We start from the raw sequence: 72089 nt of genomic DNA on the forward strand, positions 1-72089 counted from the left end.
TAATAAAAAAAAATTGACTTTGCCAAAGAATGACATGATATACATAAATGAATTAATTACCTTGCCATTGGGCTCCTACGGTCCTTTAAAAATTAACCTTGCTCTTGAACATTTTTCAATTTAAAATTAAAAAAAGTATTTTAAAATAATAAAGATAGGTCAATTGGGGCTCTTCTAAGTATACGTTTCAAAATAATAGTACCTAATACTAATAATAAGTACTTATTGCTTAACTCAAGCACACCCTCAAGTCTACTTAGGCTGGCTCGCACCATCTTACTTTAACTTTCGCAAACGTCAAATATCTGTCAAACTCCATACAAAAAACACCGGTTAACGTCAAAGTTAGGTGGTGCTACTCAGCCTTAATCAGCAGAAAGGTCAATTTAAACCATACCCCGTTTTTCCACACAAAATTCTCCATCTTTTTCCTAGTTATTCAGGTAGTTATTCATTCACCCATACCATCGATAAGTCTCCCTTTATGACCGCTGTTTACCCCGGCTGCTAAGTGAATCCAGGGTAAACAGGAAGACGGAGTGAAATTAGAGGAATCAATAACAGTGGGACCACATTATGGAGGATTTATTGGAGTAAGCTTATTAGTTGGACTGACTGTGAGGAATGTAGAGAGATGAAGGAATAGACAGGGCACTTAGCGATTGATATAACTTACAGGACTCTACTTTGATTCGAGTAAGCTCGTTTTATTTTTGAACTAATAAATAGAAACTCAGTTTGGCATTAGAAATTCACACACAATAAATAATCAAAATATGTGCTCATTATCCACTGCGGTATAGTATTCAACGTTCTAATAATCATTAGTACTACGCAAGCAATGTAAAATGTTTACATTATGACGTCGCTGCTGTCATCATTGCTGTCACGAGCAATATGTTCTGTTTTTGGGCATATTGCTGCGACACCGGCCGTGCCCCCTTGTCACATCTCGGTTTAGTTTCTGTGATCTGTGGTTTTATTAGACCCATCGTTTTACAAAAATAAAATACCTATCCCTATCTATCATTATCGTAACTCTACACACAGTGTAATATACAAAAGTCTCAGGGAATGCGACAAAGTATCGGTGTATAAAAACCAAATGTCGGCGGACAGTCGCCTCCACCCACGTTTAATATACTTCAGGGTACTGGCACGCATAGAAGTGCTATTTTATTAACTAGCTTGTTCTCCCGGTTCCATTGAGAAACAAGTATATTTCTAATAAAGCTTTATAACAAAATATAAAACAGAAAAATGAGTTGTAAATATAAAAAATCTCAATTAAATTTTTGTATGAATTAACATTTTATTGCATTGTCTAAGTTCTAATTTCCCTTTTTTGGAAACCAGATGTCGTTGTTTCCAATTAGATCACGGTTATAACGACGTGTTCGTTCTGAATCTAACAAGTATATTTTTAAATTTTACATTCGTTCATTTCATCCGAAAGACGTCCACTGCTGGACAAAGGCCTCCCAAAGGTTTTCCACAAAGACCGGTCGTGCGCTACCCGCATCCAGGTACCTCCCGAGATCTTCGAAATTTTACGTGATCTTTAGTAAAATCTCTGGAATTAGATTTCTATTTTATTTAATACCCTAACTCCGCATATCTTTGAACAGTGTCAATATAACTTTTCCAGAGTGGTCCTTAGAGAAAACCGTAGTAAAACCGCTAGACACTTTTCTCCTCGCCAGTGCAGCGGTACAATAAATAAATAGCGCGGATTCCGAAGTGACCAACAGGCCCAATAAAGGCGGGTAGGCAGACAAATGCGAGCTTGGTCCTTTGGGGTTGATCATTTTCGCTTTTGGACAAATACGACTTTGCATTAAGAGTCGGGGACAGACTTGCGATTTGNTTGTCAATAGTCACTTAACACTTTCACAATGGCGGAATGGCGAGATGATTTGCGGGCGGGTTCTCTCGCTTTCGGCTCGGGCTCTAGTAACTCGGTAACCGATTAAAGCTGATTAGCTGACTGTTTTTACTCTTTCAGTTCTGTGTGATGCGTTCTCGGTTTTTTTATTGTTATCGGTTGTTTTGCTGATTCGATTCGATACCAAGTATTTTTGTTTCGATACCGATTATGTATCGCAAAATTGATTCGATACAATAAATACTTGGTATCGAATCAAAAGTATCGAGTACCTACTCGTATTTATTAGTATCGGAATATCCCTACAATTCTTCTTACACAGTTTTAAACTTTAAACTTGTCCTTTTTATAAATGTCCAACTGTAGTGATTACATATTTGTATAAATATTCATGTAGGAATTGAAACCCAGGTTGTATTTCTTCAGCTTTATTTGTATTTACTCCAGGATAAACCACAAAAAATAGGAACGTCTTAGAACCGTCTTAATACTAATCGTCTTCTGTTTAAATCCCGTCGTTCTTACTTCCTCACTCATTCATTCCGTCTCACTCACTCCCTTGCGTTCCGTTTCACACTCCCACACTCNGCGATTTGTCGGCCGATAGTTTATTCGGCCCGTTAATAAGTATAAACAAGTACGCACATTAAATTGATTTGGTATCTGCCGATTCCTCAAACAATTCTTGATACTTATCTGCGAAGGTCATTGGAATTGAAATTTATTTTAGTTTGAAAAGGAGCGATTAGTTTCATCAGGAAACGGAACCTACGATCATTTGCTAATCGACTGTTAAAATATTAAACTACAAAGACATCGGTAATCAGTGTTTGAATGGGGGTGATATTTGATAAAAAAATATTAATGGAAGGTTTAGTGATAGATTAGAGGTCTCCTAACAAAGGAGACCTTGATGTGTTACCGTAAATAAATAATATTGACAAAATAATATGCTCAACTTTTCGAATTTTCATTCTTTTAAACTCTTTTGGTTAGCAATGTTAATTGATATAAATATAATTGCCTGACCGTGTCCTACGATTAGGTCCATACGAAACCCGTTTATTACAATTATTTTGCAATTTTTTTATTGATAAAGTTTCAAGTATTCAAACGTTAAAAAGTAAGAAGATCTATACTTTGACAATTCAGCAAATAAAAAAAAACAAACCTTGTTCAAAGCCTCCTACCTCATTTAATTCAGCCCAGAATGAAGCCCTCATAATGAATTCAGCCCAGACCTGTAACGAAGAACCAACAATAGATCCAACAAAATGTCACAAAGGTCAACACAAATCCATAATCATACGCCATTCCTCATTCTGCATTCTCCAGCCATAAACCCCCATAAACTAGGTGCCCTACGACATAAATCCTGGTAAGGTCACCTGTATCAGTAAAAATATACGCTCCAATACCAGATAAGAAGTGCAACTGTCGCGGGCATTCCTTGAATGCTCGCTTTGTGGGGCTGGGAAAGTGTGGAGAGAGACTTTGGAAGAAAAAGTCAAAAGCATTATGTCTTATATCTTTTGATTGAAAAATTACAGCCTTTTAAAAACCTATATCTTTTACGAGTATGTCATTGTTGTAGAAAATTAATAAAGGCACAGAAGGTGTGCCAGTTTAAGTAATACAATGTAGCCTGTATATGTGTTTTTTAAGGACCTAAAATAGTGGCAAGCTAATAACGGAAAGTCGTCGAGAGACGTCCACCCGTAAGGTGGGCCAACGAACTCATAAAGGTAGCAGGAAGGCACTAGATGCAGTTCGCTACCAACCGATACTGCAGAACATAGGAAGGCCTATGTTCAGCAGTAGACGTCCTTGTGGCTGAAATGTTGATGAACAATGAAATAACCTCCCACTAGGTGGACCAACGATCCGGTGAAGGTCGCGGGAGGTGACTGGATGCGGGCGGCGCAGGACCGGTGTTTGTGGAAATCCTTGGGGAAGGCCTTTGTTCAACAGTGGGCGTCATTCGGCTGAAACGAACGAACGATGAAAAAATTATTATGAAATACGAAAGTGCTCTCCACACTCCCGCACAGAGCTGCAGTATATCAATTGCTGCCGGCATCCGCGGTGCAGTCGATGTTATTGCATGCCCGCGTCGCCATCGCGTGTCGATCACGCTCCGATAGCGTTTCGACTTTTCGGTTTAGGGCACCCAGTGTACAGACTTAGATGACTAACGCTCGTATTCACAAACGATGTTTGCTTAAGTGAAGCAGCAAATCGAACGCACAGCACATAGAGCTCTGTGATTGGTTCGTGTTCGTTCGTGTCACCCTGTGCGTCGCTTGACTTGCACTTACATTTTATACCCGAATATTTTTTTATGCTTAACAAGGCATAAAAAAAGCAAGCAGTCTAGGATTCGTACATAATATCTGCCCTGTAAGTGCCTATTCACTCCCCCTTGAAAGGCCCAGATTATAATGTACGGGAAAGACAGCAGCAGGCAGCGAATTCCAGTATTCGTTTTAATGTGTATTTTTTTTATTAAAAGCTTTCATTTTAAAATCTAATAATCTTCACGAAAATTTCAAGTAATCCAAATCGGTGTCCGTCAGTGTACACTCACTTGCATAGTTAGAGACGACGGAAGGTTGTACCGTGACCTTATTACTCGTACTTGACGTGCATCGATTTGGCAATTTCAGCCCCAGTGAAAGCTAATCAATGTTTTATTAGTTTCAAATCTGAGTCTAAAATGCAATGGCACAATTCAAGTCAATTCAGTAGGATCACTATTAAAAAAGTTGATAGGAGCAGCTGCCACAACGCACTGAAGGAGATAGCCGATAGTGGGAATTGTCCACTGATCGGCCACATCCACATGCTCAGCAGGACGAGGTCTGTTTTAGAAATAAGATACTAACATAGCCTAAGTTTTACTAACATTTATGGATCCCTGTTATCTGAAATAAATACTTTTTTATTTTATTTTATTTATTTAGATTGTTTATTTGTATTGTAGAGGCTCTTGTTTGACACTTTACTGTCAAAAGTGTGAGAACAATCTCTATCAGCCCCCCTAGGCAAAACGCACTTTTTGATCGAATCGAAAATCGAATCCGTCAAAACTCCATACAAAAAAGGGGCTTTTCAACCACTTTTCGACTGGTTTGCGATTATAATTTGCACTTTGTCTAGACCCACTGATCAAATCGTTAATAACGTAGATTTCTATTTCTTTTTACATATTTCTGCGGTCGCTCGCGCATGTCTCATTTATTGCGCAATACTGGCCACCAAAAAAACTGTATTCTATTTATAGTCCAGTCATATGGTACAAAATAATATGGTTACCTGGAAAGTTTTCCGGGAGTCACTAATGAAAATTTGTATTTACGTATAGATTTCGATGTGCTCTTTACGAATTTTAACTTTGCGACCTCCTATCGTCGCCGCGGGCGCCACCATATTGGAAAAATGCTACCTAGTAGCAGTTTTTTTCAAATAAATCCTTTCGGATTATTTTTTTGATAAAACATCCTTAGGAAAATTAAAACTAGAGAAAATTTCCTATTTTTGATGTCTACATAACCTTTTTGTGAAATCAATAGTTTAGGCGTGGGAGCGCCGTAGACTCTACAAGAAATTTATGCGGGTGTCTATGGGCGATGGTAATCACTTACCATCAGGTGATCCGTCTGCTCGTTTGCCTCCTGTCACATAAAAAAAAAATGTATTTCTTTCCACAAAGGTTTTCTACTAAACCTATCTCCATTGTGCCCATATTTCAGAATGCTATTTCAGTTTTATGTTTCAAGCAAAATTACTAACTACCGTCACGCCACGCTGCAGGAAGACAGACAGACAAAATGGACGACTATTTATCGAAATCAGCTGGAATTGTTTTCGGGAATTCGGTATGACAGGCTGATTTGTAACTGAAGCGTGCGAAATGCAGTGATTGGAAGGCTGATCGTTAAAGTGAATTGCATGGAAAACCGTTCAGCCAAGGGTTAATGGACGGTTGTTGGAATCGTGAGGTTAAATCTGATATGCCCCTTTGAAGAATCGTTCTATTTTGATGTCAGTTCCAAAAGCTCTATTTTGTTACTGAAAAATATCATCCTGTGGAAAAAAAATCTGGTCAATTGTTTGATCAAACAAAACCTCTCAAAAATTGTATTGGATTAAAATTATATTGGACGAGATTCAAATCTCTGGTCAAGCTGAACTATGGATCTACATTAATAATAATTGAAACGAAATGTATTTCAATTTTTAAATGCTGTAGGAATGATATCTGTTCAGTAATTAGGTTATAGGTATCAACTCAGTAAGCAACAAAAATATACATTATGGAAGCAATCAACATATTGAGTAACTACACACATCTATGTAGGAATTGAAATCCAGGTTGTATTTCTTCAGCTTTATTTGTATTTACTCCAGGATAAAAACCACAAAAAATAGGAAAATCTTAACCGTCTTAATGCAAAATCGTCTTGTCTACGAATCCCGTCTTTCTTACTCCCTCACTCATTCGTTCCCTCTCACTCACTCCCTTGCGTTCCGTTTCACACTCCTACACTCGGCCATCCTGCGGACAGTCTGCCCTCGGACTGTTTCATTTCAAAATTTTACATTAAAGCATCTTATAACTAATCTTGTTTAATACAATTCTTATAATCATTTAATCCTTTGAAATACTTTACTAGCTTGAAAATTACACAAGACTACTTTGCAACACAGTTCTTATAACAATGTAATAATAACACATCTTAACACTGGTACAACCCTTAAATACTTGTTACAAAATTACAAATAAACACTTATGTTGTTTGCCAAATTAAATAAATAATATCAAACTAATAATAATAATAATAAGCCTTTTATTTCCGAAACATTTTTACATTTTACATTTGACACTTTCTTCACTTAAAAAAACATTCACAAAATGTCTAAGATTTCGGTGTGCCTATTGGCAAAGGCCTCCTCCAACTCCTTCCATTGCCTTCTGTCCTCCGCCACTCTCATCCATAGAGGTCCTGCGGTCAACCTCAATTCATCCTCCCATCTTAAAGCCTTGCGACCTCGGTTTCTGGCGCTATCTCTCGGGTACCACACTGTCAACCGTTTACACCACNGTACATTTGGTATTTCATCCTCGAAGATTCGTCCGAGCTTTCCTCTCTTGCATCCTCCCTCCCTGGCGGAACTATCCTGCGTTTTTTGTTCGCCACCATTTCGGCTGAAAAACCTCTGAAACTTTCTCCGTCGTCATATGACGACATCCCGGTGGAATAATCGCCAGTTTTTGGGATATTTACAACTTTTTACACAATTATTTATTAAAATAAAATACGAGAAAATTTAACTACGCCCAACTCTCAAAAAGCCCGCCACGGCAATCCGATTATAGTCTCATCTGTGCAGTGTTGCCATTGCTACGGCAATTGCCGTGTTCTACGGAAATTGGACGAAATTTAAGGGAAGTCTACGGCCTACGGCAGCAAATCTATTACCGTAGCAAAATCTACGGCAATTTGCAAAGGCCGTATTTAGCATGAAACCAAAGCTAAGTGCCAAAGCCAAAAATTTTAAAAATATAAATGTCAATATCTGGCTGGGATTCCCCTTAGGTTGGTTCTGTAGCGTCAGCGTACACTGCATTTGTTTATTAGACAAAACACAGTAGGTCGCGCGTCACGACTGACGCACATCTTATTAGTACACACACCGGCAGATTTAGAGGAACGGAAAAAAAGCATCAATATCATCATTATTTTAGGAAAAAAATGCCTAATTATGACATTATTTTTTAATTTAATTCTAAATATGAAAAAAATAATTGCCAATAGTATATTTTTTTAATTATTTTGTTTAAATTACCCCATCAACAGTTTCGTTGAGTGTTTTGAATTGAATGAAGCTTTTGCTAATTTGGATTTCTTTTACGTGAAAGATGTTTTTTTCTGAGAATTTTGTTGTGTAAGCATTCAGTTACTTATAAGGGTTTATTATGCCCAGCTTAGCACCGTCAGAAATCATTAAGGCAGATGAAATGAGAAGTAACGGCCATGCATACAAATCGGCTGCCGTAAGACGTCGTTGATCAGTATCGACCACCCATGGCAGTAACCAACGGTACAGATTGATCATTTCTGTCGTTAGGAGGAGGGTTCAAGTCAGAAAAAGGCGTACTTCGCGACGGGATGACCGTTTTTTACAACTTCGAGTTTTCAGAAAGTCGCGGTTACCTGCTGTTCAAGCCAGAAATAACCTTAAAGACACTCGAGGAGTAAGAGTGACTGAGCCCACAGTTCACAGGAGATTTACTGAAGTTGGTATAGGGTCGTGCATACCCGAGAAAGCTCCAACTTGTGACACAGCACCGAAAAAACATATTGAACTTTTCACGTGAATATCGTGATTGGGTCTTGAACGACTGGAGGCATGATCTCTTCACTTATGAGTGCAGAGTTCTCTTAAACCAGATCGATGGAAGATAGCGAATATGGAGACACAAAGAGAACGTAACATTTAGTCTTAATTTTGAAAATATCGTGGTTTATGGAGGTAGCTTAATTCTGGTGTGGGGAAGGATTTTTTTGGGAGCTCGCACGGAGTTAGTGGTGGGTGATGGAGGAAATACGACTTCTGAATGGTACACTAGGAACATTTTAGAAGAACATGATGTGCCATTTACTCCATTTATTGTGGACTCCTTTAGTTTAATTCACGATAATGTTCGTTTTCACAGTGCTCGCTCAGTACAGGCACATCTAAACCATTTGGATATACCCATGATGCAGTGGCTGGCAAGATCCCTAGACAAGAATCCTATAGAGCATGTCTTGGACTTTCTTAAAAGATGTGTTAAACTCAGAATACCACCGGTGGTGTTGAGAAACGCGTTACTAGAGGAATGGCAGACATTGCCCCAAAATACCCTTCATATCATTAACTGCAGCATGCTCAGATGAATGGAAACCATCATCAGAGCAAGAGGGGGAAATACCCATCATTAATTCATTCATTTGGATAGTGATAAGCTACCCTAATTTTTAATCTGGCCACAATTTCTAATTTTTGTTCAAAACTGAAAAATTGAAATTTCGTTTCGATGATTTTTTATTAAATAAAAACGACTAAATATTTAAAAAATATATGTTATTTTATTTTATTTTAATTATCTCTTTATTTTGTATAATAAATATTTCATAGATCAGTAGTAATTTTCCTTATTTTCATACTTTTTTTTTGCGTTCCGCTAAATCTGCCGGTGTGTGTATATAAGCAGTTAATAATTAATAAACTACGCTCTTGATTATCGCACACGCATCCAGCTGGTTCATTTGTCGTCTCCCTGCTCAGGAGCCAAAGTTCCATGACGAGGTACAAATTTAGCTTAGCAGTTGCGGGTGGCGCTAGTGTATACTGAATTTGAATAGTTCCTTCTTTTGTCCGCTGCCATTATTATTTAGTTCAGGATGAGGAAACTTCCATACAACGCTCATCCAAGTGAAACTTGCTTCCAGACAGATTTAAATTTTATTAAAATGACGATAAAAAATAGTTTTGGCTGACTTTTTATTAATTAAAATGATTGTAAAAATTAAAAACAAAAATGTATTAACTATTCAATTTATGTGCTACGGCAGCCGAAGACATCCATTCCTTAGAAACACGGCAATTTCCCCTACCGAACACGGCAGTCAAAAATTAGTCGCTGGCAACACTGTTGATTCATTCATCAAATATGGCGTCATGGGGTGAATTTTATCTCTGTGATTTTATCTTGCAGAGATTTGAGATTTCCGCCAGTATAAATAAATTATGGTTTTTCAGTCATATTTCGTGATAAAATGTTAAGTTACGTAATTGTGAGATAACTTGAGTGATAAAAGAGGTTAGGTGTTTCTGTTCGCCTATAATTAGTTCGCGCACAAATCATAGGTTATTAGCAATTACTTAAATTTAGTTATTAATTACAATGGAATCACCTGTAAAGCCTCAAAATGTTAATCGCCCATTCATGGCCCCTTTACTGGTGAGTTTTCTAAAGTATTCTCTCTTAACATTGCACAAATCCGTTACATTTTCAATTACCTAGCTGTACCTACCTACATAATTAAACGAGTATTTGTTGATAGTGATTCAATTCAATTCGCTCTATTTCACAAGCAATAAAGTATACGCTGCAAGTCGCGCCGAAAGAGTATTGAAAGTTAAAAAAGTAACCTAACCTATCTTGTTAAAAATCAATCCGAATCTTGTAGCGTGTGAATTACATTGATCTTTGTTTGTTTCAGGCCGGTGCTCTTGCCGGTATTTCTGTGGACGTCACACTTTATCCGCTGGACACCTTAAAGACTCGTCTGCAGAGCGAGCAAGGTTTCCACAAGGCCGGCGGCTTCAGAGGGGTGTACCGAGGTAAGAGCAGGTAAATTACTTAGCTTAAAACATTTATCGACTTTCTTTTATTTATTTAGGAGGACCAGGGTTTTACATTGTGTAATAATAACAAGTACATACATTGTGTAATATACCACACCACACCCTACAAGAATTTGTCTAAATCTACTATACAAAAAATAAGTCTGGTTTTCCTTCCTGACGCTATAACTCCAGAACGCACGAACCGATTTCCATGGTTTTGCATTTGTAGGAAAGTTCTCGGGCTCCGTGAGGTTTATAGCAAAGAAAATTCAGGAAAAATTTAAAGGGGATGAAACGGGATCCACGCGTACGAAGTCGCGGGCGGCCGCTAGTTACCTAATATATTGCATAATTATCTAGTCCTAAATTATATAAGTTTTCTAGTGATATCTGACGACTTATGGTCCTATGTCCCCGAGATGGGGCAGAGGACGTCCACAACAGTCCTCCATCGCGTTCGGTCTTAAGCTTCGTGCTTGATCTCGCTCCAGGTCTTGCAAATTTTCTTCGTCTCATCTGCTACAGTGATATCTGATACATTTAATGAAATCTTTTCATCTACCCTAGGCTTGCTGACAGTGGCATCGACCTCCATCCCCACAGCGTCCTTGTTCTTTGTGTCATATGAGACAACTAAGAAGTTATTGCAGCCTCACATTGATAAGCAGTATGCACCATTAGTCCACATGGTGGCAGCCAGTATCGGGGAAGTGGTATGTTGATTTTTAATTAATTTTTCAAATTACCTACATAAGGGTGAATAAAACTAGTTTATAGTGTCTTTAGTTACCCTCGAATTGAAATAAATGGCGATAGCACCCTTTTGGTACAGTCGGCGTCAAATAGTTCGTAACACCCAAAGTAGCCAAAAGTTCGCAACATGTCTTTGTTAAGATTGGATTTTATGGTTGTGTTGTCAACTTGAGCCAAAGTGGCTGACAGCATGTACTTTTTTTTAACCCTTCATTTGGCAAGACACAAATTGTTTAATTTTTTCAATAAAATCTATTTAGACCTAATTGTTACTATCAAATAAAGTTAAGAAAAATAGTAAAAATAATATTTGGTTGGTATTTTCGCGAAAAACGATTGTTGCTTATTTACCACATTGCCAAATAGGGGTACTTAAATAAAACATTGAGATATACAGGGTGTTTGGCGCATCGTGTGCCAAAATGATTTGGCGGATAGAATGGGTCATTTCCTATATTTTCAGCCTCCATAACACGTTCCATGTCAGGCGGCTACTTTTATATTAAGTTTTTTAGTAATTTCACCAAAATACCCAAATCGCATCATTTAATTTCGATTTAAAAAAAAACTACTAAGCGTAGCCTCAAAGTAAATATTTTGTTTTGACGTGCATTGATATAGGGTTGCATCAAATCTAAATTTACTGGCAAATATCATCTAGTTTTTTTTTAATTCAGCTTTGAACTTTTCCGAAAAGTTAAAAATGGACTGAACATTTAAGTTTACATGGCTATAAAAATTTTTTTAAAAGAGATAGCGATCTTCGGATATTATCAAAACTTCTCTAGTCTATCCCCATTCAAACGGTATACTAATCTTGTTTAAATAATAACAACAACTTCACAAATTCCCTAAATTAGTGCATTGACTCTATTCGGACTGATTTGCGAAATTTGTGTTTATAGCCCCTTTTTGTGTGAATAACACGTTAAATACCTACAGGTAAAAAATATTTATCTTATGCAATGTAAAAAACCTTTTCTCTATCGTTTTTCAATGTGGATTTCTTGAAATTAAAGACGAAAATAATTATTTTGATCGTTTATTAATTATTACAAATTTTGTTCAAAATGTCCGCCTCGGCAACGTATACACTCACGACATCTTCGACTGTTGTCGTATGCAGCCTCATTTCTCTTTTTATTACTATAAAGGCGTTTTCTATTCGTTGTTGTAGTTCTTCTAATGTTTGAACTTCCGTTACGTACACCAGTTCATTACCTCGTCCCCAGACGTAAAAATCTAACGGAGTTAGGTCTGGGGAACGTGCAGGCCACTGTATAGGGCCAGTCTAAATTAGAAGAAGATGTCGTTACTTAGTGTATACGTTGCCGAGGCGGACATTTTGAACAAAATTTGTAATAATTAATAAACGATCAAAATAATTATTTTCGTCTTTAATTTCAAGAAATCCACATTGAAAAACGATAGAGAAAAGGTTTTTTACATTGCATAAGATAAATATTTTTTACCTGTAGGTATTTAACGTGTTATTCACACAAAAAGGGGCTATAAACACAAATTTCGCAAATCAGTCCGAATAGAGTCAATGCACTAATTTAGGGAATTTGTGAAGTTGTTGTTATTATTTAAACAAGATTAGTATACCGTTTGAATGGGGATAGACTAGAGAAGTTTTGATAAAATCCGAAGATCGCTATCTCTTTTAAAAAAAAATTTATAGCCATGTAAACTTAAATGTTCAGTCCATTTTTAACTTTTCGGAAAAGTTCAAAGCTGAATTTTAAAAAAACTAGATGATATTTGCCAGTAAATTTAGATTTGATGCAACCCTATATCAATGCACGTCAAAACAAAATATTTACTTTGAGGCTACGCTTAGTATTTTTTTTTTAAATCGAAATTAAATGATGCGATTTGGGTATTTTGGTGAAATTACTAAAAAACTTAATATAAAAGTAGCCGCCTGACATGGAACGTGTTATGGGGGCTGAAAATATAGGAAATGACCCATTCTATCCGCCAAATCATTTTGGCACACGATGCGCCAAACACCCTGTATATAGAATTATTTTTTTTATATGAAAGAAAATCTTAAAAAAATCAATCGTATTTCACATTTTATGCATTAAACTTTTTTTTGGCCATTTTCGCAAAGTCAACAATGACCTTTTTCTTCAACATTTGATAGATGACGTATGTCATCATACTTCACGATCAATATGCCGAGCCAAGGTTGGCTTTTTATTTTCTCTTTAGCTTCTGAAACTGGTATGTTATTGTTATCTGCTATAGTTGTTGACTTCAACGCAAGAAAAATGTGTTTATCATTTAAATCAGTTCAGCGGTATAAGTGTGAAGACAGACAACACAGAGACAGACAGCAAATTCTTCCTCTCTCCTAATATGCTGTGCCCGACAGGGTCCATAATTGCATCAAAAGTAATTACTATACCATCTCTATAACATAATTCATGTAATACATGATTGATTTATTGTGTATTGACACTCTTTTGTATTAACAAAAAGCTAAACCTATTTTGTTAGATGTTTGGCACTGTTGCTTCTAGGCAACATCGAGGTTCGGAAGCATGTCATGTATTAGAAAACACAGTTTCTACGCCAAATATTGCTTTATATGATTAGTTTGATTTATTATGAATGAAATTTAGACAAAACAAAAACAATTAGAGATGATAAAATAGTACAAAATCATAAAACTTCCGTCTTTGTTATTCTCATTGCGCGTCATCTTGGCGTCTGACAGAAATATGGATATGAAATCACTCAAAACTCAGTCGACGACCGATTTACTAGTGTTTTGCTGAACTAAGCTTTGTAACAAAATCGAATGATTTGCAAAAAACTTATTTGGTGCTGTAGAAATATTCATAGTGGTTGTTGCTTAAAAGCATCACTGCCAAATGAAGGGTTAATTTAGTACTTTTTTCATATTTTATGATTTATTTTTCTTTTTGTTACAGTTGGCCTGTGTAATCAGAGTTCCTACTGAGATAGCAAAGCAAAGGAAGCAAACTTATGTAGGCAGCCAGACAAGGAGTAGTATAAGGATATTATTAGAGGCAAGTTTTTTTTCTAAATGTCCATGACAGTCCAATAGTACATAATTTCGTTACATCTAGTGCTCAATTCAGTCAATTCAAAACAATTATTATGATGTGACAGAGCATAGGAATTCTGTGGGTCTAGACAAAGTGCAAATTATAATCGCAAACCAGTCGCAAAGTGGTCGAAAAGTCCCTTTTTTGTATGGAGTTTTGACGGATTCGATTTTCGATTCGATCAAAAAGTGCGTTTTGTCTAGGGGGCCAGGACAAAGTGCAAATTATAATCGCAAACCAGTCGCAAAGTGGTCGAAAAGTCCCTTTTTTGTATGGAGTTTTGACGGATTCGATTTTCGATTCGATCAAAAAGTGCGTTTTGTCTAGGGGGCCTGAAGTCTCGTTGACATTTGACGTAAAAAATCACCCATGACATTCACACTCACACTCAGGCATTACATGAGTTAAGCGCTACAACTATAGCAGTGTTCATAAAACTGTTCCTGAGGAAGATAAACCACAAATCGCGCACAATGGCCCAATCATGAGGCTAAGTGCGGTATTCGATTGCCCTGCAAAACTTTATAACAATATTACTAAATAGCAATCGTAATAATTTGACAGTTCATAACGTACGATAAAGTCAGATAAACAAAGCGTTTGACAGAATAATCGTACGTTATGAACTGTCAAATGATAACGATTGCTTTACACAATTCCATCTCTGTTCCTACATCAGGCTTACAAATCAGAGGGCCTGCGGCGAGGCGTGTACCGCGGCTTCTTCTCGACGGTAGCCCGGGACCTGCCCTTCAGCTTCATCGAGCTGCCCGTCTGGGAGTTCCTGAAGACCCTCGTCTCGCACCACAACGATGGACAGATCACCAGCTTCCAGGTAATTATGTTGTAACGCTTGTACAGAGATGTTGTCTTTTGTATATTTCAATCAAGTTTCAGTTTGTTTTGATAATATAACATACTTGTGAAAAGTAATTTATGGAGATTTGATATTTTTTTATAATGTTTTTCAAAAAACTTTTTACATTAATTAGCTTAAATTCTAGTAATAAACTAATCTTTTCAATCAAAATTACATACCTTGCTCTACTGTCGTGACAGTACCAAAATAATAGTTACCAAACCAAATCTTGTGAATGAAAATCACGTTTTATTTTCTTTGTTCCATCTGAAATCAGTCTCACCACTATGCTAGATGATAAGATGAATTATAATGTCCATTTAATTTAAAGATTTTCTGGCATGTATGTACTTGACTGTATACAGGGTGTTAGGTAAATGGGTATATGAGCCGACACTAGCCCATGTTAACATGGGCATATAAATGGTATGGTGAAATCAGAAAATTGATATCTTCATTTTAATTATTTTAATTTTCATACAAATCGGATTTTATAAAATTTATTTTGTATGAAAATTAAAAAAAATAAAATGATATCAAATTTCTGACTTCACCATACCATTTATTACCGTTTACCTAACACCCTGTATACTTTAGGGCACGGGTTCCCAAACTATGCGTCGCAATGCGCCCCAGGGCATCGCAAAAAATGCTAAACCCCAAGGGCGTTGCAGTATAAAAAGTTCAGGAAGCCCTGCTGTAGGCCATATTGCTATCATATTTATTTTATTCACATGCGATCATTATAAATAACTTGAAAAAATCGAACTGCCTAAGGCGGGAATTGAACCCACGACCTTCCGCTTGCCGGGCGACTGCTCTTCCAACTGAGCTACTTAGACACTGGATGAACCCGTCGAAATTTTCAAGTGTAATACGACTCTTAACGCTAAAAATTTAATAACACATGCAATCAGTCAGAAGACAGCAGATTTTTTCTGTGATTGCAAGAGATGGGAGCAGATTCCCCAATGGGACTCTCGCCATGATTAATTCTGGCTCTCCATGTCCAGTAGGCCTAAGATGCGCGCCGTGATAACTTTTATCGACGTCAAAATGTATGGACAAAATCGATAAAGGACTTCTTGGCGGGAATCTGAAGCGTCATGTTAGCGGTTTTGTTTTATTTCCTCAAATTCGTGTTTAGGCGACTATTAATGTGTAATAATGGTGGGTTATTAACCATTGAGTGTTCGTGAACGTGCATGAGTGTGGGCGAGTGAAGCAAAACAGTGCATCGTGATTCTTCGGGTTCTCTCAAGTTGTCCATAGGAGGTCTCAGTAAAGCACCACAACTTTACTGAGACTCAAAGGGTGGGAAGGGGTATCATCTATCATCCTTCATTATATCATTACTTGATCTCATTTTGTAAATCGTATCACTTATAAACTTGAAAATGGCAAAAATCAAGTCGACGTCGACGTGTATTGCCAACATCATCAAAAAAGAAGAAGAAGAAAATCGATAAAATGGCGTGATAACCGCTTATCGCGGCGCGCATCTTAGGCCTACAGAATGCACTGTGCTATCGTATTAAACTCCAGTTTCCCTTCAGAGCGCGGTGTGTGGTTCTATCGCAGGCGGGTTCGCTGGAGTCGTGACGACGCCATTAGACTTGGCCAAGACGCGTATCATGCTAGCTGAGGATTACGCCGTCACCAGGAAATTGAGGATACGCCCGGTGCTCTCCAGTATTTACTCGGAGTCAGGGGTTAGAGGATTGTTCGCAGGTGAGTCTTGAACCAAAGCAACCAAAGTAACCGACATAGCTCGCAGAATAGACAGTTTGACACCAAACCCCAATAATTCGAAACCACAACTGTTTTAAAAAGACCCTTCATTCTGGTCTTAAAAACTTAATTTATTTTAAATTACCTGTAAATTACGATTTTTGGTCGCATTGTAATTGAAAAAAGTAGTTTGAGTTGACAAAATTGTGACGTCACTGGCTTGTAGTGCCATACAAAATCTATGGGAGAGTTTCGTTTTGACAGTTTTAAAGTACGTCAATTGACTGTGGTGTCAACATGTCTATTGCTAATATCAAGTGGCAGTGGGCGGGGCACATAGCTCGTAGAGACGATGGCTGTTGGGGCAGAAAAGTTCTCGAGTGGCGACCACGGGCTGGAGAACGTAACGTGGTGACTACTAGGTGTACCGACGATCTGGTAAAGGTTGCAGGAAGAGCCTGGATGCGGGCAGCGCAGGACCGTTCATTGTGGAAAACCTTGGGGGAAGCCTTTGTCCAGCTGTGGACGTCATTTGGCTGAAACGAACGAACGAGTCTTGAATATCTGCACATGCTCATGCTCATATGCGACTTGTATGTACTCACATGCACAGAATACTCTTGCATGCTCTCTCGTTAACTGGCCTGACCAAGACGCGCATATGCTAGCTGAGGATTACGCCGTCACCAGGAAGTTAAGGATACAGCCTGTGCTTTCCAGTATTTACTCGGAGTCAGGAGTGAGAGGATTGTTTGCAGGTAAGTCATAGATGCACACCCATACTAACACATGCATGGGTATTCCACATAATACGTATTTATTCACTTATTAGCGGCTGCCCGCGACTTCGTACGCGTGGACCCCATTTTACTCCCTTAGGGGTTGAATTTTGCAAATCTCGCCGTAAAAACCATCCTTGGACTTCAACGAACATTAAAAAGAAGAATTAGTAAAATTGCTTCAGACGTTGTTGAGTTCTTACCAACACATGTTGCGAACTTTTTGACTATATTTTGACGCTGACTGTACATATCATCATTAATTCGTAATTTCTCCTCAGGTGCCACTCCTCGTCTTACCGGCTTCATGCTAGGCGGTTTCGTGTTCTTCGGAGTGTATGATGACGTCAAAACCTTCGTCGAGAACTGGGCCAGCTAGCATCTGTTCGATGCCCGGACAAGGCAATATACCTTGAAGCCACGATAGCCGAACGGTGAAGGGGTCGGACTGGCCGACTCGTGATCCGGGGAACGCGGGTTCGGTCCCCGCCGCCGCTCGACTAGTGTGGTGAGCCCACTCGTGATACAAGCATATTTAGCTTAGTACGAGGGGCTAAATATACGGGACTCTTCCCACCTCTCGTCGCCACCGCTGCAACTCCTGTGTGGCCAGGATCTACAGCTTGGCCGCCAATAAAAACCCAACCAGTGAAGGCCAAGTTTGTCCTGGGAGAAAGTTGAAGTACAAGTCTGTTATCTTTTTACCTCTTGCCCGAGTGTGTTTTCTTGTTAATAACTCTGTGTCCCCTTTCAAAAAGTGGGATATAAAGCTTGGATTCTGTGTCGTTTTTTTAATATATGAATGAATTGTTAATAATGTTAAGAGGTTGTGAACCTTTTGTTGTATGTATTTACATAAGTTTATTTCGTATTATTATTTAGTTACTTGTTACAGTAATACATAATTATATTACTTGTTATGTATAACAATAGTGTTAATATTTTGACTGAGTAGTCAGGCCAATCTAGTCTAGATATCGAATAAATTGTTGAGTACAATGTTTATTATATTACAATTGTATCTTTATTTGTTTACTTACATTATGTATTTAAGTTAATTTAAATATCTATTTAATTTCAGATTCTACAGCTTGGCTGTGAAACAGTCAAGGACATTGGAAATAGTTTTGAATCTTAAAACGAGTCAAATATGTGACTCTAAATAATTGTATATCATCATCATTCCAGCCACAGAACATCCACCGAACATAAACCTCCTCCATTAATTTTCAGATTGTCCGTTTGGAAAATTGTTATCGTAAAAATAAAATTCTGGGAATGATCCCCATGGTTTCAGTGAGATATCGTTAGGGGTTTGACGCAGACCGTCCGTCACGTTTCGTCACTAATTCAAAAATGACATTCCTAATCGCATTCCGTCCCATTCGCATTTCAACGTATCAAATTTGGTCGCATTCGCATTCAGGCCCATTTGCATTTTCCAAAAAAGAGTTTAAAATCTTGCATATAATCGTATTGTACAAGAATGGTACTTACGACAAAAATGTTTCTAGGCAAATCGTATCAAAGGTTGTTTATGGGAACACGATTTAAAATTGTGTTCAAAAAACTGTATCATTTTCGTTGAATAAACTCGACATACAACGGCAAAAACGATTCTGGACAAAGTGTAACGAAAGATTGTATAAGATTTAAAATAGTGTGTATAATTTTCGTTGAAATTAATAGTGTTTTGGTCAGTTGACTTTCCTACAAGTGTCGTGAAATGTTGGTACTTTCCATAAAATGTATGGCAGTGTTGTTTTCACAGTTTATAAAAAGCATTTCTTTACGTGGTGTCATTCCATATTGTTGAAAATTTTTTGTTGTATAGAATTTACAACTATTGTCATCTTAATGAAATAAATCAAAATCAAAAATATTTATTCAGTTTAGACCACAAGTGGCACTTATGAACGTCAAAATGTTAAAAAAAGAAAAGGTAGCCCTTATGGGGCACTTTACATGTCTCCTTATCTTTTGGGCCCTCCAGCGGGCCTACCATATGGCAAAATGTCTTGTTGTATAGAATTTACAACTATGGCATAAAGTATGAATTACATGTTACGTCGTCGTATAGTAATAATGTTTAGTTGTATAGAATTTACAACTATGGCGTAAAATATGAAATAAAATTATTTAGTTGTATAGAATTTACAACTATGGCGTAAAATATGAATTAAATATACAGGGTGTTTGGCGCATCGTGTGCCAAAATGATTTGGCGGATAGAATGGGTCATTTCCTATATTTTCAGCCCCCATAACACGTTCCATGTCAGGCGGCTACTTTTATATTAAGTTTTTTAGTAATTTCACCAAAATACCCAAATCGCATCATTTAATTTCGATTTAAAAAAAAACTACTAAGCGTAGCCTCAAAGTAAATATTTTGTTTTGACGTGCATTGATATAGGGTTGCATCAAATCTAAATTTACTGGCAAATATCATCTAGTTTTTTTTTAATTCAGCTTTGAACTTTTCCGAAAAGTTAAAAATGGACTGAACATTTAAGTTTACATGGCTATAAACAATCGTATTTCACATTTTATGCATTAAACTTTTTTTTGGCCATTTTCGCAAAGTCGATTAATGACCTTTTTCTCCAACATTTGATAGATGACGTATGTCATCATACTTCACGATCAATATGCCGAGCCAAGGTTGGCTTTTTATTTTCTCTTTAGCTTCTGAAACTGGTATGTTACCGTTATCTGCTATAGTTGTTGACTTCAACGCAAGAAAAATGTGTTTATCATTTAAATCAGTTCAGCGGTATAAGTGTGAAGACAAACAACACAGAGACAGACAGCAAATTCTTCCTCTCTCCTAAAATGCTGTGCCCGACAGGGTCCGTAATTGCATCAAAAGTAATTACTATACCATCTCTATAACATTATTCATGTAATACATGATTGATTTATTGTGTATTGACACTCTTTTGTATTAACAAAAAGCTAAACCTATTTTGTTAGATGTTTGGCACTGTTGCTTCTAGGCAACATCGAGGTTCGGAAGCATGTCATGTATTAGAAAACACAATTTCTACGCCAAATATTGCTTTATATGATTAGTTTGATTTATTATGAATTAAATTTAGACAAAACAAAAAAAATAAGAGATAATAAAATAGTACAAAATCATAAAACTTCCGTCTTTGTTATTCTCATTGCGCGTCATCTTGGCGTCTGACAGAAATATGAATATGAAATCACTCAAAACTCAGTCGACGACCGATTTACTAGTGTTTTGCTGAACTAAGCTTTGTAACAAAATCGAATGATTTGCACAAAACTTATTATTTGGTGCTGTAGAAATATTCAAAGTGGTTGTTGCTTAAAAGCATCACTGCCAAATGAAGGGTTAAACAGAACACCCTGTGGTGCAAACTCATAAAGCCGTAAAATCGTATACAGTACTTTTACAACTCCCTAAAATAACCAATAGACAGAAATGTCCAAATAAAATTCTAAGCACAGAATTTGTATTAGGAGTGATCATTGCATCTATTTAGCTTACTGAAGCTGCAGCTTGGAACATGATAAAATATAACAGCAGTTTCAAAGCTTTTACACATATTATTTATTCAAAGTAAGAATAGAGGATACTTCTAAGCTGCCGCAACGAGTAAATGGGAGGGCCACAGAGAAAATTTAATCAGGCTTTTAACTGGAATACGTTGACATACCCGTATTAATATATGGATTAATACTCGTATTAATTTATCGAGAAGCACGGTATGTCACAAAAAATGGTACATTCATAATAATTATAAATATTTATTTAAAATTAGGTATTTTTCAAAGGTTCTCAGTAGATCTGCGTAAAAATAATATATCTAAACTTTTTACTACATTTTGCCTTGACAGCGTCAAGGCAAAATGTAGTAAAAATCCTGACTCAGTCCTGTTATACAGTTTTAAGCCGTTTGATCAATGTGAAAAATAATGGTTTTGTAGGCCAATGAACTCCGTAGGTACTTTGTATAAGCCTTTGTAGAAACTCAATTGCACTCAAAAAATAGCTTTTTACTTACCCTGCTTTGGGCTCCACATGTGCTGTACCACAATAGTCTTAAAGGACCATAACGCGCCTTCCCTTGCTACGAAGCATCTGAATTTTCTCAGTGTTCTGTAATATAAGTAGGTACGTAAGTACACTCAGTGGATGAAGATAATAATTTCCTAAAACGTTGTTACGCTAAGTACTTACTGTGCTGTATAATAGCGACCGTAATAACTACATACCTATGGGACCATGAAGGCATGCGCTTACGAGCCTATAAGGAAGCTGCTTATCTTGCACCTTGTAATATTAAAACTATTTTCTTAAGACTCGGAAGTGAATTGTAGAAGCTGCTCCTTTCTCTGCAATAAGGTAATTAATATGATAAAATAACCTTTCTCAATTCAAATACAAACTGAAGAACTGTGTAATATAATAATATTATTATAAATAATTAATTTCTAGGGTTTTATATCTCATCGGATGCGGGCAATGCGGGACTAGTTATTGTGGACATCCGTGAAGACGCCTTTGTCCAGCAGTGGACGGCATTAAGCTGAAACTAGGACTTTACTATATTATTTACTTAGTTTATTATTTCAACCAAATTGTACTCATAATAACTACATCCACCATTTCAACAAATACCCTCTAAGTTTGGTCCATCGCAAATAGTTTTAGTTCTCAAGCCTCCCCTTATTTCGTATCAGATTTAGGGTACGCCTTTTCAATTTCGCATAGAAACATATGATACGATTACGACGTCTTAACCCTATTCAGACAAGAGAAATGCCTCGCAGCTATTGGGATCACATTGTTCTGTACGGTATTATAGTATCCATTGTAAGCATGTTCAACAATATTGATATGTTACCCAGTAAACTAGCAAAGATTTTGGGTTTAATAGATTTCCTGTAGGAAAACAAATATTATACAGGGTGTCCCAAAATTACAACGTTACACTGACTTCAGAGGTAGATAAGCCTAAAATGCATTGAACAAGTCTATGAAGTCCATTTTAAAAAATAAATAATTATCATCTTCTTAGCCATAGGTCGTCCACTGCTGCTGAACATAGGTCTCCCCCTATTATTTCCATGTTGCCCGGTGGGTAGCGGCCTGCGTCCAGCACCTTCCTGCTACCTTTACGATGTCGTCGGTCCACCTTGTGGGTGGACGTCTCACGCTGCGTTTTCCAGTACGCGGCCTCCACTCCAGAACCTTGCTGCCTCATTGGCCGTCAGTTCTGGGTACTATGTGCCCTGCCCATTGCCACTTCAATAAAATAACTAATATCAAAAATACAGGAGATATTAAAAAGCCTTTCGAATTCTCAAATTAAAATACCCTATCAAATTCTAATTCTATAAAACTGCACTAGAGATCTGCAGATTACTCTTTAATCCCGGAATCAACATAGTTTTCCAGGAAAATTTTGTATTGATATCATAATACTTTGAAAAATAAAATACGAGCGCGGCGGACTCACGGATTAAACTGTTGAAATGTATAGGATATTTTTGTTATATTTTAGATAATTTAAGCAAATATAACTTCCAGGAACTTCCTCATTCAATAAATAATATTTTAGTTTTTATAAAGCAATCATCTTCCTCGTTGTGGATAAAAAAAAAACTATAAAGCTACAAGTACTTATGTACCTACTTTATTAACAAGAAATGTAGTATTTATGTCATAGTATTGTATGTAGAGTCAAATAAGAAGACTACCTTTTTTCAGTTTTATTGTACCCAAGTGTGTCTCAAGTTAACAAGTAAAACAGGATTTCAAGAGCATTTTATTCATATCTTTATCAATGTTACTAACGCCCGTATTCACAAACATTACTATGAGGTCTCACAGTGCGCGTGGACGCACAGGGTGACACATGAACCAATCTCTGAGCTCTAATCAACGCTGTGCGTTCGATTTGCTGCTTCACTTAAGCAAGCATAATTTTTTGTGAATACAGGCGTAAGACAGACAACACTCAAATTGAGAACAAATTAATAGTATAACTAAACCCTCTTCTTGTTGCACAGTTAACTTGCGAAGTGGCGCTAGACTTAGCCGTTAATAACTTAATAGCCTGTCTGCCCCGACGTATTACATTACAAAGCGTTGCAATTTAAGCCATATAACATCCCCCTTAAACTTCTTATTCTCAGTTAAAATTCCGCTGCCGAGTCACGTAGATCTTAACGTCTCTGTCTTTAGATTTATAGGACTTTAGTATTTATGAACGCATCCGTAGCTGCTTTAGGCTGGCTGATGCAATTTATGCTGTTGAAGCCTTTTTTCCTTTGAACTTTTATTGGGAACTTACCTGATACATTCGAAAATGATTCTGCAGCGTAGTGTTTTGAGATTGTGACTGTATTGGTCTGTAGACGTAGAGTCCCTTGTTCGGTTAAGATAATAGCAGATAGGATACAAACTGACTGTAACTATTGAAAAAAAAAGCCTATTTCATGATTCTTAAGAAGCATTTTATGCTTTTTTAAGAAAAATTGAGCCATGTCAGAATCATACTTTGATAATTATACCGTCGTTGGAATTATTGCGACCCACACGTTAAAAGAAGATTATCTCGGATTAGAAAAACTATTGACTATCAGTTTTTTGTTCACGTTTCTCTTGCTAGCTTTCTATACAGGGTGTTTCTTGTAAGGTGTCAAGCCGAAGGCAGGTGATAGGTGAGGACTAGACCTATCGATTTCACCCCTATGTATGTTCTACGATTTTTCATAGTTTAGAAGTTATCGTTAATTTTGTGATTTTTTCAAATTTTATGACCTGACCTTTAATTTTTTTTATCTTTTTTTTTGGGTTGACTTTTCTCAGATTTCTTTTTGTTGACAGATTCCCTATTAGTTGCAGATATTTGACAAAAATAATCACCTTCCTATCTTTGATGCAAAATACAAAATGTTTGCCAGAAACATAAAAAATATGCTTTTAGCAGAACATTCTAAAATTTTCAATTGAAATGTATGAGAAAAAAAAAGAATTTCCATAGGTCCAAAATAATTTTAAAAACTGCGCAGTTTTCTAAACTTTCATAATAACACAAAAGAACATTTACTTAATAGGCCATTATTTTCTGTAATCGCTCTACTAAAGTGGTAAGTCGGAGATTCCGTTACATGTTTTTGACTTTCTTAGGACTTAGTAATATTTGCAATCCCCTAAGTTTACGTTATGTAGAACACATTTAGAGACAATAACTGAAAAGTTTTTTTTTTATCCACAACGTGGAAGCTCTTGCTCTTCATGTGGTATACAAAAGGGAATATGAAAATTTTGATGATAAACCATATTAGAATGCAAGAAGCTTTTGTACATATCGCACCCTTAATAATATAGGGGCACAACTCAAAATTTTTGGTTTTTTACTTTTTGTACTAGAGAGGCATATTTTCGTCAGTTCTACAAGATGGCTTTCACAGAAATCGAAAACAATGTTCAGATTAAAGAGTTCTAAATTTTGTGCCCCTTCCATACTTTCATCTATCTTCCCGCTAGAAGGGCTGAATCAGAGTCATGCCGATATTTGTCGGATCCGGCCCCCGCGACTGTNAAATCGAAATTAAATGATGCGATTTGGGTATTTAGGTGAAATTACTAAAAAACTTAATATAAAAGTAGCCGCCTGACATGGAACGTGTTATGGGGGCTGAAAATATAGGAAATGACCCATTCTATCCGCCAAATCATTTTGGCACACGATGCGCCAAACACCCTGTATAGTTGTATAGAATTTACAACTTGGCGTAAAATATGAAATAAATGGTGTTGTTGTATAGAATTTACAACAGATGAATTCGTTATCCGTTGGTGGTTTTTCTCTTGTTTTTTTTTTACCAGATAATTTAGAGAAGTAAAGAAGTCAGTCTGCTTCTTTGTTGATGATAGATTGACTCGTAAATTGATTCCTGTTGTAATATTTTTGGGTTAAAAGAATGATTTCTGAAAAAGGAAAGGTTTGAGGATTTGTAGTAGTTGTGGAATACAAGGTTTAAATTGTGATGTCTGGGTGTTGGAATTTTTTTGTAAAACTAAAATGTTACAATTTACCTTTATCATAAGCCACCTACCGGCAATCTGAAAATCATTGAGGGGGAGGCAGGCATATTATGTTCAGCAGTGGACGTTCTGTGTTGAGCAGTGGACGTTCTGTGTTCAGCAGTGGACGTTCTATGTTCAGCAGTGGACGTTCTGTGTTCAGCAGTGGGCGTTCTGTGTTCAGCAGTGGACGTTCTGTGAACTTCGGTGGTTGAAATGATGAGAAACTAATTATTTACCGTATCGTCTCGATGTCACATTGTAATGAAGAGTCAACTGCAGATTTAGAATACTTACTCTTGAAGTGCAAGAACTAGCATTCAAAGACTGGCCATGAAAAATGACCTTTCATCAGTGGCGGCGTAGCATGGGTTGGCACCCGGGGCGACCCGAAGATTGAAAAACATTCCCCCCCCCGTATCATGACATAGACCGCAGACTTGTCATGCAGATGCGCCAGTGAGTACTAATCTGCGCGACTTGTGTCACCCCCTGATGCTTGGCACCCGGGGCGGACCGCCCCCACCGCCCCCCCCTTACGCCGCTACTGCCTTTCATCAATTTACATAAACGCGTTCTGCAGGTGTACGCGTACCATGCTTGTGTGGGTGAGATATGACATGTTCTGTTCACATATCATAAATTGTTGAAGCATACGTTGTTCTTCGACTGTAGAGTTAAACATTCTAAGTACTAAGTTACTTAGCGTTGAGACTGTATTCTGAGGAGCCGATTTTACATGAGATTCTTCAATGTTTTCTGTATTGGAGTGGTGAAGTTTATCAACTGGCTGGTTTGGCTGCTGTTTCTTCAGTAATGCTGTCTGACTCCGTATCAGACTCGTCAACTTCTATAATTTTATCGATTTCAGCGTGACGCTGGTCCATCACGTGAAAACAGGTCCATCTATGGACGCTGACAGCGTCCATAGATGGACCTGTTTTATAAAACTTATCTTCCAGATGACGCACACGTTTGCACTGCTTTTGCCAGTCTTCTGCAGTAATTGGTTCAAATGCATCTTCAGTCAATTTTACAATGTTGCCGCTTTCTGCCCTACATTATTACTGGCTACTCGCCTTTTTATAAGACTCCACAAAAAATCAATGGCTATTAAAAAAGATAAAATTACTTAGCTTAAGATTTCCGATTAGTTCAAATTCAAACTCATCAACGCCATAGTTGGGTGGCATGAAATCACCAGGGTTAAGTAGAACTGAAAAACCTGGATCGTGTGGTGGTTGCGGGCTTGTGATCCAATATGTAATATGCATATCGGTTTTAGAACACCTTGCTTATTTACAGTGACAGTGTGGTAAGGCGAGTTATCCATGACAGTTAAAATTTTAGACGGTAAAGGTATCCATTTCTCACGTAGCCATTTCATAAAATTTGTCCTGTTTATGTCGCCATGGTAATCTTCTGATTTCGTCTGCGATTTAAATATTAATTGCGCGTTTTGTATTGAACCCATTTCACCACCTGCACGGACAATTATCCAGCGGGCTGAAGCCAAGTACCAAGAATCACTGGTTAAAACTCCTTCCTCCTCACCAGTTCGACAACAGTTTTTAACAGAATACGAAGCGTGAATATTTGTTTCATCGAAAAATTCGACAGGTTGGCATTCAGTACGATTTTGTCTCAAAACATCTGTCTCCAAGCTACAATTTCATGACGTTCCATAGGTACTTTTCGTTTAGAGCAAAATTTTTGAGATACACCTGAAATGTAAAGAAAAACTTCGAGGTTATGCTGTGTTGGATTAGTAGCTGTAGTTTTCCAATATCTTGGCTATCGCTGCCAAGCCTTCCAGCTTGGTGTCCTCCGCTGACCGCAAGTAATGGTGGGGGCTGCAAACTCCTCTGCCTCTCACGCAATCGATATTCAATTTAAATATACGCATTATCGGCTTCAGTCAGACTTCTCAAACTGCTGAAGTAATGTAACCTCGTAGTCACTGCAAATTATGAAGATATTCATTTAGAAGTGCGAGGGACCGATGGTGCCTCGATGAACATCTTTAAGAGTAGGAAAAAGAGGTCGGAGCTATTGATAAGGGACGAAAGCAAGTTAATGAAAAATGATTTGGAAAATAATGTAACATTATCTACAATAAATTTAGAGGAAACAGTTGGTATTCGATTCGAGAGTCAAGGAGCAAGAGAGTATGTATTATAGTGACACTTTAAACAATTTTTTTCGCCACCCGCAAAACGGGGGCATGGAGCGTCGCAGGTGCAGCAAATTTTCATTACAGCTGTCACAGTATTAGTGTGGTTAATAGATAATTGTCTTGCACTGTCAAAACGGTCATAGGTATTTGAAAAATTTACACTATAAACACTATACAATACACAGATTTTAACGTTATTTCACTTATAATTACATAAAACAGTAACAGTGATGAGTTTAGAGACCTTTTTTGATATTTAATTAAATAAAAATCATTAAATAAATTGGGACAAGTTCAAATCAGCTGTTAGCGGTAGTGTTGCCACAGGAAAAATCCACGAGCCAATTGTGGCCCCCACAGTTGGTGCTGTCAATAAAAGTTTATCTTCTTCTTTTCGTGTCGACAACAAACCTACACAGTGTCAGCCCAAAACTCCGCCACAAGAGTGGCGTTGTCAGTAGCACTCATCAAATCCTTCTGAGTGCAGTTGCTTGGGCACTCAGGGCGTGACATCAGGTGCATCATCGACTGGGGAACAAAACCGCACCTGCACTCCGTGCTCAAGCCATCCAAGAATCCCCACCAGGCCAAAGTTTATCTGATCATTGGTAAATCATGGTCCTTCCACAGTATGAAGAAAATTGTAATTGCCTCCATATTTGACGATAATCTGTCGGTCTCGAATATCTTTTCTGAAATTGTTTGATGAGAGCTACGCTACGTATGATTACGTTCAGGCTGGTCTTTCGGAGATGGCACTCAGAATCTAATATAGACCAAGCTGTTGCCCAGTGCTGGGCCTAGATACGCTGCTACTGTCCTTGCTCTACTGACCACTCTAATAGCTTCACTGCCTCTCACGCAATCAATATTCAATTTAAATATACGTATTTTCGGCTTCAGTCAGACTTTTTAAACTGCTGAAATAATGTAAACTCGTAGTCACTGCAAATTATGGAGATTATCCGCGTGGTGATTGAGGGAATGGTCCCTCTATGAACATCCAAATGAGCATTTTGGTTTAAGAGTATGAAAAAGAGGTCGGAGCTTGATAAAGGAGGAAAGTTAGTTAATGAAAAATGATTTAAAAAATTAATGTAACAATATTTACAATAAATTCAGGGGAAACAGTTGGTATACGATTCGAGAGTCGAGGAGCAAGGGAGTGTTAACTTTACACACTTGTTATTCGCCGGCCACAAACGGCGGCATGGGGCGCCAGCAACGGGGGTGCAGCAAACAGTGTTCATTATGGCCGCCACAGGTAAATATAATAAATAATAGCTTTAATAAATGTGTGGTCAATAGAAGCTAACTCGTTGTAATTGTCTGATCATTGGAAACTTATGGCCATTCCACATTATGGAGATGTTCGGTATGTGCCTCTGTATTTGACGATAGTCTACCTCTAATTTCTTTGTTGCCAATGTCAAGAGGCAATGTTTATGTGACGGCAGCGCCATCTCTTCTTCTAATGTCCATGATGATGGGCCTAGATACGCTCCTACTGTCCTCGTTGCTCTACTGACCACTCTAAATACTCTAATAGCTTCACTGCCTCTCACGCAATCAATATTCAATTTAAATATACTTATATTCAGCTTCAATCAGACTTCTTAATCTGCCGAAGTAATGTAACCTCCTAGTCACTGCAAATTATGAAGATATTCTACACATAATATAAGGGACCGATGGTCACGTCTATGCACATCGATATTAAGAAGAGAGGTCGGAGCTGTAGATCAGGCATGATGGTTGGTTGATAAAGAATGTTCTAAGAAATAAATATAACAATATTTACAATAAATTGAGGGAAAACGGGTGTTCGATTGGAGAGTCAAGGAGCAAGAGAGAAGGTATTATAGTGACACTTTATACAATTTTTTTCGCCGGCCGCAAAACGGCGGCATGGAGCGCCGCAGGTGCAGCAAATTTTCATTATAGCTGTCACAGTATTAGTGTGGTTAATAGATAATAATTGTCTTGCACTGTCAAAACGGTCATAGGTATTTGAAAAATTTACACTATAAACACTATACAATACACAGATTTTAACGTTATTTCACTTATAATTATATAAAACAGTAACAGTGATGAGTTTAGAGACCTTTTTTGATATTTAATTAAATAAAAATCATTAAATAAATTGGGACAAGTTCAAATCAGCTGTCAGCGGTAGTGTTGCCACAGGAAAAATCCACGAGCCAATTGTGGCCCCCACAGTTAGTGCTGTCAATAAAAGTTTATCTGATCATTGGTTAAATCATGGTCCTTCCACAGTATGAAGAAAATTGTAATTGCCTCCGTATTTGACGATAATAATCTTGTCTGTCTCGAATATCTTTTCTGAAATTGTTTGATGAGAGCTACGCGTCGTATGATTACGTTCAGGCTGGTCTTTCGGAGATAGCACTCAGAATCTAATATAGACCAAGCTGTTGCCCAGTGCTGGGCCTAGATACGCTGCTACTGTCCTTGCTCTACTGACCACTCTAATAGCTTCACTGCCTCTCACGCAATCAATATTCAATTTAAATATACGTATTTTCGGCTTCAGTCAGACTTTTTAGACTGCTGAAGTAATGTAAACTCGTAGTCACTGCAAATTATGGAGATTATCCGCGTGGTGATTGAGGGAATGGTCCCTCTATGAACATCCAAATGAGCATTTTGGTTTAAGAGTATGAAAAAGAGGTCGGAGCTATTGATAAGGGACAAAATTTTAAAAATTAATGTAACATTATCTATAACAAATTCAGAGGAAACAGTTGGTATTCGATTCGAGAGTCAAGGAGCAAGAGAGTATGTATTATAGTGACACTTTAAACAATTTTTTTCGCCACCCGCAAAACGGGGGCATGGAGCGTCGCAGGTGCAGCAAATTTTCATTACAGCTGTCACAGTATTAGTGTGGTTAATAGATAATTGTCTTGCACTGTCAAAACGGTCATAGGTATTTGAAAAATTTACACTATAAACACTATACAATACACAGATTTTTACCGTTATTTCACTTATAATTACATAAAACAGTAACAGTGATGAGTTTAGAGACCTTTTTTGATATTTAATTAAATAAAAACCAGTAAATAAATTGGGATTAAGTTCGAATCAGCTGTTAGCGGTAGTGTTGCCACAGGAAAAATCCACGAGCCATTTGTGGCCCCCACAGTTAGTGCTGTCAATAAAAGTTTATCTGATCATTAGTAAATCATGGTCCTTCCACATTTTATGAAGAAAATTGTAATTGCCTCCGTATTTGACGATAATAATCTGTCTGTCTCGAATATCTTTTCTGAAATTGTTTGATGAGAGCTACGCGTCGTATGATTACGTTCAGGCTGGTCTTTCGGAGATGGCACTCAGAATCTAATATAGACCAAGCTGTTGCCTAGGGCTGGGCCTAAATACACTCCCTGCTCTACTGACGGCTCAAAAACCTCCACCGCCTCTTATGCAATCAATATCCAATTTAAATATAGATTTTTCGGCTTCAGTCAGACTTCTTAAACTGCTGAAGTAATGTAACCTCGTAGTCACTGCAAATTATGAAGATATTCTACACATAATATAAGGGACCGATGGTCACGTCTATGCACATCCATATTAAGAAGAGAGGTCGGAGCTGTAGATCAGGCATGAGGGTTGGTTGATAAGAATGTTCTCTGCGCCGCGGGTGCAGCAAACATTTTTCATTATCACCGCCACAGTATTAGTGTGGTCAATAGGTAATTGTCTGATCATTGGAAACTTTGGCCATTCCACATTATGGAGATGTTCAGTATGTGCCTCTGTATTTGGCGATAGTCTACCTCTGATTTCTTTCGATGCCAATGTTTAATCTTCATGACGGCAGCGTCATCTCTTCTCCTAAATTAATGTCCACGAGCCAATTGTGGCCCCCACAGTTAGTGCTGGCAATAAAAGTTTATCTGATCATTGGTAAATCAAATAAATGCCATTGTAGTATGTGCCTCTTAAGCAATCCCATTTAAATGTAGTATTTTCGGTTTCAGTCAGACTTCTTAAACTGCTGTAAGTAAGTAACGTAACCTCGTAGTCGCTACAAATTATGAAGATATTCGGTGAATAGTGTGAGGGACCAATAGTCCTTGTCAGCACATTGCGATTAGCAGCAGATGTTCTTGATGTGATATTGCGGCTCGCTTGGTCTTCCGGATATGGCGCTCAGACTCTAATGCAATCATATCTTTTCCTTGCACCTTGGCTGTGGTGCGTGCATTGCAGAATCCTTGATGGGATTATACTTTTCAAAAAGTACCCTTTCAACGTTTCCCATAACTCATTAAGATATTATGCCAAATCTAGCTGTCTTACTACAAGTTACTACGGATACACTTCACCCAACTAAGTCTTCCTTTCCATAAAAGAAGTGATTGCGAGTCCGAGTCACAAAAAAGAAGCTTACCTACTTCATTGGAGTGTACAATTTCTGAAACTTGTTGTTAAATATGAAAATACTACTTGTAAGATGTGAAAATGGGTACCTTCAGAACCATGCGGTTTGTAAGTCGTTTACCCTAAACGTTCTTTTCTTTTCTGGGATTCAACATACATCATGTGGCACAAAATTATTTTTAATTGCCCTTGCTGTGATATGTAGTCTACTCTGTGAACAAACTGCAGCACTAAATTAAATACACTGTAGTCATTTATTGTGGGCTGGTGATTTCCATATTATTTAAAATCTTTCCAGTTGTTACTTTTCGTGTCTTGCATTCTTCAGAAAACAGTCAATGATTCTAGTTGAGTGGAGTTGCGAGTTTTTTCTATTTGCCTAAGATGAACTTCTGGTCACCTACAGTTCCAGCAAGTTTTGGTTTACTCCAACATGTTGATGTAGTTGAAGGTTCATCAGACCGTTTTATAACCCAAATAGCAAAGCAGATAGCATGTTTACATCCTCCTACAGAGCTGCACAGTTGTTGCATTCTACCATGACTATATTTTCGACAGATTCATCGATTACAGCTGAAATTTGGTACAAGTTAACCTTTACTTTATGTTCTGGTGTTACCCTGCATTTAACAGTGCATAGTTTCCTTCTTTCTTAACTTCTACATCTTACGTACGGCTGTGTCAACATAATTATGCTTCCCGTGATGCTAGTAATGCATTTTCGTGAAAGTATTGCAATAGCATTAAACAGTCAACTTTCGGCAAGTTCCTGCTATCGGCAACTAGAAATCCTTCCGAAACGCATTGTGATTTAGTTCAGATGCGACTGAAGTTCCTACCTTGATTAATTTATTTGTTTGCGTAAACAAGACATAGACATTAAATAAACGTAACAAGCAGGCATAGACGCAGAGATGGTCATCGCTGTCTACACGGAGCCTTCAGTTGGAGAGGTCCCAACTTTCAAGATGGCCGAGGCGTCGAGATTTCGAGAACTGATATCGCCTGTTACGTACACGCACACTCCGGTCCTAGGCACAAAGGTGATGTGTTCGCAGAAGACGATCCAATTTCAGGATTTTTAAATATTAGGATTAGTGTAATCTTCAATTACGTTGAGGTTTTATAAAATAGAAAAATAGCGAACGGCGCGCTCGAGAGAGAGTAGGTGACAAAGATGGCCGGAGACGCGCTAGTGTCGTACGCACTTCCTCTTTGGAGGCCAATAGTGTTGCGTGGTTGGTGAAACATAGCGATGCGCGATCACGTCTCGGTCAAGAAGAGCAAGGCCGGCTTTGCTGTCTCGAGGTGGTAGTGAATAGCATTAAAGTTGTAGTGTAAGCTCCTGGTGTTGCATAAGGCCACGGCCAGGGTGGGTGCCATGGTAGATTTGCTCTTGCCCCAGGCATTATTAAGCGCGAATTTGCCCTCCCCAGAATACGAAGGGCGGCCTGGGCATCCATAGTCAGGTGAGCATTGATGTCCAGAGAGGGATTCTCCAACGCTGTAACGCAGCAGTTAGTAAAATAGTTTTCAACTGCGCCATCATTCCTGAGAGGGGAAGAGGGTTGGGTCTCCGGCGAAACACACTCACTCACTCGGCGATACATAAGGGTTGTTTCACACCGGTTTTCTGTAAGGCCGTGGTATCATTCCTGTCGAACCGGTTCGTATGTGCCGAAGCATGATTCTCCCACGTCAAAACACAACGTCACGAAAAGTCCTGAAACACATGGCACGTGGTTGTTATTTTTGTTGGTCCCGTACCCCAAGATTTCACTGAAAAAATTCTTGAGTGGTCTCTAGGGTTAGTGGACGTCGGGAGGCACAGAGAGCTGTTACAATTGAGTAAGTGTTTCTGCAAAGAAAGTTTTCTTATTTGCACTCAAAGTCAAAGTCAAAATTTCTTTATTTGTATAGACTATTAAATAGTTCTTACAAATCGTCAAATATTTTGCTCTTAAGGAGCCTCTACATGTCTCATAATCTTTTTACCCTACCAGCGCTTCGAGACCAACATTTAGCAAGTGCTGAGAAGAAGCGCCGCAACAAACTCAGTCACCAGTCTGCCGGTTAATATAAATAAATAGAAAAAGCAGTAGTAGGTACATTTGATTCAGGAGCAGTACACTGAATTTACCACGCATTCTTGTATGGTGTATGTTATAAGAATGGGTATACAAAATTGCGTGGTGTATTAAACAAGGTAGTAACGTGCTAATATCTAGAATTACAGATTAAGATACTCAAAACAGGTCGCACTGATGAAATCAGCGGATCTGACGAAATAAGAAGAAAATTGAAGATATCTTCATTTGTACGCACTCTACTGCTTTTACGGGAATTGCCTACAATGCTTCTTCAGGTCGGCCCATGATCTGATCTCAACATTAGCCAAGGGGATGGAATAGGATCCCTGTTCGGGCGCCATGTAAATTAGAAAATTGCCGGGGCAAAATAAAAGTAAATTTTTGGTAACCATAACAATTTATTGTGTATTTACTAAATACATACATCCAAAAAGAAGAAAAATATTTATTAGAAGGGATGGGTCGTTGGGCCGTTTGGCTGGTACCATTTACTTAAGTAAATTTAAAATTAACGCGCGGTCTACTTCACCACACACCGCTCGGCTCAACTAAACCTTTACACCCGTTGTGTGCAGCAAGTAATTTGGAAAGAACCATTTTGCGAATTATAAGAAGAAGGAGATGTCGATAATAATTTATTATGCGTGTGTATTTGACGCTTGAATCTTTAAACGCGCTGAGCGAACTATAGTTCCGAGTAAAATTGGGATTAATTTCCAATTGTATTTAGTTTATTTCGTCCAAAATATATTCAAATTTTTCATGCAATTCAGCAACGCTCTGTTTTCGCTAAAAACTTTTGGTTCGATCAAGAATCAAAATTTGTAAAATTTGATGGATTATGGACATACAGAAATACTATTTTGTAGATTTGCGTGGATTTATTGAAATCAATCAGAGCACAGTACATATCGGACTTCCTAACTGTGTTACCATCGTTGGTGGTACCATGGCCTTGTTTCACCAATAAGCAGGCCGAAATTAGTTTTAAAGCGATCTTGAATACTTTTCTTTCTAGAATATTTCAATTCTTACTCAGCTTTTCCTCTTACTGACCATTTCTTCGTATCAAGTCTGTACGAAATGTGTAAAAGGCATTCCATTAGGTTTATACGCGCATGCAGCGAAGACATTCCCAATTCTGACATATCGGCAGAAGTTTGTTCCTACTTGTTTCAAATCATTCATTTCCATTGGTTTTGCTAAGCAAATGACAGTATTTGACTTCGCTTCGGAAATAAATAAATAAATAATTTAATTGATTAATTCATTTTTAATTGTAAATTCGCTTCGGAAAGAAAAGTACAAATCTTAGCATCAACCATTGGCATCAGAAGTTGATGCTGAACTGTGCTCTTATACTCGATTGGACCCTGTAGAGATCAAAATTTTAAAGAACTTTAAACAATCGAATTGCCTAATGTGGGAATCGAACCCACGACTTGGGCAGTATAGGCAGTAGACACCTGCATTGTGCCTGCATCGTGGTCTCCTCGGAGGTCATCGCCACGGCACTCTTGGCCAGGCCTGTAGTATCTGATGGCTCCTCCGTCGGATCAGATTAATACTCGGTTATACACATCCTCAATGTCACAATCGTAAAATATCCTCCAAAACATCCAGTCCAAATCACCGATGTTCGCTCTCCCTCGCCGGTCCCCTGCATGTCCCCCCGCCGATCATTCCTCTGCCCGAGCTGCCTGACATGGGGACCAGTCTGACTGGACTTGTGAAAAATTTACAAATTAATGAGCTGAACTTTAAATATATCCATGATAATCTTTAAAACAATCAAGAAGCAAGCCGGGCTTGTTGCTGCAATGGGAACAGAAAAATGTTGCAGCTTTTATTTCTAAACAATACCCGCAATCTTTGCGTTCTGTAACACCTTTGTCATTTTAGGTAAATGTGACCTGTATTTTCCATTTCCGCCATTTTAGGTTAATTTTTGATATCTCCGCTATTAGAGTTGCTACGTCGTGTGCAGGCTCTGGTCGACTACGGGAAACCTCGAGAACTTAGGCTGTCTGTCTGCGTTTATTAATTTACGAATAACATTTATACGAAAATCATAAACATCATAAATTATTACATATTTGAATTGGCTGACTATTACATAACGTATGCCTTCAACATCATGACTTGCATTACATGTGTTATAATTTTTGTATACCACCTCGTGGATTTGTTATAACGGGAATAATATGACAGCATCTAGCTGATCGTGTCTACACCTTTCATATATTTATTATATTCATGGACAACTCTGTGTTTCGACTTCTTTTATTTGTATAATTTACGAAGTTAGAATCGTGCCCAGTAGAAATCATGAGAACCGTTCTTTTATCTCTTTAATTAGAGGCACATACCCTACGCGATATATTATTCTATATAATTACCGCGTTTGGACTTCGTTTTTAGGCAACTTGGTCGTTGTAAAGTGCCCGTGTAATATTTTTTTTTGACAATAGATTATCTGCAAGAGAAACGCTATTATAAAAATTGTTTATGTATAATGAGTGTTCTGCGTATAAATAATCCTCCATTAACATCATTACTACTTATTTGCATGACCTTTTCCTCGGAGGAGAACGTCATCTGATGCGCAATACATATGAATATTTTGCGTCATTCCTTTAGTGTCTGTGAGGACATAACACCATATTTATGCCTTTTACCTTGAATGAATTGTCTAATCTTTAAATGCCCGCGGCCCGCGCCACAGAACTACACTTTCGTCAATAGTCAGATGTCATATAGCCTGTGAAATAATAAGCCTAGAAAATCATGAAGTTCTTCTACGTTGATATCTCTCCAACTTGATATTCTGCTGTGCTGATTTGGGCTCTCCAGAAGCACTTGTATTTGGTGGGTATTAATGCGTTAAAAATAAATGGAAATAATCAATAGGGGTCTCAGCTAGTATGAATATGATGTTAAGGCCTCACGTTGGTGCATGAGAACGACGTCTTCGACCTCATAATCTAGTGGGTTTAAGTCGGGTGATCGAGCAGGTCATGTAATGGATACAATCGCCCGATCAATCGACCGCGGTTAGTTTGCCTTACTTGACGGCTGTAGTTAGCTGGACAACCGTCGTGTGCCACAGTGTACGCCGCTGCAACTGTGGGACGTCTCCCAACAAAATGGGCAGCTGGTTTTCTAGGAACTGTAAATAGTTTGCAGAATTTAGTGTCGGGGGCAGGACTTTGCCATTAAAAATCCCCGTCAGCAAATGAATTTTGTATTGGTACTCTGATCTATCTTCTCGTATCGCATAGGGATTGAATCTCTGCCAGCTGTGCAAATAAACCAGTTGCATTTGCAGTTGCACCTGTGCCATGTGCCTGTGCATTTATCAAATAAGTTTGTTAAGTTTTGGCCTTGGTAGGAGCATCTTATTTATACAGTGGCATCTTTTGTTACATCATCTGTATTCGGTATTCTATATGCACAAATTACAATGGATGCAATTAAAGAGCCATCAGATGTTTGGCATACACTCACCTCATGTGCCTTAGAAGCAGCGATACGGCCCTATCTCATTGCGTACCACAAGCATGTTCTGCTTCCCATTTCAATTCACTTATCGCAGCTTCATTGAATGAGTCTCTCATCATGTCTGTAACTTTATCTACGAAAATCCAGTTTAATATCTAACAACTGATTCATTAAAAATCTGTGTAATGGAATATTGCATCACAACACCACTGGGTAGAAAATCCTTCTGATACTAAAGCAACTCGCAGTTGTGAATATTTCTTTACTTGGCTTCTGCTAAAAAGATCATCTGAAGTTGTGTTAGTCGGTGAGGTAGGTACTTCTTTTTTCGACAACAGCTGCACAGTTGTGTATTTCAGTGGCCATAGTAGGTTCTCCAACTGATGTAGTTTATTTGAAAGCAGGTTCTTCAGAACGGCGATGGACCCACATCAAAAATGCTACTGCATGCTTGCATCCCTGTTAGGTTATCTGAATATGAAACGATGAGCTTGATAAACTTGTGTTCATTTTGGACATTGTAGGAGGACACCATTACACTTGGGTTTGACAACAGACCATAAAAAAGTACACAGTGGCGCCACCATGGACGTTTGTGACATTGGAATAATTGTTTAGTTATAACCCAGCTGAAGCTGCACAGTCATGGCATTGGCAGCTGATCGATGCTTACTTGCATGTGATGTCGACGAGTTGCCACGAATATTTTGGAAAAAAATATTTTTTATTTCTTTTAAAGTGAAATATGTCTTTTTAGCACCAACTCAACAGTCAGATTCCATTATGATATCCCATGTGGACTGATAAGCCTAGAAAAACATTAAATTCTCCTATGTTGGTATCTCTCCACCTTGATATTCTGCTGAGCTGAAGTGGGCTCTTCAAAAGCACATGTATTTGGTGGGTATTAATACTGTGGGGGCTAAATCGTATGCCACGAATCACACGAACACAAAATAGCGGGTTGAATAAGATGTTGTACAGCATTATTTGGAGAGAAAAAATCGCGGAAAATGGGCAAGTGAGGAATATAGCGACCACTTCGCGTCTTGAACAGTACCGAATCAAAAAATACAAACGATATGGACACTCACTTGCAGCACATCAAGGGTCTTCTAACCGGTGTCCACTACGTGAAGATGAAACTTCATAACTTTCATTGGTGCATGGGAACGACTGAAGATGGCCCGTCTGTTCCCACACATGCTTCTCAGAGGAGTCGGCCGTCTGGTCGTCGACTTCATTCTCTTCCTAGGAAGAGGAGTAGGAAGAAGTTCAGCCGTCGTAAAGGGTTTCCGCCACACATTGGATTATTATGGAAGAAAAAATATTTCAAGATTGTCCTGGCTTATTTTGGGTTTGACGCAGACCATTCGCATTTATTTTTATTGCCTGTTCCCAGAGTAAATGATGTGGAGATCTTTTTTTAACACACCCTTTATATATTTTGCCCCTTCAGGTTCAGAATGTCCAATTCCCAATGTGGTTTCAAAATGTCCGGACATTCCGGGAATTGGACATTTTGAAACCGTTGGACATTCTGAACCTGAAGGATTTTGCCATTGGGAGTATGAAAACTGCTGCTATTTAGTGAATCAAATAATCTATCCATCTAAAGCACAAGGGGAATGAGGTCGCGGCATTCTAAAGGTATCTTGCGCTCAAGTGTTCAGTTGCGACAGCAACGCTATGGCTGAACACTTGAGCTGCAGTTTCAACCTTCATTTTTTTAATCTTGTCTTTATGAATATGTTCGTCAGTAAGTTTTTGTGCGACTCTCATCTGCGGCATCAATTTATCTGCGGCATACAGCAGTTCAAAATATTCCCATTTTACTTTTTTTTTTTTGGTTTTGTTCATAATAAATTAAATCTTTATTTAAAAGATTGTTTCTCAACCCTTTTAGTAAATGAGGGACATCGTAAATTGGTATGATAGATTTCCTATTCACATTGAAGTGCCTGTACTTACATTCGATACCCTTTCTTAAATACTGAGCCCTAGTTTCATCTAGGTACAAGTTCGTTTAAAACACTAACATTAGCTGTGCATTGGTCACATACTGTGGCTATAATTTGCAAACCGGTGGCTTGTACATTTTCTATGACTTCTAATACAATTTGCTTAAGAGCGTCATTTTTTAAACTGCTGGTCAAATAATAAGTCACCGGTTGTTTAAAATTGGCTACAATGCCTTTCACCATGAATGAACACCAAGACGTGATTCGCAATATTACGATCATTTGTGAAACCTTTTAAAGCGTCTTTTGCCGCATCATAATATTAGTTGTTTATTTATTTATTTATTTAATAGGACAACCAACAGGACATACACTGGAAGACAATCAATATTTACAACGTATTTAACTTAATCTAAGTGCTGCCTTAATTATAGGTTGCCACGGCATGCAATAGTGGACTTATACATAAACAGTGTCTACACTTGAAGAAAAGAGTTTCTTCAGCGAGTATTATTTAGTAGTAGTAGTGTTAATGACATCTCGTCAAAGATTAGGGTGCATAACATATAGGCCAGTAGAATTAAACACAAAAATTGATTAAATCGGAAATAATTCCTACAAAAGATTTTTTTGCTTTAATGGCTTCATTGGTTGCCCATTAAGACTCTCCTAAGTTTTCGACTTCGACGGAGTTGTGCTTAAGTGGTGGGGGCCCCCGAAAGGGGCGTTTTTTCGGTTTTCCGGTTACACCGCGTAAAGGACTTACCCTATCGAAAAGTGGTCTTCATGACGGTTAAAGGGCACTTAATCCTGCATTGAATAAGACCAAATTCATATGTTTTGGACAAACCGTTCTCGCGCTAAAGTTCGGCAAAGTAGAAAATATACGTATAATTAATGACCCTCTCCACGTCCAATGGCTTGTTACCCACATGCTTCCAAGCCTTGTAAAGGGTCGCCTTAACCAGTGTAACCCTAACAAGGCTCACGAGTTTGATTCGCTTATCCTTGTTCGTCCCAGCCGTTCCTTAACTGCGGTTGCTGCACCTCTTCCTGGCACTCTCCTGAACGACTCTGTGTTACCTAATGTGGCTGCCCCTCTTCCTTGTACCCACCTGTACGATTTCATTGCTTAGCCATATGCCTGGTCCAAGGTTCGACGCTACAAAATCAACTTCGTACGAGTGAAAATAGTTTGAATACTATTTCCCGTGCTTGCAACATTTTTCTTTACTGCTTCGCCTCTATTAGTCGTAGAGTGATTGTATATATCCTATAGCCTTCCTCAATGTATGAGCTATTCAACACAAAAATAATGATTTCAATCAAACTAGTAATTCTTAAGATTAGCGCGTTCAAACAAACAAACAAAAAACTCTTCAGCGTTTTAATATGAACTTCTTGTTGTTGATTTTTGGCGTCGAACCTTAGACCAGGCATACGGCTAGGCAACGTAGTCATGCAGGAGGACACAAAGAAGAGGGGCAGCCACAGTAGGTAACACAGAGTCGTTCAGGTGAGTGCCAGGAAGAGGTGTAGCAACCGCAGTTAAGGAACGGCTGGGACGAACAAAGATAGGCGCATCAAGCTCATAAGCCTTGATAGGGTTACACTGGTTGAGGTGACCCTTTTCAAGACTTGGAAGCCTGTGGGTAACAAACCATTGGACGTGGAGAGGGTCATTAAATATACGTATATTTTCTACTTTGCCGAACTTTAGCGCGAGAACGGTTTGTCCAAAACATATGAATTAGGTCTTATTCAATGCAGGATTAAGTGCCCTTCAACCGTCATGAAGACCACTTTTTGATAGGGTAAGTCCTTTACGCGGTATAACCGGAAATCCGAAAAAATGACCCTTTCGGGGGCCCCCACCACTTAAGCACAACTCCGTCGAAGTCGAAAACTTAGGAGAGTCTTAATGGGCAACCAATGAAGCCATTAAAACAATAAAATCTTTTGTAGGAATTATTTCCGATTTAAAAGCTAATTCTACTGGACTAATATTTTGTCTTCGGTGTTCATGGTTTCTACTGTCTTTGCAATTTTATCAAAAATGATTTTATTAATTCCAGGCGTTATTTGAACTTTGGACAACAACATTTTTAAAGTCTTTTTCGATGGAAGTACAAAATCTTTAGACAATAAAGGATACAATTAGGACTTCTTTTATAATATGACAAGGCTATTATTTTTTCTTGTATTGAAAATCCTTTAGGTTTCTTTGCACTTTGGGTTTGCTGCATTCTTGTGAACAGCTTACCCACTCTCGTCATGTCCTTCGTGACCATTTGAAAAGCTGCATTTTCACTTATTTTTCTTGCATTTTCCAATCTGGCTTTAGTGTTAATCCGCGTTTTTTCCGCACAGAAGCAAATACAAAATATAGCGTCCAAATCGCAAACAACACTAAACAACTAAAAAGCGTCCTGGCGCACAATTTGCTGAAGAGCAAGCACATGTAGTCTTCGCAAACTTGACCCGGTAATAATTCAACACTTAAGCGGAGGAACTTACTGAAGCTCGACTCAACGCTAAGCAGAAAACACCAGGCAAATCACGATACACAAAATTGGTTTACAACAACATGCGTACACGCAGAGGTAAGTAGCCATTTTGTTTGATTTGGCGAATTTGACACTTCTTCTTGATTGAAGTTGACATCACATACCATGTATAGTATGACCGGTTAAATGAGACCTCGCCTGCGGAACGCGGGGGCACAGGGGCGGGACGAGAACGGGGACCGTGCGGGGTGCGGGCGGGGATGATATAAAAAAGATTAAATTTCACTAGATAGTTCTCAAGATATGTGACGTCACAGTGAAGTGGTTAACGGTAAACAGGTGGTGATAAATTTTGTAAAATAAATTATTTTCTAATAAAGAAAATAAATAATTTTTAATAAAGTAAATAATTTATTTTATAAAATTTTAATAAAACAATTCATGTCGTATTTTCATGTAAAATTTATTGTGTGCAAGATGTATCCAAATTATTAATCAATCACTTATGTCCATATCAATGTCACTAGAACTTGAGTCTTCACTTTCAAAGCAGCCATCATCCGAATTATCTGAATCATCGTGCACATTAATAATAAAATCAACAACGTCATCTAGAACTCCGTCATCTAGAACTCCGTCATGTGCGCAGTATTCATCCTCGACTTTAATTACATGGTTAACACAACACAATGCTCCCACTTTTCTGCGGAATATTCAGCAAATAAATTTTCCAACATATTTTTTTCTGGTTCAAATTGGAGTCGATACTTTTTTCTGCTAGCTGTCTTTTAATATCACCCCAGACCAACTCAATTGGGTTCAGGTTTGGGTGGTAAGGAGGCAAACGCTGCACTTCATGGCCGTTTGATTTCAATAACTCATCAATTTTATATATGTCCTCTGTGTAATGGCTTTTAATTAATTTGGATAAATCATCCTTTTTTAATTTATCATCAAAAGGCACCTCATGTCGTCGTAGCCAATCTTGCATTTCTGGCTTGGTAGAGGCTATCGTCGGCTTTTTTTCTACTCTAACCGAATGATAAGCTGCATTATCCATTACTATTACTGAATTCGATGGAATATTAGGCATCAGCTTTTCATTTAGCCATTTACTAAAATTCACGAAATTCATTGTATCGTGATAATCACCTGTTTTACATTTGGATTTAAATATCACAAGTGCTCCATCGACAAATCGGGTGTAGCCACCACAATGTATGATGATCAAACGCTCTCCTTTACCAATATGATACAATACTCCGTGTTCATCCTTTGATTGCCAACATTTTGAAACGTTATGAGACGCATTGACATAAGTTTCATCAAGATATAAAATATGTCTTCCTTCTCTACGATACTTTTTAATAGTATTTAGATATTTCCACCTCCACGATGTTATATTTGGCTGTTCAATAAGGAGAATTTTCCTTGTTGTACAATTCTGGATACAGTCTTTTCCGATAGTCCAGTAACGTTTGCTACGGTTTTGTTTAACGGTATATCTTGTTGATATTCATCAGAATTTGGATCCAGTTTTTTTTTTCTAAAATATTCATAAACGTTAAAAGCTATTTACTTGCACTGACTATTAATTTCATCTTAAAAATGTTATCTCATGTATAGCCCTCAAAAAGCGTCCGTAACAAATAACACAAGCGTTCGCTAGCCGCATAGCCAGCGAAATGAATTTTGACAAGAATGCGCCTGCCGCTCGCACCCCGTACGATCCCCGTTTTCGTCACGCCCCTGTGTCCCCGCGTTCCGCAGGCGAGGACTCATTTAACCGGCTTACCTATAGTAGGTAGGCTCTTGGAACATTTAATAATAATTCAAAGTGATAAATCGTAATTATTTCGTAAAAAATAATTACATCACATTAAGATAATTTTCTTATAAAAAATATTTAATTCATTATTTTTTTATTAAATACAAAATCTTTGAAGAATGTAGAGTAATATAGACATCTATCGAAAAATTTTGTCATTACAAAAGAACCATTTTGAACATTTGACAAATGACGACACTAGATGGCGCTGTAATCAATTCTCAGAGCTGTCAAATTGAAATGTTTCATCTGTGACCCCCCAGGGTAGCATCGTCGCTAAGTTTATTTTCTAGGATTTTGCGGTACTTTTGCACTAAAACTGAAGTTGCATTTCAAACTAATGTCACGCCGTGTCTGTGGCCTTGGAGCATTTGCTCCACAAAAAACTGTTACACACTTTTATCGATATTTCTCACGTTTTACATCAGAATATGCCTCATGCTTACGTATTTAGCTAAAATGATAAATACCGCAACTAATAAAGGAAACATTTAGAGATTGGTAGTGATTTAGGTCACAAAAAAGTCACTGATTCGGAACTGACGTCGTTCATACCTAGGGTACTTTTGCATTCATCACAGATTTTTTCAATGAAAATTGCTAACAAACCTCACAAAGTAGATAAATAATTGAAATTTACTTACCGTTCCATGATTTAGCAACTGGTTTTTTTGATATGTGCACTGGGAGACCTGTTCGTCACGCCGAAAGAAACGAAATGGCGGAATGAAAATAGAGTAACTTTAATGACAGATAACTTTTTATTTTCCTTCGAGGCCCTAGCCAAGGCATATATCATTATACAGCCCGGTTCGTCAGGAACGTACTGTAGTAATCTTAATGCAATCGAAAAAAAAATGAGCGTGCTATGCCGCGAAATTTGAATTCATGTTTTCTGGATCATATGCTCCACGCCACAGACGGGGCCATTTTGACATTGGAGCATATGCTCCACGCCACAGTGAGGTGGAACTTTTAAAGAGTGAAGTTTATTGAGCGGTATTGGAAGTAGCACGTTATCGTATGCAGAGCTTATATCCAGAATAGCGACAACAACCTAGTGGTTGTCAGAAAATGCAAGACGAATATCCGTGACAAGTTAACTAATATTTTCAACTCATTCAAACTAAAGTTAGCACTCCTTTCTCTTTCTAAAAATTATATTTATTTATAGCGTCTTGCCAGAAACCAAGATGTGGCGAGTTTGCGGTTACCGCTTTTCTTAAAGGAATGTCCGCAGTATTTTTTAATGTATCGCTGACAGCTCTATCATCCGAGCAGAAATAATGAATAAGAAAAAATGAATTTGAACAATCAATATAAATACTACAGGCTCTAGGCACAAACACGGTGTTAAATCAAAAAAAGTAGTTGATATTGTAGTGGGGAATCATGATCCAGCACAAAGGCACAAATTGTGAACATTTTAATTGTTTTTTCATCTACTGCTTTCTTTGCACTGTTTTTTTACATCGTTTTCATCTCAACTCGTATAAAGCTCCTCAAATTTAATTCTTGAGGCGCTTGTCCTCCAGCTAGTCGGGCGTCAGCCGGCGCCGCTCGTGCATGCATTTAAACACTTCAACTCGTATAAAGCTTCTCAAATTTAATTCTTGCGGCGCTTGGCTGGCGGTCGTGTAGGGTCCTGTATTCCAGCCCGCTCTGGTGCAGCTCCTCGAGCCTGGCCTAGGTACGCCACAGGCTGTTGCCAGACGGCACGGTCTGCCAGGTTATTTGTGTTCAGCTCGACGAGTCCCGTGATATTATCACTTGTTCGAGTAAACTTCACTTCGAAGTCAATCTTGGCATGAGCTAAGCGACCGCCCACCCTGAGAAGACCCACTTCATCGACAAATGGTGACAATTTGCGAAAACTCTTCGACAGCGAATTGAGAGAACCTTTCCGAAAACTATCCAACTCCGACGAAAAAACACTCTCCTACACAATTAATCAAAACCATAAAAGCGCCATGAATTTCGGACGGCTGTAAAGGTTTATGTCAGAAGACTGAAGATACGTTGCTCCTCCTGCACAGGTTCCTCGGTTGAGATGGATAACATTAACGATCAAGTAACGGGCCACTTATCCTCAGACTCAGTCAGCTAATAGGGTCAACTGGTAAAAAGCCACGCGACCCACAATCCGCAGGATTCGTGTGCGTTCCGACGTGTCTCCATCTGTCAGGAGCCACAATCTCCTAGGTATGACTGACCCTATTGGCCACGAAAGCCTTCCACTTCGATGGGCACGACTTGATCCACGTCAAAGCCACACTTGAATCCGACCAAGCGAATACCTGAAGATTTCAATGGGACGGTTTTAAGGCTTCGACCAACGAGTTCATGAGGTCCATAAGCAACATCGCAGACTGAAGTTCTAACCTCGGAATAGATTGTTTAGAAGGTTGCTTACCTTACATTAACGGTACACGAACCTTCGTTATCAACAATTCGACAATAAACGACAGCACAAAACCACGCTCTGAAGCGTCACAGAAACCGTGGAGCTGCAACGAAGCGAAAGGGCCAACGATACGACGACAACAGCTGAGACTCAAAACGCATCCACTCGGAAGAGATCTCCGAAGGCGCATCTACATCCTAGGTAACACCAGATGTCCAAAGAAGCTGCATTAGATGCTTGGCATAAAACGTAACAGGACCGAGAAAACAAAGGGTCATAGATACGAGCGATCTCCGAGAGAATAGTAAGTTTAGTGCAACGACAATCCAAAGTATCTTCTACACGGAAACGTGTCAACATTCTGGTTTTTGCATGTAAATCAATTCATCTAAGTCTCCATTTAAAATGCAGTTTCTTACTTTCTCGGTCAGTGCGAAAAGTTTCCGTCTCCACACTTCTTCGGTGTAGCCCCAATGCTTGTTCCGCGATCTCCAATAGGCGTTCAAGCATGCGCGCTCGATTCCTATCGATTCGAAGGCGCTGCATCCGCCACAAATCTTGTTCTTCGGCGACATATTTAGTGAAGTGTGTGAAAAAGTGACAATACAGATTAAAGTGGTGCACTGTGTTTGAAGTGAGTGTTTATTAATTGTTGGTCCACCAAAAGCGTCACAAACAGCACAGGACGAAGATCGCGGTCGGGAGAACTTTTTCAGTGATTAATTTGAGCGAAATAATTATTTTAACACTATTTATAATCAATTTACATAGGGGATTTTAAAAATGCGTACTGACACAACGACTTCCCAAACTACCCTTCAACCCTTTCGTTTTGTCGTGGACTATTTGTATGTGTAGTGTTATTAGTACTCACAAGGTCGAGTGTTGCGGATTTGAGAGGTTCGACCCCGCTTCGGTCCAACCGGCACCGAATCTTCTGACTCGGACGGTAACAGAGGAGGAGGGGAAGCATTTCCTGCGATCACCTACAAAAATAATAATTTATGATAATATTTCTGGGTTCATTTGTGGTGCAATAGCAGCGGGGAAATTCTCAGGTATTGATGTCTTAAATAAAAACTGGTATGTTCACTGTGTAAGCTAGTGCAAGCGCTGACGTCCGTCCTGTGTGGCGGCCCGACTACGACTGACCCCCACCACGCCGTACTAGTCAGTGTTGCCATAGCGTATTCTTTATTTGTGTAGTAGTACATCACAGTATTGGGTATTTTTTGTTTAACAGGTCCTTGGCTTCTTTATTTAAGCCTTTCTTAATTATTTACGTCTATCTTAACACATCGTACGTTTTCCCTCAGTGCTAAAATTTCACACAAAGCGTGAGCGCCCGCACCGGCGTTCCGCGCGCTATCTGGATCCAACGCCTGTGCGGCCGAACACACATTACGCGTAAAAGTTCGACGCTACGGCTGTGCGGGCGCACACGTAAAGCGTGTAATAATCTGCCCATACGTCAGTGCGGCCCAACACATATGCTGTGTTTTTCTATAAAATATGATTTTCGAATGTTTCTTTTGTCAAATCGCGATCCTGACCACACATACGTTTTAAAAAGCAGTATTACGATGAAAAATACTTGTTAATAATAAGTAAGTAAAAAGTAACTTGTATTTTTAACTTTTACTTAACTTAACCTATTATGAAAGCGCGAGATAATAACGAATCTCGTTTTCCAGAAATCTACTTACATAATGTTTAACTAAGTAGCTAAGTATATAAATGATTTATCGACATAACTCACATAATAATGGCAGAACGTTAAAGTGCATAACAATAACAATACATCCGACTTCGTTGTTATGAGCAATTTTTGTCCCCACCCCCCAATAAGAGAGCGGAGACTCAAAAATAAGCGTATGTTAAGGCGTGCGTGTTCGTTAATTCATTTGACTTCATTATGGTGTAAATAACGATTTGAAGTGTTTAATTACTGCATTTAAACACTTCAACTCGTATAAAGCTCTTAAAATTTATTAGTTATTTGCGCCGCAAGGCGACGTTCCGCCGACTCCACGGCGCGCCGCCACGCCGCCTGCAGCTCTTGCAGCTCTATACGATTTGAAGTGTTTAATTACTGCATTTAAACACTTCAACTCGTATAAAGCTCCTAAAATTTATTGTAATTATGCGACGCAAGACGGCGTTCCGCCGACTCCACGGCGCGCCGCCACGCCACCTGCAGCTCTCGCAGCTGCGCCTGGCTCAGCTGGCGGCGCTCGGGCGGGCGCTCGTGGAGCGGCCGAAATCGCGCGCCCGCTCTGGCGCATCTGGTAGAGGCGGGCGGCTCTCCGGGCCCGCTCCTCTGTTCTTAGTCGTAGGGCCCGCTGCTGGCGGCGCTCGAGCGGGCGCTCGTGGAGCGGCCGAAATCGCGCCCGCTCTGGCGCATCTGGTAAAGTCGGGCGGCTCTCCGGGCCCGCTCCTCTGTTCTTAGTCGTAGGGCCCGCTGCTGGCGGCGCTCGAGCGGGCGCTCGTGGAGCGGCCGAAATCGCGCCCGCTCTGGCGCATCTGTTGGAGGCGGGCGGCTCTCCGGGCCCGCTCCTCTGTTCTTAGTCGTAGGGCCCGCTCTGGCGCATCTGGTAGCTCGTATAAAGCTCCTAAAATTTATTGTTATTGTGCGCCGCAAATCGCGCCCGCTCTGGCGCATCTGGTAGCTCGTATAAAGCTCCTAAAATTTATTGTAATTATGCGACGCAAGACGGCGTTCCGCCGACTCCACGGCGCGCCGCCACGCCGCCTGCAGCTCTTGCAGCTCTATACGATTTGAAGTGTTTAATTACTGCATTTAAACACTTCAACTCGTATAAAGCTCCTAAAATTTATTGTAATTATGCGACGCAAGACGGCGTTCCGCCGACTCCACGGCGCGCCGCCACGCCGCGAGCAGCTCTCGCAGCTCCGCCTGGCTCAGCTGGCGGCGCTGGGGCGGGCGCTCGTGGAGCGGCCGAAATCGCGCCCGCTCTGGCGCATCTGGTAGCTCGTATAAAGCTCCTAAAATTTATTAGTAATTTGCGCCGCAAGACAGCGTTCCGCTGACTCCACGGCGCGCCGCCACACCGCCTGCAGCTCTTGCCGCCTGGCTCAGCTGGCGGCGCTCGGGCGGGCGCTCGTGGAGCGGCCGAAATCGCGCCCGCTCTGGCGCATCTGGTAGCTCGTATAAAGCTCCTAAAATTTATTAGTAATTTGCGCCGCAAGACAGCGTTCCGCTGACTCCACGGCGCGCCGCCACGCCGCCTGCAGCTCTTGCCGCCTGGCTCAGCTGGCGGCGCTCGGGCGGGCGCTCGTGGAGCGGCCGAAACGCGCGCCTGCTCTGGCGCATCTGGTAGAGGCGGGCGGCTCTCCGGGCCCGCTCCTCTGTTCTTAGTCGTAGGGCCCGCGCCGGCGGCGCTCGGGCGGGCGCTCGTGGAGCGGCCGAAATCGCGCCCGCTCTGGCGCATCTGGTAGAGGCGGGCGGCTCTCCGGGCCCGCTCTTCTATTCGTAGGGCCCGCTCCTCTACTCGTCGTAGGGTCCGCTCCTCTACTCGTCGTAGGGCCCGCTGCTGGCCCGGGCTCGGCGGAGCCGGCAGCAGCGGCGTCTCCTCGTTCGCCTCACTAAAAGATAAAATAAAAACGATAATTAGTGGGTAGCCTTGAGATAATAGTAAGTACTGTCCCACAGCAGCTGGGAACAAGTATATTATATATCTCACTCTAGAGCCAGGAACTCCTATCTGCCATACCACAATTATTTATTTTATACAAGTTAAAGTTGCTTGATTATAACTTCACAGTAGGTACCTATTATTGTTCGTTTATGGTACCTACCTACTTAAATAAATAAATAATTATCGTCAGTATCATAATTTAAAAAGAAAATTCCAGGGACTCCGCCGTCCCAGCCCCACCACCACCGGCTCCACCAGCCACCGCCGGAGCTAAAAATCAAACACATACACTCGAAAAAAAAAACAATTAAAGCTACATAGTTGTTAATTAGGTAGTTAATTGCGAGCACACAATGCAAATAGGTTAGGAATGAGCCAAACCACGACGTGTTGTAAAATATTCCACTGCACATTCAGTCGATATGAGCACACAATGCAAATAGGTTAGGAATGAGCCGAACCGAAGTGTCCACTGCACATTCAGTCGATAAGAACACACAATTATTATAGGTTAGGAATTAACCAAACCAACGAAAACATTCCACATTCATTCGTTAAAACCATTCAATATCCAAGTAGGAGCAACATGGTGTAATGGTGTTAGTTAGTTGTCAAATTGACCATTATAATTATCTTAGCAATCCACGCAATAATAAACCATTAAAAATAGGTACATACCAGCATGCGCCCATATTTTCTGAAAAAGAAGAAAATATTGTTATTACAGGTAATAACTGATCCCAATAATCATAAGTAGATACTCGATATTTATTATTTTTTCGATATTAATACAGGTAAAATACTTACATTATTTGTAATTTAACCCGAACACCAGAACACTTTGCAACTTAGTTATAAGTTCGTTCGTCAAGTAAAATACTTACATTATTTTTAATTTATCTCGCAAACTCGCAACAAAATGTAAACACCAAACTTAAACTCACTTAAACTTAGTGAAGAAGTTTTAAAGATGGAGTGGAGGTTTTTTTTTTATAGTGTTTTACGGCTCTGGGTGCAAGCTCTTTTAAGCCAGAAGTATGGTTATGGTTTGTTGTTTTTATTATTTTTCAGGAACATATTATGTAAAATTTCATTTTGTTCTTGATTATTACCGATACCTTTGAATTAATTTAACCTATCAAGGATTTTTGCCACTTGACGTTTCAGTTGTTAGACTGTAACTTTTTTAGGAGGGTAATTATTTATATATTTCATGTGATTACTCACAGTCAACAGATTTTTTATCAATTTTTTTTTTAAATTTTAAGCAGAAATACAAAATACATTGGGTTACCTTAAAATGAATCTACCAATCTTGGTCTACTCTGATGGGATCACCTTTTTTATTACATTCTTCTCCTTGACGGGACAAGTGCAGGCGATGTATGTAGAATAAATAATCGTATTCGACATTATTTAACTTACATTTACAGGAATTTGCACCTCTGGATTCCCGTCGAAACCGTCCCCAATACCTGGAGTATTCAGCTCTCAGTTACATTGAGAGCTTTCTTGGCTGGTCCTCCTCCAGTCCCCCGGGCGTGTTGCCGGATTTCTGTGTCTAGTATTTTAGTTCATGCCAATACTTTTTCCAGGCTTCGGCCTCTTTTAAAGTCCCATCCCCCATGCTGTTGAGTGTGCTGACTAGCCAGGGCATCCCCCATCATGCGACCACGCGTCTATGTATATTAGCCTCTATTTATTCTCCTCGTTTCTTCTTCATACTCTCCAGCTTCCTACATTCGTTGATAACATGTCCTATCTTCTTACAGAAGTCTGGATTCAATAGTAATACGAACATTTTCGTAGTCATATTATGGTAAGCTGTATAACATCATAACAGCGCAGTGTTTTATGAACCCTTGAAGGCAGACAAGTAGGCAAGAAAGATTTTTTTCCTGGCGGCTTGGTGACCGGATTGAACCGCCACCGGTGTAGACGGAGAAGATAGTGAATTGTCTGCACGTGAAAAGAGGTTGTCCGGCTTGCAGAAAATAAGAATTACCGTTCCTTGTATTGAAATTAAAAATGTAAATAAAACAGCTCCCTCTCAATTGACACAATTTATTTTGTTTCGTAAGCTCGTATACAGTTAACAATTACGATATAACTAATGTAATAGATAGTGCCAACCTCAAGGGATTCAGGGTCGTTAATTAGGTTCGGTTTGGTGAATATTATTGCCACTACAAATTTCTTAAAACTCAGCCTAAATATTAAAAGGCTCTATTAGTTAAGATAACTGCGCGATGTCAAAGACTCCTACTTGAAAGTTGGAAAAGAGGGTACCTTCCTTGATGGCTTCCGCCATGCGGTTATAAGCCGTTACCCTGAACGTTCCTCTCTTCTTCTGGGGTCCAACGGGTCTCGCACACTTTTAGGCTACAAGCAGCGTCCTCCACGGCCTCAAGCGCGCAGTGCCAGATGAAGCTCTTGCATCTCCTCGACAGGAAAGCGTTCAAACTTGCAGAGACAGAGGTTTGATGACAAGGAGGAAATGCGAAGAGATCAGCAGTTTAGAAAGGAGAAATAATTTATACGAAATGAAAAGAAATTAATATCATTAAATATCCCGCATGAAGACTGCTCGTTATTTGAACTTCACTTGCAGTCTTAAGCATCCCAACCCTCATCCAAAATAACGTTTAGGAAATTTCTCATGTGTGTTAATTTTTAAAATTTATTAAGAAATTATCGTGGATGCATTTTGCATCACCCGATTTGAAATACAGAGAATTACATTCCCGAAAATAATACAATTGCGGTTGCGCACGACGACCAAAATTCCAAAGTTATTTTACAGCTCAACTGACAGTCGCGAGTCCATCGACATCGCGCGACGTTTCGTTTCGCCGCTTAAAAAAGTAAATACTAATAAAAACCATAATGAAAACAATTTCCAGAACACTGAAAATATTCTATTTAAAAATAGAATAATCAAAATAAAAACATTAGGAAATGTTTCATTAAAATATATTTGAATTGACTGAGCAAAAAGCGCCATCTATTGCAAACCATTTCTAAATCACGCCAATAGATGTCGTTAGTGGTATCCTAAATCCGAATATCCAGTAAGAAAATCAATTTGTGAAAAACAGCTGAGCTGCAACGTTACAGTCTCAACTAATTCGTTAATGTAAATCAATTGGGAATTTGTCAAAAATGATAAACACCAGCAGTCCAGCATGTCCAAAAATTAAAGTTTTAAGTTGAGCCTTATCTTATTTTCCAAAAACGAAAATAAAACCTACTATCCACCTAGAGGTGCTGAAGACGTTTTGTATGACTAGATTTTATTGTCCGGTACCACAGCTGGTACCGGCGCCTTCAAGGCATTAAATTTGAAATTGCAATTCGTCAAAGCGATTCATAGCTGATTCAACATCTTGTAGCCGTACACGTAGTACAGAGGCATCCTGATGTCCCGGGTCGAATGCATTCACGTAGTTTATAATTCTTGTTATTTTGCCTTTTACCGCTGCACGTTGGTTTCTTAGAGTTTCACTTAATTCCATTGTGGATGTGCACTGTGGTGCTAATTGTTGTAGTTGGGTGCACTGTGATGCTTTTTGTTGTTGTAATATTCCTGAAATCTTACAAATTTTCACTTTTTGTCGTTTGCACACGCAATATGGCGGAGGGAGAGTTGTCTCTGCAGCTACCCCCGTAGTAGCGTCGTTTTGTTATGTGGGTGGCTGCTACATTGCTACATGGTCGGAAGGTGTCAAAACCGACGAAGATTCATAACTCAGTCAAACCAATATTTATCTGATACAGAAATAAGGAAAACTCTTTGGTTATGTGCTCGGCTGTAAGCCGACTTCTATTATTTGGTACTATTTTGCACAGTAAGTTGACTTCAAACAGTTCATACTTTTATGTCTAATCTATCATTAGTATTTTAATTGATAATGTTAATCTATGAATAGCAAATGAAAACTAAATTCTCTACTTATCATAAATCTGAAATATTTGCTGTAGCTTATGTAGCATATTGAACCTAATCTTACTTGTATTATAAATGTGAAAGTGAATCCTATGGGAACAAGAACCATGGTTGAAACCGGGGGCGGCAGCTAGTTGAAATGAAATTTTTTAGCCATTGGCTTCCAAAACCTATGCCTCCAAGACCGTGTAGACTAGTGACTGTAATGAGATATATTTTAATGCGTGCTAATAAAAAAAATCTATCCTTTCAGATTAGCAATATAATTATTATAATGAGATTGAAGTTGGTTCGAATGGAAAATATTGACTGACAATAACAAACATCCCATGGTCCATCCCATCATTCATTACAGATGCAATTTTTATGTGGATATTATATTCATGGAATAATAATAAAACAATTGTAAAGCAGATTATTCATTTAATTTTTTCAATAAAATTTCTAATTTCATTTTTTCTTGTTTTGTTTTTAATTTTTCCTGCTCTAAAATTTCTACTTGCTCCTGGAGGCGTAATTTCTCTCTTTCCTCCTGTAATTTCAATATTCTTATTTGGATAGCATGCTCCTCCTCAGCATGTGTGTTACATTTGAGGAGTGTGTTTATTCTTTCTGTGGTCAAATTATGAGCCTCTCTTTCGCGCCTTGAGACTGGGCGCCTGCGACTACGGGACTATTCCCACCTCTCGTTCCCACCACTGCAACTCCTGTGTAGCCAGGATCTACAGCTTGACCGCCACAAAAACCCAACCTGCGCCTGCGACTAGTCGAAGCAGCACTCATGGCTGTGCGTGTTTTCATGGCCTGTAATATAAAAGGTTGTTAAATGACCAACAGTCTTCTCTGAAGAAGATTTAAAAGCCCTTGGGCACAAGTCGACCAAAGAGTTTTTAGTGAGTGCGAGTATAGTGGCTAATATGCTACATTTACTACATTTTTTTTGTTCATAATTTATAAGAAAAATTGATATTAATGTGCAGTAGTTACCTGTTCCCAAAAATTGCTGGTTGCGCAAAGTTTGGATTTGTTTTGCCTTCTTTTTTAGATTTTCCCACAGATTTTTTAAAACACTAGATTCCCTGGGGTTAATGCTAGAAATAGCATTAAATTCTGTGGCAATATTTTGCCACTCCTCATTTTTCATTTTAATGTTGACGTTGTCGGTCCTTTTTTGACTCGACAACATAAAATGTTTGGCCACTGATTCAATTAGGGCGAATTTTTCAATTACAGCAAAGGTTGGGTCCTTCTGCCTCTTCGACATGGTTTTCCTCTATAGTCCGTTTAACTTGAGGTTTCGTGTGGTGACAAGAATCGAGTCCGTATAGCAAGCAGAAGGTTATCGTAGTAAGAGGGAATCACTGTATCCTTTAAACGAAGCAGGGTCACAAGAAGATCACAGAAACAGGTAAGGCAACGCAACAAGTAACAACAAATTTTCATCCAAACAACACTGGATGACAGTTTGTAACGTGACAGTTATTCTTAAACTAAATATAGAACAAAAGCATTAAATGAAACTGTTATCTGACAAAAAAAACAACTTAGAAAATGATGAGAATTACCAACCAATAGGTACTTTTATTCGTAACAGGAGGAACTGGAAGTGGCAAATCTTTCTTATTGAAATTAATAGTCGAACATGCTCGTCGTTGCTATGCCCCTACTGTCTCGTTACTTCAACCAAATAGGTAGCAAGACAAATAAGTAGTCGTACTTTACACTCAGTTTTCTTATTACCTATTGAAAAGGCTAATTCAGTGTCGTACAGGAAAATGGCAGGTGAAAAGATTGGAGAGGGAAAGACGCAAATGGCGTTTTATTCAATGGTGAAATATCGATGGTCTCATATCAAAGTTTCCGACACATTCATTTGAGGCTACAAGAATATAAAAATAATAATTGTTTTACGGTATCACCGTCCTTTTATTCGGCGATTATGCAATTGCCACCAGTATAAAGGTTCCTGGTGTTTCATCAAGCAGCCACCATGGTATCCAACCTTTGTCCGTCAGTAATACAAATTCAGATATCAAATTTCACTACTTCACTTATAACAGCGTTCAATTAAACTTTGGATAGGATCAAAATTAATGAAGCTAACTTAATCACTGCTATCGACAAGCTCTCCCTCTGTCTCCAGAACATCTCCGTTAAAACCGATGAACTGCTGATCCGAAATTATGCAACTAATGAGAAATTTAAACCAGTTGTGGGAAATAAATGTAAATGTTATATTTAAGTTTTTCCCTCGTCACGTAGTACGTTCAGTAAGTTTAGAATAGTTGGTATTTTTTTTAGAGGAAAAAATTCCTGTTTCTCTTTTTGCCTGGTGTTTCAATTTTAGTGTCACATTCTTGAGCCAATTTCTGTTCATTAACTAATTTGTGTAAGAGTCGCTCAGAAACACCTGAAATAAATGAGGACGGATATATAATAACGGAGGTCTTGATGATCTCCGCGGAGGTGGGGCGGTGCCGGGCGGTTTCCGTTGCTCCTGTGGGGGGGGCTGACCTGACTGCAGCCAGCTGCGCGCGCAGGGCCTCCAGCTCACGCTCCTTCGCCTCAAGCAGGGCGTTGGAGTGGGCCAGCTGCTTGCCCAGAGAGTCGGCGCGCGCAACCGTATCCGCAGCCCGGAACCCCGTCGAGCCCTGGATGGCAAGCGCCTCCTGGGCAATGGCGGCGCTGAGGCCAATATCGGCCTTGTTGAGCTTGTGTTTTATTTTTATTTTTTATTTTATTGTTAGGAAAACAAACAGCATTCTATAACACATATAGAGTTGAGCGGCCCCCACCGGCGGAACCGAGCGCTGCGCGGTAGCACGGCACTCTACACATTGCCGCTGCGGCGGCACCTCCTCCGGAGACGGTAGCGGGCGCTTCTCGCTGGTGAGCGAGGGTCCATCAAGGGCTACGGTGGTGGGGGTAGAGGGCGAGCTGCGCCCCAGGCTGTGCCGGGGGGCGAAGACATTTCAAATAAAAACTTTTCGGTCCGAAAATTTTTAAAATTATTCTAAGTCCAAGTTTCTTCAAAAATATGAGAGCGTTAAGATAGTTCGTCTGCCGTCCCTATGCTAGACGCGTACGCTCAGGTCGCGAACGCGCAGTGGGACTTAAAAAAAATTTGGTGCAAAATTTTTATTACTTAGTCTGTGCAGAAATAAGTGGAGAAATAACACCAAAGCAAGTGTCACTGTCACACAAATGTCAAAAGTGACAGCTTTTCTAAAGGCTGTTCGGTTCGATTGGGAGCGACCGACAGTGCCTTTTTCAAGGCGCTGAAATTTCGCCCGGCAGTGAAAAGACGTGGAATGAGGCGTTCACGCGTCGCGAATTCACAATTCCATAATGCCATGGACACGGAGGAACTCTTAAAGTTCCTTTGGGCCACTCACGCAAGTCTCTCGCAAGCTCCGTCTGTGAGGAGCCTGCTTCCCCGTCATGCCCCGAGGACGCCCAGTGCGATCCCAACGCCGCCCCGTTACCGATTCCGCTCACAAACGAGCACTCCATTGTCATAGAGCACCAAACCCATGCTACCAGTAGAGACATGGAGTGCGATTTTCCCGTCTCAGACGCCGATGACGGTGGCTTCACCATTCACCACCGTCAGTCGTTCAAAGAGGACCCGCAAATCCGTGGCCTCTCCCCCTCCTTCCCCACCTGCGAAGGCCCTGGCGGACTGCCAGAGTCCCCCCAGTCTTTGTCCAGGACAAGGCGTCCTGGAACAAGATTTCCGGCGCCCTCAAGGAGCGTCACATTAACTTCTCGCACGCTAAGTCGTGCAACGTAGGAATTAAGGTGTCCTCGGACGAGCACCGAGCCCTAACGCGCTTTCTCGATAAAAACAGTATCGAATGTCATACCTTCCCCCGCGAGGAGGAAAGGGAGCTGCGGGTTATTATCCGTGGCATTCCCAAGGAGCTAGACTCCGCCTCTATCTTGGCCGACCTCAAAGCCCAAAATTTCCCTGTCAAACAGGTTCATCGTCAGTACAGGACTCGTACACGTGAACCATTTGACCTTGTCCAAGTAGTCTTGGACTATTCCGACGAAGCAAAAGCAATTGTCAATCTAAAAACGGTTTGCTTCATCTCCGGGCCCAAAGTTGAGCCACCCCGTAAGCGCGGCGCTCCCGGCCAATGCAACAAGGCAACCCTGGACATTTATGCTAATGATCGATTTGCCTTGCACAATAATGATGATAATTTAGAGGGCTAAATAATCGTGCCATAATGCCAGATGGCATTTTTTTGGATCTTCTTCTTGTCGTGTCGACAACAAACCTACACAGTGTCAGCCCAAAACTCCGCCACAAGTGGCGTTGTCAGCAGCACTCATCAAATCCTCCTGAGTGCAGTTGCTCGGGCACTCAGGGCACGACATCAGGTGCTTCATCGACTGGGGAACAAAACCGCACCTGCACTCCGTGTTTAAGCCATCCAAGAATCCCCACCTGACCAGATTGTCCTTACTACGTCCGACGTCTATTTAAAGACTTCCAGGTAAGCCAGAAGAGCTCATGTCCAGGTGGAGGACTCTCAGACATAGGGACAAAAGGGCAGGGGAGATCAGCTCTCTCGCGCCATAACCTGCATCTCTCTTTTGACCGATCGTCATTTTTTTGGATGATATTCTTGATTGGGCATTGATGAAATATCGGTCTCATATCAATGTTCCGACACATTCATTTGAGGCTACAAGTTTAACAACAAATTTTAAAAATGAGGGCGAAAAAGGGCGAAAATTAAAACAAGGCGCGTTTGTTTTGTTGCCAAAGCATTGATGATCTCGGTAAATTATTTGTCACGTTGATTAGTATTATTAGTATTTAGAGATTAAGATTAGAACTTGAATTTAGTTGTAGTTTAGGAATATTTAGATATATTTATTATTAGTTTAGTATTTCGTTTTATTAGATTTATTTATTTATTTAGGTAGGTTTATTAAATAAATTAGAATTAAGATTAATGTTAGCGGTAACGCTACCGTTACATAGTCTTTAAAAAAGTTTCATTAGAATCGGTAGAGTTGCAATCAATCAAACGAGGTCGACGCAAAAACTTGGTGGTGGCCAGCACGTTGGAGACGCGGGGGCGCCTCCTCCTGCACTGCACAGGCCACCACCGCCGTCGGACGAGATTGGCCTCGTGGTCCCGGCCAATCCTGTCGGCCTCCCATTTAGTGGGGGCGTGTTGGGTCCCGCCGTATAGGGCGGGACATCCGCGGAAGGCGCCTTGGTTAGAGACGACCAAGGCGCCGAGGAAACTCCCCCGGTTTTTGTGGATTCGAGCCCCACATAACCTGCCGTCCCCCGACGGTAAGGTATAGATAGACCATTTGGGATAAAAAAAGGTCGAACCTAAAAAAAGTTGTGGTTCTAGAGAGAGTGGATTTAACGGTGCTTAAAGTTGCTAATGATCCAACCTTTGTCTGTCAATAGTACAAATTCAGATATCAAATTTCACTACTTCACTTATAACAGCGTTCAATAAAACTTTGGATAGGATCAAAATTAATGAAGCTAACTTAATCACTGCTATCGACAAGCTCTCCCTCGGTCTCCAGAACATCTCCGTTAAAACCGATGAACTGCTGTGTGCTTACCATGAGTTTACGTTAGGTGTGCTCGCTAGCGACTACGTAAAAAAATGACATTAACCTTTAGCTGCCGACCTGGTCTAAACGCAGCACTTACGCCGATGTGACGACTGAGAGACGTAAAAATTTAAGTAATAAAATTGAAAGTGTATTTGCATGCTGCATTTTTCTATTTTATGCATTAAAAAGATTGTTATATGAGGTAAGTAAACTACAGGATTTCAAAAAAATAAACATCATTTTTCAGGTAAAATCAACATTAATTCGAGAGATCACGATTTTTTGGCACTTAATTTTAAGGACTTACTTAAGTCTTGTTTTTCTCTAAAATTAAATATTAAACAACAAATGAACTTAAAATATGTTATCTTCTATAAACAATTATCTAAATAAAACATAAATCTTACTTCTCAGTTTTAATATAAAAAAAAATTACAGCACTTGAATTTTGGTACATTCACTGCGTACGTTTGCAGTCACTGCATAGTTGTAGGCAGCAAGTAAGGTAAATTGGTTTCTTACTTTTGCAGCAATAGTACTTTGTTCGCCTTTTTAACCGACTGGGACAGATTGCACATGTCTTTCTAAGACCTGGATCTGGATTTGAATAAGTTTTTGGTGGTGGAGGCTCGGGCATATTTGCGGCTCCTAAAACTCGCTCGATAAGTTTCTATCATTGTAAACGCGTAGTTTCATTTCTGGGAGGGCTAATTCACGTACTAGCGAGAGTAAAAATCGGCCACGACTGATCTCGCCCTTGTTTATGCGTACGAAATTTTGTTACATAAACACCGTACTTACGTCTGTGAGACGTCGATCGCTTCGATACAGAGACATATGAACTTGCCACGGACGCGAAGTCGACTGGTGGCTTGCGACGCGGAGGGAGGAAGGTAGCGGGAGAGGCGACGCCAAAGGTGACGTGATTTTAGAAATATTTCAAAATTAAAATTTATTACGTCTGAGAGACGTATAGGTCGGTAGTTAAAGGTTAATTGTATGACAAAATGTGCAGCGCCCCTAGCGGCTACTTTCAAGAAACAAAATCTTCATAGAGATTTTTGACGTACTCGCTAGCGAGCACACCTAACGTAAACTTATCAGGATCCTATAGGATAAACTCCTGGTAGGTACACAGATCCGAAATTATGCAGACCAAATTCGTTTAGTAGCATAACGTCAAAAGCGCAAAATGACGAACGATTGCAAAATGTCAAAAGAGCGGAATGTCAAAAGCGCACATAGTCAAAACGCGGAAAGTCAAAGTCAGGGTGACTTTAGAGGGTATTGCTGATTATTAAAAATGACAACTAAATTTTTGTTTATTTACATAATTATTTAGAATGCATCAGTAGAAGATAAAAGTTGAGTAATGCTATGTTGAATAATATTTTAGTTTACATAAAAATAAATAAGTTTCCTAAAAATATCAATTAGTATTTCATTTCCTATTTGCGAGGAGTCTGTCTAACCAAAAATAATAACGACGTTTAGGTATTTAACAAAGCCAAGCAATTACGCAGTTTAAGTAGGATTTTTGACATTGTGCACCTTTGACTTTCCGTGCTTTTGACTATGTGCGTTTTTGACAAGTTGCGCTTTTGACTTTCCGCTCTTTTGACATTTTGCAATCGTTTGTCATTTTGCGCTTTTGACGTTATGCTACTAAACGACCAAATTTTGATAAAACTAGAAACGACCATTTTACCTTCTGTCATTCCAAATAGAAGATACAGTCGCGGCTATCCTCTTCAGTAGCCAGAACTTACTACACCCATCCATTTTAAATCCTCGAAGTTACATCAAGAGCTTGTCGAAAGTTATCGTCATCTGCCCGATGATTCCAAATTACCAATTGTATTAGATCTAATCTCGATTCATTTCATTGTAAATATCTCGAAAATAGCTAGTATCATACAATAGAATAAGATTTAGGTAATAAGATTATTTTTGTATTGCAGATCCCTTTAGTTTCTACTAAGAAAAGTAGATTTAACTTCCAACCTTTCGTATGTCATAGATTTGAACGATTTAATAATCTAGGAATACTTAGTATAGCATAAGTATTTTTTTTTTAAATTTTACTTTTATTTTCTGTAAATATTATTATAACATTACTTTTGTATATAGTTTTTAATTTTTTATTTCACTGTAAATTAATTGTAAATAACTGTAAATGTTCAAATAATACAATTAGTTTATGTAATTAAAGATTTAATAGATTTTGTTTTTTCACACGTAGTCATTGTTGAACCGGACACGTGTGCTGGTCGAGCAATCTCACCACACACGTTATAGATATTAGATAGGATTGTATACTGTTATAATATGTATTTAATTTGATAATTTTAATTTTGGTTTGACAAATAATTTTCTACTTTATTTTTTGAATTGTATAATTATTATAAAAATAAATGTAAATGTTATATTTAAGTTTTTCCCATGTACAGTCGCGGAATGAAAAGGTTCGTCACCTTAGTGTCGGTTTTCGCTTGCACTAGGTACTGTAAGAGTCAAACCTGCCAACATAACCGTGCAAGAAACAGTGCTGCTAACATTTAAATAAATATGACGTTTGCTAACGAATAAGGTTTTGCTTGTTTATTTTTCTATCCCATCAGTGCAATGCAATGATGACATTGACCAATATTGACAATAGTTTGAACCAACAAGAAGGTTTTAGTTTATCAATCATATTAATCTTCTTGACAAGATAAATCGTCAAACAACTTTGATCTGAATAATTTTGAACTTTACTGACGAACAGTTAAAGATTATTTTCTCTAACTCGAGATTATTCTGTAACATAGTTTCAAAAGGTAATATGTGCTCGCGATTCGTTGAAGGAATCAATTTGAAAACTGACGAACCTTTTCATTCCGTGACTGTACAATATTATGTTCTACCAACCCTTGCCATGTGACATGCAATAAATGATTTTAATTTGATTTGAATTTCAATTTAGGGTATAGTCGGAACCGTTACACTTTTAATAAAAAATCTCATAAAACTCATTTATTTATGCAAGTAGGCTTTTAAAAAGCACTTCTACATGTCCCAGTATTAACCCTACCACTGCTTCAAATGGGCCAGTGCTGAGAAGAAGCAGCGCAAGAAACTCAGTCACTATTGTCAGGTCAGCCTCTTTTTCAAAGGTTTACAGACTTTTAAATATACATTAGTTATTAAAATATTTATGCGAGCTAGGCAGTTAAGCATCACAAACATTTTTATCTTTTAAATAATCATCGACTTTTGTATGTAGTAGCCCTTTTTCATTAAGGTACTTTTAATATGTGCTTTATGGCTTTATGTATTTAATTGATAAAGACGTTTCAGAAAACGCTGACGAAATATTTTTAGGCGCAAACGCGTTAAATAAACTGCAGCCAAAGGGTGTCCCAGATGGTCTATTCCACTTTGATCACCTGGCTTTTGTATGTAGGTGATCAAAGGACACTAAAATAATAATTTAACTGGAGTCCACTTTGATCACCCAGGGCATCGTATCCGTGGTTGATCAAAGGACACTAAATTGTCGCTGGAAGTGGACTTTGATCACCTGGGTCATCAAAGCCAGGTGATCAAAGTGGAATAGGCCTCCCAGATCACGATCTAAACTAAAAGTACGATAATTCGTTCATTTGGAGCGACAGTGACACAAATGCTAATTAATTATCTTTACGCCAGATCAGATTAAATATTATTTCTAAGCTCAAAAGAAGATTCTGAAACATTCTTAGGGCTAATATTATTTTAAAATAGTTTTATTATAGCTAGAACTCTTGGTTCATAAACAACCCCATTTTTTTATTATTAACTAGGTACTCCAAAAACGGTAAAAAATTTTTTTTTCGTTTTAGTACTTACAATTGCGTCGTTGTTTCCCTCGGTGAAGACAGTTAAAGAAATTAAGTCGTTTGATTCTTCAAATAAAATAACTTTGTTTTTCAATAATATTTATTTATTTATTCATAAATTGCAATTTAATACATAGTTACATTAAGAAACTTAAAACTAGTCTAAGCTACTTATGTTCTATGTACACCCGGTTGGGTACAGCAATCTAATACAATATAAAATATTATAATTACCTACTTTCAAACTTATATTATTTACTTCTTACTATTTTATTATACATTTATATAATAATATTATGGATTTATCTAGTTACTACTACTTATAATAACTAAATTAATTATTTATCTTCCATAAAATCCTTAACACTATAAAAACATTTAGTTATTAGTAATTCTTTAAGCTTTTGATTGAATACATGGTTCTTTCTTATCTATATATTTTATATTATCGGGTAGTTTATTAAAAAATTGTAATAATAATAATAATAACCCCGCAGGGCAGCTTTGTGGCGAGCTGTTGGTGAGTAGCGACACCACGGGGCCAGTTGTTAATCCGAGTGCTCCCGAGAGTCGGTCAAGACCCTCGTCTTCGGCTTGCCGAAGTGGAATCCGAGAGGGTCTGCAGGACTTTTACCTCTGGCTTGCCTTAACCGGCCGGCCAGAGTGGAGTCGCTAGAGCTATATGCTCCAGGGGTGGAAGTGTTAAAGGGCATAACGCCGCGAGTAACTTCAGAGAAAGCGCAGCACACCTCTCTACACCCCTGAGAGAAAGCGCAGCACACCTCTCTACATCCTCTCTTTCAATACGGTTTTTAAATTTATTCAAATCTTTTAACTTGTTAAATCTTTTCTCTGAACCAACTAGGGTGACTCCAACATCAGCTACTTGCTTAGACAATATATTCTGTAACTGCTTAGTGCTAGAGAAATCAATAATAAATTTTGTTAATTCTGATCATTGCGGTCAAATAGCGTCATTTCAACACCATTTTGTGCCATCGAGAAAGGAAATAGAATATAGACCAGTCACTGCATCCCAGAAAGACAAATTTAAATCTCAAATATCTAATAAGGTCCCACTTTTGCATTACTTTAACTGTAGTATAAATATTTTATATGAGCAATTATTTGAATTAATTAAAAATGAGTTCAATAAAATTTTTCCTAAGAAAACAATTATTATTAAAAACAATAAAACTAAATTCAGTGACTGGGCTACAGTAGGTATTTATATTAGTAGGAAAAAAATGTTTGAATTATATGGTAGAAAAGCCTATAGTAGCGACCCGGACTTTATAGAATATGTAAAAAAATACTCAAAAGTTTTTAAACAAGTTTGTACTATGGCAAAATCTATTTACATACGTGACAAAATTAAAAACTCTGGCAACAAAATTAAAGCTACTTGGAATTGTATTAATAAAGAAACTTGTAGAATTATATCTCGGGATGACACATTCGCATTAAAAATTGATAATAAGTATATTAAATGCAATGATAAGGTAGCAAACGCATTCGAAGGTTACTTCTCAAATGTACCAATCATAACAACAAGCAATCTTAATTCATGTTCATATCAGGCAATGTCTCTTCTCGAGGGTTGTGTTGATGTTTGCAATAGCCCATTAAAATTTAGACAAATAGACCCCATAGTTATTATAAAAACTTTCAAAGAACTAAATATAAAAAAGACAGAGGATATATGGGGCATATCAACAGACTATGGAAACCGCTGGGAAGGGGTATCTTTGTTCAACAATTACGTCGAAACTAATAGACGTAGACTAATAAATTTACATTCGTTTTGTAGAATAGCTCAAATACTAAAAATACAATGCAAATAAAACATACCTTAACGACCTGGTTTTTCTTGTGTTGGAAAATAACTGAAAAAGAAGTGAAAAAAGTAATGTATTTTTCTAATTAAATCCATTCTTACTCCCATAAAATGTATGAAACTTGTGTCTGGTTTCTTCTTCTACTAATAGATAATTTTATTGGCTATCGCATGATATAAAATATTTGCCTATTAATATTAAGCTACCCACGCTTTCACTTGTTTTTTAAAGAAGAGGTGTAAACTAAAAATTAAAAACTTAGATCGTTGTAATTTTTCGAGAAATGGGTCAAGCCCCAAATTTGAAGTATTTTCATCGATAAAATTGTCCATAGATTACGCCCTTAAAGTTTGATCACTACATGCCCGGACACACTGTATTGTTTCTGTTACAGATTTAAGATTAAGTTTTTTCTTTTGAAATGGTTTAAACTGAATTAATTTAGTTTTTTCACTGTTAATTTCAAGCTTATGTTGTTGGAGCCAAACTTTTAATTTACTTAATGTATTGTCGGCCCTTTGGTGTAGTGGTTCAGAACGGACCAATATGCCGAGAGGTCCCGGGTTCGATTCCCGGTCGGGCAGAAATTGAAAGGATGAATTTTAATTTCTGTGACGGGTCTGGGTGTTACTATGTATAATATGTATGTATTTAAAAAAAAAAGTATAAGTAGTATATCCGTTAAGCTAGCACCCATAACACAAGCATTAAGTTGCTTACTTTGGGGCTAGCTGGCGCTGTGTACAATTGTCCAAAGATTTATTATTAAAAGATTCAGTTATGTTGTTAAGGATGTTGTTATCAAAATTTGGTATTTTAAAGAGTAGGGATACATCATCTACAAAACGAATGTAAATTTATTAGTCTACGTCTATTAGTTTCGACGTAATTGTTGAACAAAGATAACCCTTCCCAGCGGTTTCCATAGTATTCGGAATAGGTTGTGTGATTCTTTCATGCAGTGCATTTTCGCATGTCGCGTGCGCTATGGAAACCGTTGGAAAGGGGTATCTGTGTTCAACAATTACGTCGAAAATAATAGACGTATACTAATAAATTTACATTCGTTTTGTAGAATAGCTCAAATACTAACAATACAATGCAAATAAAACATACCTTAACGACCTGGTTTTTCTTGTGTTGGAAAATAACTGAAAAAGAAGTGAAAAAAGTCATGATTTTTTCTAATTAAATCCATTCTTACACCCTTAAAATGTATGAAACTTGTAACTGTTTTCTACTTCTGCTAATAGATAATTTTATTGGCTATCGCATGATATAAAATTTTTGCAGATTAGTGTTAAGCTAACCACGCTATCACTTGGTTTTGAAGGAAGAGGAGAAAACTTAAAATTCAAAACTTAAATCCTTGTAATTTTGCGGGAAATGGGTCAAGCCCTAAATTTAAAGTATTTTCATCGATAAAATTGTCCATAGATTACGCACTAAGCCCTAAAGTTTGATCACTACAAGCCCGGACACATTGTCATTGTATAATAATTTTCCGGACAAAATCCGGTTGATATTTCGACACCAACTATAAATAATAATATTTATCGTTGTATTTACAAAAAAGTCGTTTAAGGTATCTTTATGTCTCGCACATTTAAACGGATTAGATAATAGCACGTCTGTAAACATCCTTATTTTAGATTTTAAGCCATTTTTGGGCACGTTTTTCTTCAGAAAAGAAATGGTCATGCTTTGAATTTCTTTAAAATATTGTTCTATGACCTTATTTGGATAGCACAACCATTTCTTATTATTATATTCTTTAGCTTTGATATAAGCATTATTTACATTTGGTGTTTCATCTGACAATTGAGATTTACAATTAATACAGCCTTTAATAATATTTTTGAAACATTTTTTCAGGACCCATCCACATACATAATTGCTTTGACCAGCGTCGCTTTCATGCCTCTGTTCCATGCATATCTCGATATTAAAATGTATAATATCAGTTTCTTTGGAAATATTAGGAGTTACGATGTTTTCTTTCAAAAAGAAATCCAAGTTTTGGAGGCATTCATTAGCATCATCTTCGCAATTAGCTTTAATTGAATGTGGAGAGCTATAATTTATTTAATAACAAAGATTTAAATGCCCCTTCAAATTCTACAGTGTTTGGTGCAATATTTCTTGCCCCATAACTCCTAATGTTTCCAAAGAAATTTTCTAAAGGGTTCTGATTGAAATTTCTTGATAGCGTAATGCTATCAAATTTATATTTGCCAGATAAAACTTCCCAAATATTTTCCATGCCTTCTATAGTTTTAATAAGGTTTGTCACAGACGGCACTACTGTCTCAACCAATCGGATTTTGTCACCTACTTTTACATTTTTTTATATATTTAACAGTTTTTAAAACTGTCTTAGCTTCTTTCCATAGTTTATGATGAGGGGAATTGCGTTTTATTGCTCCTTTAAATTTTTTACCATTTGGTACAAAGAAATTGCTAACATTGAGACTGTCAAATATATTATCAATTAAGAGTGTGAAATCTACTAGTTGTCGGCATTCCATTGGAAGGTCGCCTCTCGCCACTAAGTGGTCAGTCACAACTGCAACACTGTGGCTAAATAGTTGTGATGCCAATTTGACACGCATTTTTTGAATTTATCTTTATTAACGTGTTCTTTAGTTAATTTATTCAACAGTCGTAATTCTCCGTATACCTTGTCAGCCTCATAGACCATTTGGTAATAGTCCCACTTTACTATTTTTTGCTCATTATTAGATGACGTATATATCAAATCTTTTGTCAACAAATTGTTTCGGATGCCTTTTATTAAGTGTGGAGCGTCATAAAGTGGGACTATGTTATGGCCCTTAATTCGAAACTTCGCGACGCCATTCTTTTCCATTGCGTAAATACAATGCTTTGGTATCATTAAGCATTTCTGTGATGGCGCCAACATTAATAGGACTTTGGTCACAAACAGTGTTTAACACTATAAGGTTGTTTTTAAACCAATGATTGAGGACTGTCGTTAATAATTCTTTCAATTGAAACCTATTTATACTGTTAGTAAAATAGTAAGCAATTGGCTGTTTAAAATTACCTTTCACTCCCTTCACCATAAATACAAGTACATGGTCAGCAAATTTATCATCAGAGATTATAGTAAAACCTTCTAATTGGTCTTTATGAGCCGCATAAAAAAATTGCGGGTTAATTGACATTTCGTCAAAAATAAGACTAAACAGCCTATCTGGAACCTCTTTTGTGCTCATAGTTTTTTTAATTTTTTCAAAAATGATATTATTTATTCCAGGCGTTAATTTAATCTGACTAAGTAAACGTTTCATTTCTTTACTGGAAGGGAGTGTAAAGTATTTATATAAGTGACTATACGCTTTAGGGCTTTTCATGAACAATGTTAGACTCAAAATCTTCTCTTCAAAAGAAAATCGTCTTCCTTTCGGTTTCTTTTTTGTTTGCAATTGCATATTCACAAATAATTGAGCTGGCTTTGTCATATTATGTTGAAAAACGTGTGTAAATGCAACATTTTTTGAAATTTTTGTCGCATTAGCCAGTCGTTCTTTAAACGATTGTCCTCGTGCGCGCAAACGATGTATTTCGGTCTGAAGGTACCTGATCTTCTTTTGAAGTGGTCTTGCAGAATTCAAACTACAGGAGACTGTTCCAGAAGCACCTGCAAGAAATAATACATCATTAATTTATTTACTTTCATATTTACTAGACTGGTAATTACTAAATACCTGATATTTTGAATGCCAGACGGACACTTAAATTTTATTTGTATAAATTAATTACCTTTGACTGATCGTTTTGGTCTGGGTCTAAATGCACTGTAGTTATGTTCCACTAGTACGTTAGCAGAAGCAGCAGTGCAGTGCTGTTCACCTGAAAAAAACAGATCATAATGTTTAACATATTTAACAATAAAAACGTTCAAAATGTGTGGTGAACTAATGTCCGGTAGTGGTCGAGGTAACAGCTGCCGTCGCGATGTGCGCTCTGGCTTATTATAACTACGTGAACATTAAAATTAAATGTCGTGAGGAACTTGAAAAAAAAAAGACAGAGAAGACGAAGAAGATGGTGGATGATCGCCATGCGTAGAAACAGAAACAGGTTGGTCAAATTATATTGGTGTATACGAGTACTTGCAATTGACAGGACATCAAAATAAATAAGGTAAACAATCGATCTTACTTTTTAGTGGTTACTTAATTAAAATTGAGGAGTGACAGAACAAAACATGATATTTCCATGATGTCTAACTTTTCACAAGAGGTCAAAAACCGACAACTTTGCCTTTGTACAATTAAAGAAAATATGGGTTCTAATGAATAATAAAAATAACTGTTAGAACTTATTAACCATGTTTTTTTTTCATTTCAAATTGTGTATCTATTCTTATGTAAATAAAACCGGCCAAGTGCGAGTCGGACTCGCGCACCGAGGGTTCCGTACCATTGATTTATGAAATTAAAATTATTATTTTTTATTTAAGTTATTAGTATGAAAGATTACGCGGTAATAAGCGGTTTACGATTTACGAGGTATTAAAAAAAACTACTTACTAGATCTCGCTCAAAACAATTTTCGTTGGTAGTTTTTATAGTAATGTACATCATATGTTTTTTTTAGAATTTTCATTTTCTTATTTTAGAAGTTAGAGGGGGGGGGGGACCAACTTTTTTCCACTTTGGAAGCGTCTGTCACGCAAACTATTCGGTTTAGAAAAAAAGTATTTTAGAAACCTCGATATCATTTTTGAAGACCTATCCATAGATACCCCACACGTATGTGTTTGATGAAAAAAAATTTTTTGAGTTTCAGTTCTAAGTATGGGGAGCCCCCAATATTTATTATTATTTTTTATTTTTGCATCAAAATCTTAATGCGGTTCACAGAATACATCTACTTACCAAGTTTCAACAGTATAGCTCTTATAGTTTCGGAAAAAAATGACTGTGACATACGGACGGACAGACAGACATGACGAATCTATAAGGGTTTCGTTTTTTGCCATTTGGCTACGGAACCCTAAAAATGGAAATATCATGATTGATTAACTGTTTGGAAAATTCTGTATGACAGGAAACAGGAAATAACCTATTTTGTGGCAACTTTCAATGTGCGTACCAGAAATGTATGAAATGTATCAGATTTCGTTTATTGATATTTTTAAACATGAAAAAATCATGATTTGCATCAAACTTTCAACTTTAGAGGCGATTTACTGAAGGAATAAGCATGATTTGAACCACACCAGCTTAATGGGCGACGTAATTAATTTATGGTATTCTGTCGAATGTCATTGTTAACTTTTTTTTTACCAAAAGTGGAATTATCATGTTTTGTTCTGTCACTCCTCAATTAATTAAACAAAACTATTGATTCGTCACAAGTTCCAACCTTATCCAGTATTTATTTTACTTTAATAAAGGTATTCATTGAATCATATTTTTTGCAGACATACTATGGAGCAACTCACCCAAGAACCGTCTGGAGAATTTGAAAATTTTTTCCGTATGTCAAAGGCGGATTTTTATCTTCTACTTTCTGAAATTGAACCCATGATCTACAAATATGATACTCATTTAAGAGAAGCTATACCAGCTAAAATTCGTTTAGCAATTACTTTAAGATTTTTAGCAACTGGTGACAGCTATAGAAGCCTACACTTTTTATTCAAAATTTCAACTAGTCCAGTCAATGAATGCCTTAACGACGGTGTAGAGAGAAATCCATGGAACACAATTTCTGATCTCGGGACTTTATTTAGCCTAGTTAGGTGGTGAACATAGCAAAAGTCCCCGCCCTTAGCCCTTGAGCCGACGGGGAGAGGGGGGTTTAAAGGTACCACTTTTCGGTTTTTCGCTTAATCCTCGGAAACTATGCGTCCTAGTGACATAACTACTATGAACCAAAAAAAGCTTATTCAATTTGCTACAGGTGAGACAGTCAAATTTTTCTATATCTTTTATAGTTTTCACGGCATCTGCTCTGGAAGGTCTGTAATATTGGAAATTTTATTTTTGTCTTACATGTTCCCATCAGGAGAAAATCGACTAAATCAACATTAAGCAAACATTTTAGACATGCGGGAGCATGTTAAGCCTAGTTCCATGGAGGGGACTGCACCGTGCGTATATTTAGACGAACCAATTAGAGCCACTTTTGACTCCTCATCATTCAAAAACTACTGTGCATTAACACTTCAAATTTGGCTCATGTATTGAGACTTGCAAGATGTATATCAGCTTCAAATTTCATAAATATACCTCAAACGGTTATTTAGGTATTGACGTTCAAAAATCGATATTTAGAGCACTACTATCTATCTATCACATGTGAAATGTTAAAATTTACTGGTTTTTTATTTGTTCCTTTGTATTTACATAACTACCTTTCTGGATGCCAAATTTGAACCTTCGAGATCATCTGGAAGTGGTTAGAATTTGGTCTATAGGTCAGACATGTAGATTTTTGGACGTCAATATCTAAAGAACCGTTTGAGGCAGATTTATGAAATTTGAAACTGATGTATATCTTGTAAGTCTCAACACATGAGCCAAATTTGAAGTGTTAATGCACAGTAGTTTTTGAGTGATGAGGACTCAAAAGTGGCTCAAAGTGATTCGTCTAAATATACGCACGGTGTAGTCCCCTCGCTGGAACTAGGCTTAACATGCTCCCGCATGTCTAGAATGATTGCTCAATGTTGATTTAGTCGATTTTCTCCTGAAGGGAACAT

General features: G+C 38.4%; 1 protein-coding gene and 1 pseudogene across 1 annotated transcript; one reads left to right on the forward strand and one right to left on the reverse strand.

Moving 5' to 3' along the window:
• The first annotated feature begins 9605 nt into the window (after positions 1-9605).
• LOC114360909 (S-adenosylmethionine mitochondrial carrier protein) lies at positions 9606-18536 on the forward strand. The gene is made up of 7 exons (XM_028315773.1): positions 9606-9896; positions 10159-10279; positions 10853-10998; positions 13984-14082; positions 14801-14956; positions 16537-16711; positions 17772-18536. The coding sequence occupies exons 1-7, from the start codon at positions 9840-9842 to the stop codon at positions 17867-17869; spliced, it is 852 nt and encodes a 283-aa protein (XP_028171574.1). The 5' UTR covers positions 9606-9839; the 3' UTR covers positions 17870-18536.
• A 7622-nt stretch (positions 18537-26158) lies between these two features.
• Positions 26159-43782, reverse strand: LOC114360910 (uncharacterized; annotated as a pseudogene).
• Positions 43783-72089: the final 28307 nt, after the last annotated feature.

The sequence above is a fragment of the Ostrinia furnacalis genome, unplaced genomic scaffold (assembly GCF_004193835.3).
Source record: "Ostrinia furnacalis isolate ACB-3 unplaced genomic scaffold, ASM419383v2 OfSCF5252, whole genome shotgun sequence".
In the NCBI taxonomy this organism is placed as follows: Eukaryota; Metazoa; Arthropoda; class Insecta; order Lepidoptera; family Crambidae; genus Ostrinia; species Ostrinia furnacalis.

What these genes read in the sequence shown, in the direction of transcription:
- LOC114360909 (XM_028315773.1), top strand. Translation starts at nt 9,840, where the DNA reads ATGGAATCACCTGTAAAGCCTCAAAATGTTAATCGCCCATTCATGGCC. An exon ending in CAGCCAGTATCGGGGAAGTG is followed by an intron (nt 10,999 to 13,983) that starts GTATGTTGATTT and finishes TTTTTGTTACAG; the next exon opens with TTGGCCTGTGTAATCAGAGT. An exon ending in GTATAAGGATATTATTAGAG is followed by an intron (nt 14,083 to 14,800) that starts GCAAGTTTTTTT and finishes TTCCTACATCAG; the next exon opens with GCTTACAAATCAGAGGGCCT.